The sequence below is a fragment of the Squalius cephalus genome (assembly GCF_949319135.1).
Source record: "Squalius cephalus genome assembly, chromosome: 1".
NCBI lineage: Eukaryota > Metazoa > Chordata > Actinopteri > Cypriniformes > Leuciscidae > Squalius > Squalius cephalus.
The window spans coordinates 24568964-24641052 of NC_137122.1; the positions used below are offsets into that span (position 1 = coordinate 24568964).

Sequence of the window (72089 nt, forward strand, 5' to 3'; positions counted from 1 at the left end):
AGCGCCACACAGTGGTCATCTGAGAAATTACCACATTTCTAGTTTAAAAGTCTTCAGCTGGCATCTCAGAAAAATCTGAAAATTGATTATGGTTTTCACATCTCATCTTAATGAGAAGACACCCATTATTTTGGGACTTTAACTAAATTTAACTAAACTTGCTTATTTAATTTTGCAAGTAGCCTATTGTTGAGCAAACTATCTTGCTTTTAAAAACCACAGAGGTTAGATTGAAACTGCAACATAATTCAATATTTGTACTAGTTTTTCAATTAGTGATCTTAATTTGCATCAACTTCACTAATGTAAGTTAATGTTTGAGAATTAGAAAATATATGACATAATGTGGTGCTAATGGTGTACCATCAAGCCAGAAAAATCTTGGCCTAAAATGAACAAAATGCATCAATTTCCACATGAATAAGCAGCAGCACAACTGTTCACAAAGTTTTCAACACTGATAATAATCAGAAATGTTTCTTGATCATCAAATCATAATAATAGAATATTTCTGAAGGATCATGTGACATTGAGTGAGGCTGAAAATTCAGCTTTGATCACAGGAATAAATTACATTAAAATATATTGCAATAGAAAACCAATATTTGAAATGGCAATATTTCAATATTAATATCTTACTGTATATTTGATCAAATAAATGCCGCATTGAGAGCATGAGACTTATTTCCAAAACATTCAAAATTGTTAAAGTCCCAAACTTTGTATTCACCCCTACAGACAATATAAAATCACCAATATATGTATATATATCATCATATGATGTGTCTATGTATGACCAGACTAATTTAATTAAAGAAAAGACAAGAACATCATCAGCGTAAGGTTTTAAATTAATTTATAAAAAAAAAGCATTGACCCACTGAAGCAGAACAAACATCAATCATATTTTTTTTGCTTTTGTTTGAAACATATATAATCAGTCAGACTCATGGGCCTGACCAGAATCAAATCATTAAGCAGACACAATCGGCCTACACCAATACAGCCTAAAAACAAAAGGGAACAAAACAGAAAGAAAACAGGGGGGAAAAGTAAACAAAAGGAGTCTAATCAAGCAGATCTGGTCTGATTCAAAGCAGTTTCTTGTGTTTTTTTCTTCTTCTGGATTACGTTTAAATCGCCGGATCAGGTAGGTTTGTCTAGTCCGTTACATGCAAGCTGGATGAAAACAGTTCAACTACACATGGAAATGACACGTCCGCTCGAGCATCTGTGCATGTATGAAAATATGTCAGTGTAACAAAGCCGGTTTTGCTCAGATTTAAAAATAAACAAAGGAAAAACATAGGAAGGAAATACTCCATTAATACATTTTTCTCCATCTTAGAAAAGAAACTACGCTTAGTTTCACAGAGCAGAAAAGAGACAGGCGTCCCACGTCCTCTTCTGCTCGTATGCTGCTGCTTATATATATCGTTATTGTTATTATTACTTTTTAAAACGTCTCTATAAATGAAAACACACCCAGATCCTACGCTCCACGTATGAACGACAAAATACTGCATATTATCCACTACGACAATTGCAGGGGATTGTGGGGGATGCTGTCAGGCTAGCTGCCGAAAGTTTAGGAATATGTGATGTGTTTCGGAATATTTTGATCCCTTTGGCTGAAGACAGTCTCCACATACAGCCCTAGTATGCACTATTTAAAAAAAAAAAAAAAAAAAAAAAAAAAAAACCCTTCAACCTATTTGTGGTTCATGGTGTGTAATTCCATTCCAGGACATCCTCTTGGCTTTTCCCCCTCCACAATCGGAATGCCAAACTTTGGAATGTTGGATGGAAGCCCGTGTTCCGCTGTCAGAGATCCAAATTCCACAAGCGGGAGTTCTGGAATTCTCAGTCTACTGTGAACAACACAAGGGTTCCGGAGGTTCTAGAATCTTTCGGGTTCCGGCGGTCCAGAGAGGATCAACATCTGCACATCCGGAGGGCATCGCACGTCGCAAAACATCCGGGAAAGAATGCATTTTTTTTCCTTTTTTTTTTTTTAAAGATGCTTCCAATTTTGGCCGCGAGACGCTAAACATCACCGTGACCCCCAAGAGCAGAATCCAAGCCAATCAAACGCCTCCGATCGGACAACACCTGCAGGGTCTGTGAAAGTCTGTAATAAAATGCCCAGTTACGGACCAGATGGCAGTTGCTCTTGTGTTTCGGGGTGCGAGTTCTTGTTCAGTCAGGCTCGAGTCATAAAACGGAAAACGGGCAGCTGGTTGCTGCGAAAAAAACTAAACATATTACAACAGTAACGGACGCTATTTTACGCGTTTGGTTTTCTTTTTTTGACGTTAGAATTTATTTTTGCTTCACTTGAAAAGGTTAACAGCGGTTGTCCAGCCTGAAAGCCTTCAGTTTTGGCACCATGAGCTGGATGGAAGAGAAACCGTGATGAGAGGAAAAGAAAAAGGAAAAAATGGAAAACAGAAGTAGGGAAAGTGGTGGTGGTGGTTAATGGGTGACTAGTTGTGGTTGCCGTGCTGGTTGGTGGAGTCTGTGTCCGCGGCGGTCCCGTTCGGGTCAGAGGTGATTTTCTGTTCTTCGTCCTCGGTTTTCAATCGTTTGCTCTCCGGCGGCTCGCTCGCTTTTTCACCGTTCTGCCTCTTCGTGGGGAGAGAGGCGGACGCCGAGGCGTGAGCGGCCAACATGTGTAACGGACTCGACACTGAAGACAAACAGAAAGAGACATTTAACATAAGATTGTCTCTCCCCAAGTCTTAAAGTGCAAACAGTAATAAATAAAAATGTGTATGTGTGAAGGTAAACAACAAAAAACAACAAAGAGACAATTTTTGTATTTAAAGTCCCCCTGTGGTGAAAATCAAGCTTTTAATGTTGTTTATGTGTCTATGTGGTGTTTTTAATGCTTTAAGACAAACCATGTGTAAATTCATAAGTCGACACCATTGCTGAGTATTTTCTCCTTAAAACTGCAGTGAACCAAAGACACGGGTTGAAATCGCTGGTGTTTCTGACGTCACAAACTACCTTGTAACCAATCAGATCAACGTGTGATTGTCAACGAGTGGATCTCTGAGCTGCTGTGAGTGAGTGGAGGCGGGGCTCATTTGCATATTCATAGAACCACGTATACTAAATGAGGCAAGGGTGTAGAGTTACAGTCAAGCTATTTTAAGGCATGAAGACAAAAAAACGCTTAAATGTGTCATTTCGGTGATCAAAGAAGAGTTTTAAGTGATCAAATTATTGACTGCAGGGGGACTTTAAATTCCACTGTTCTGTAATAATATCCTTCCTCTGATTACATCATTAATAACGGAATACCTGAGTTAGCCTGGCTCTGTATTGCCGTGGCAATAGGCATTACATGAGTGCCATTTTGGGTGATGGCTTTGATTGGCAGTTGGTGCTGACCCAATGGGGCTTGTTGCACTATGGTAACTGTTTGAAGGGGCGTGGCTCCGGCGCTGCTCTGAATGATCCTATTGGCTGAGCCTATGGAGTCGTGAGTGATGCCAGGAACCGACTCTACCTTGACTAAAGAGAGACAGAACACATGTTTGTTACTAACGTTATCTGAAGAAATTAAAACCAGTTCATGTTCCTTGACCAGAGCTCGTCACCTTTGACCTCCTCGTACTCCCCGTTCTCCAGCGGCTCTGGTTTGATGGCGTTCTGCAGGTTGGCTCCGCTCAGGGCACTGACGGTCATCGCCGGGATCTGGTGGACCACGTGCACCGTCTGCATCAGCGGCTGCGCACACGTGGAGGACGTGACGGGGGTGGCCAGCGCGTACGTCACGGGCTTCATCGACTGAGTCAACGGGCGCTGGACCGCGATCAGGACCGGCTGGGTGGTGATGGGAGACACTGAGAGAGAGAGAGAGAGAGAGAAAACATGCACACGCTCAGTGATCTTATGTCAACAGATATATACTACTGATGCACAGATTCTGACTGGTACCAGTAACAGGTTGTTATGGTTGTTAAGGCTGAATAACAAAACATAAATAAATATTAAAAGACAAAGAGAAGTCCAGATTCTCACAGATACAGATGAAAACTCTGTGATTATTAGTTATTTATATGAAAACAAAGTGTCTATTTATGTTAAGGCTCATAAAACAAACAATTAGTAGTCTACAATTTCACTGTAAACAAACAAGATTGATGCACAAATTCTGACTGATACGGATGAAAACTGCGCATTTATTATTTATTATTATTTACATGAAAACAAAGTGTTTATTATTTATGTTAAGGCTCATAATAAAACAAACAAACAAATAATTAGTAGTCTACAATTTCACTGTAAACTAATACACAATATTGAAGCACAGAGTCTGACTGATACTGGTAAGCAGTGATTATCTAATAACATAATTATAAAATTAAAATAAATCAAAAATAAAAGAGTAGTTGATAATATAATAGCATCTAAATCAGACAAATACAGATAATACTAACAAAAAAATTAAATTAAATTAAGACATAAGCATTGTAATTTTACTATTGTAAACTAAAAAAAATGATATACTTATGAAATTTATACACTTTCTTTTTTTTAACTGCTGTAAACGCTTTGAAGCCAAGCAAAAATTCTAATGTCAACAGTTGAACGATAACCAAGTTCATGAATTTCTGAGCCTAAAAGATCAGCCCAAGTGAATGTTTGTTAATCTATGATGGAGTACCTGAGGTGTTCTGGGTAAAACGGGCCTCCTGAATCACGGCTAGTTTGGGTTGGACGGCAGCAGCAGGAGGGGGCGGAGCCGAGGCGGGCTCGGGCTCCATGGGAACCGGTGAGCCTTCGCGTGATAGGCTGTCGGGAGTCTGGACTCCGCTGGAGTGGGCGGAGAGAACGCCCGCGTGATTGGGCGACGCCGGGGCGCTCCTGTCATCAAACACCAACACATCAGAACACATTTCACATACACTACCACCCTTCAGAAAGATTTTTTTTATTCAAAAGTAACTAATATTCAACCAGGAAATCATCAAATGTCGATGATATCGATGATACATTCGCTGAATGCAAAGTCATTCATAATGTTACAAATGATTTCTATGTCAAATAAATGCTGTTCTTTCAAACTTTTTATTCATCAAAGAATCCTGAAAAAAAGGTTTCTACAAGAATATATTAATCAGCACAACTGGTTTTCAAAACTGATAATAATCAGAAATGTTTCTTGATCATCAAATCATCATGTTAGAATGATTTCTGAAGGCTCATGTGACACTGAAGACTGGAGTAATGATGCTGAAAATACAGCTTTGATCACAGGAATAAAATACAGTTTAACACATAGAGAAGAGCTATTTTAAATTGTAATCATTAGGGGTGGGCGGTATGACCAAAATTCTGTTTCACGGTATGACTAATTTTATTTCACGGTAACGGTATATTTCACGATATAGTTATTTATTTATGTAGTTATTCTCGAAAAATCGTCAAAAAGGGCTTTGTATAATAAATAATCCCAAATACTTTAGAAATGAAAAGTACTTTGTTTGAATTTTCTTTTTCTTTTATTTGGTAAATTATTTCTTTGGTAAACTATTTTTAATAGCTAAATACTCTCATCAACTTTTAGATGAACTGCCCCCAACTGATTGATATTAAATACAACATAGGTGCAATTCAACTTTAAATAAAGTGTTGCTGAATAATTTTTCAATCTCATGTTATTGCTTTACTTCATCAATCAGTTTATAATATCTGAATATTTTATATTGAACTATTCTATTCATAATAAATTAGTCACTTCCTTTTAATTTGGTAGGATATTAGTAGATACTAGTTATGTTTAAATGTTTTCCCCGGTACATTTTTGCCATGTCTGCTTTTAAAGGGCTTGTTTTGTTCTTTTTGTGATATCTGGCAACCCGAGGTTCAGAAGTGTCAAGTTCAACAAGTTCATAAGTGACTGGAGAACAGCAGTATAAAAACCGAACAGCAGCTACTGTTACTAGTGTTGACTAAGTAGTGTGCAAATTATACACACCTTGTAACTGCGTCATTATTTTACATAGCCCGTGAACACCGACACATCGCGCTCCCTCTCGCGCTCCCGTCTTTTGCATCAGTAAAATGCGATCGGTTAATTTGAGTGACAAGTTCTAATCACGCATTGAATCAAAGGAAGATTTTATCAGCTGTTTCAGTGGCCAATTGTTTGGAGTTAGAAATATATAACTCGCGCTGCATATTTAGTAATTTTGCCTCAGATACAGGATGATACATTCGCTTTAACAAGCAGGTTGTTCATCACCACGGCAACCGCTCGGGCGTCATGCTGAATGCGAGTTTCGTGTTTAAAAAGTAACTATACATAAGAGACAGAAAGATGTCATGCAGTTAACTATACATTATTTAATGTTATTTCTATTCGTTACGATATTGATATACGAACTGTTGAATTGTCAAGTAAGCTTCATGGTTTCCCCGTTGCGATCGTGCACTCCTCTGTAGCCTACGGGTCCTGCACTGGTCTAGTTGACTGCTGCGCCTTTTCCCCCGAAATATCACGTTAACAACAACCCTTTAGAAAACGTAATTCGCTTGTGGATCCTCTTGATCTACTTTCTCCATGTTTCTTTGACAAATCGCAGTGTCTCAGTCTCTCGCACGCTGCATGTGAGTTAACCACGCCCACTTATTTACATGTCGCGGTATCACGGAATGAAAAAATCTGTTACGGTTGACATTTTCTACCGCGGTAACGATATATACCGTCATACCGCCCAGCCCTAGTAATAATATTTCACATCATTACTGATTTGACTGTATTTTTGATCAAATAAATGCAGCCTTGCTGATCAGAAGAGACTTCTTTCAGAAACATTTTAAAAAATCTTACCGACCCCAACCTTTTAAACAGTTGTGTCTAATGCAACATTTAAGATAATCATAACTAGTGCTGTGACAAAAGTATAGATTTAGCGACGTTTACAAGCAAAAATACTCGGCATGCAAATTAATCCACTAATATTTTGATACTTGATTTTAATCTCCATTTCCGTTTTTTTTTTCTACTCCTTTTCTCTTTATTTTCTTTTTATTGATTTCTTTTTATTGTATTGTAAAGCACTTTGGTTGTTAAACTTGTGCTCTATAAATAAAACTTAACTTGACTAATAGATAGATAGATAAATAGTTTTATTTAATGCCATGTCAGCATCTAAGGCTATTTTAATGGCAAAAATTCAATTACAAAAATGCAAATACCATATTAATACAATAAAACCAAGCAAACAAACACAACAAATCATATGATATATTATATTATACGACTTGACAAATAGTTAATCTGCTAATATTTTGATACTTTTGATTTGTATCTCCATTTCCTTTTCTTTTTATTGATTTCTTTTTATTGTATTGTAAAGCACTTTGGTTGTGTTCAACTTGTGCTCTATAAATAAAACGACTAATATTTTCGAGTTATGTGAAATGGCATGTGATAAAGGTTAGTGTTGGGACCTGGACGAGAGGGGTCCCAGCGGGGTCCTGAAGCAGGGGACGCCCCGCGGCCTGCGTTTCCTGAAGGCCTGCTCCACCAGCTTGCTCTCGGACGACGGGTCGATCCTCCAGAACGAACCCTTGCCCGGCTCCTCCTGAGAGCGCGGGACTTTGATGAAGTACCGATTCAGGGACAGGTTGTGACGAATCGAGTTCTGAGACAGAGAAATTTATTCATAATGTCAACTGAAATCCTCATCCAGTATGACTGTAAAATGATACAGTCAAACCAAATGTTTATTCAGACTCCTTCAACATTTCTCACATTATCAGTTTATTCGCTATAGTTTAGAAAATGGTAATAAAATATGACAAGAACTCAGAGTTATTAAATCAGTTGATATTTCACTGGTCTCACAAATTAATTATGTTGAACATCTGTCAGCTGTTAAATTTAAGTACACAATTAGATAATACCAATTTAACTCAACCAATTACCAAGCAATGCTTCATTTTGTTCAGACTGTGCTGTAAGAAGGTCGCATTAGCAATTAAAGAAAAAAACACTTCAGCAAAACATGGTCAGGTCAAAGTGTCCCAAATTTTTATACATTTTACTGGTAGTCACTGTATGAGGAATTTTGGGTATAATGTGTCAGTTTACTTTATTTTGCTATCCTCACTTACATAAATGAACTAAGGTGTCCTGCAACCACTAGTTAAAAAAACCTTTTTGGCTTGACTATATATTACACACAAAGAGAGTAACAGAGCATCTACTTAAAAATCCAACAAACTTAAACTCAACAGTCATGGAGCGCCTAAAATGCTTTATGTTTTCTAGATATTGTTGATGATTGACTGTAAGCCTGTGTGAACAGCCTCATCTCTGGTTGATCTGGTGTGTGTGTGTGTGTGTGTGTGTGTGTGTGTGTGTGTGTGTGTGTGTGTGTGTGTGTGTGTGTGTGTGTGTGTGTGTCACTGACCTGCCAGCCCTTGTCTGCCGTCCTGTAGTACGGGTAGTTCTTGGTGATGTGTGTGTAGATGCCGTTTAGTGTTAACTGCTTGTCCTGCGCCATCGTGATCGCCTGCACGATCAACTGAGCGTACGAGTACGGGGGCTTGGAGTCATCCTGAAGAGAGAAAGAGAGATTTCACCTTAACCACGAACTAAAGATCATTTAGAATAGATGGACAATTTTCTCCAGGTATTATATCATCACCCGTCAAAAGTTGGAAGTAATTATGATCTGTTTTTGAAATAAGTCTCTTCTGCTCAGCAAGGCTGCGTTTATTTGATCAACAGTACAGTGAAAACTGTAATATTGTAAAATATTATTACAATTTAAAATGACTGTTTTCTATGTGAATGTGATAAAATGTTATTTATTCCTGTGATGAAAGCTGAATTTTCAGCATCATTACTCCAGTGTCACATGATGATTTGATGCTCAAGAAACATTTGTGATTATTATCAGTGTTGTGCTGCTTCATATTTTGTTAAAAGATGCTTTCTCTTTTTGTGTTCTGTGTGACATTAAAGCACATTGGTCAACTTGTGTTGTTTCAATTGTGCTATATAAATCAAGTGGCTATTGCTATGATACATTTCTTTCAGAAAAATTCACTGAACAGAGTTAAAAAAACAAACAATTTATTTGAAATAGAAATCTTTTGAATTTAATACATCCTTTCTGGATAAAAGCATTAATTGTTATTGTTTTATTTATTTTTTAATCTTCCTTACGCCTCACTAACGTTAACTTTTGAATTGTATAATTTTTTCCACAAAAATATGAAGCAGTACAACTGTTTTCAACATTGATAATGATCAGAAATGTTATCATTATCAGAAATAATGATCAAATAATGATGCTGAAAATTCAGCTTTGATCACAGGAATAAATTACATTTTAACATATAATCACATAGAAAACACTTATTTCAAATAGTAATAATATTTCACAATATTACTGTTAACATCATAATTTACATACAAATAAATGCAGCCTTGGGGAAAAAAAATCATAATTTTTCCAAACTTTCGTCCGGTAGTGACGTTTATCCTGAGATTTGGCACCTTTGGACTGTCTCCTTCTGACGCCTCTTTGTCGTTCTCGGACTGAGAGTTATCATTCATGAGCTGCAGGTCAGGCACGATTCGGCCCAGCCTGTAGCCGGACGATCCCGCACCCCGCGGACTGGACGGGCACGAGTTAGCAGCGCTGAGGGACACACACGACACACAAAATGCATTACCATACTGTACACACACCAAAATCATTTAGTAAAACGGGCCGATGGAAACAGATGGAACGCAGGGAAGGAGGAGGTTTCATTTTCCCTGCAGAACAGGAAACTGCCTCATTTATGTGGGAGCCAAACTCAATTAAATCACTCAAATCAGAAGTGGCTCATAAAGGACACGCAGCTGCAGACACAATTCAAACGCAGTCACTCAAAAACCACCAAACCCGATGAGGCACGAACTCCAACGTTTCAGTTTAAACTCGCCTTGAAGCTTCATAGATCAGAAAAACTTTCATATGATTCTGCTTTATATATTATATCTCATCTTTCAATAAGTGTTTTCATTAACTAAAACTATTAAATTAAATGATATAAAAAAAAAGTTAAATGTTTTCTGAAATGAAATATTTGTAAAAAAAAAATCAGTTTGTTGCTAAGGCAACATTTCTTTTTAGTTTAGTTAAAGTGTAATATGTATAAAATATGTATAATTTTGGTGAAAATCGGACAAATGGTCTAGGAGGAGTTAGAAAAAGTAGGTTTTAAAAGAAAATAAAGATGGGATAACCCAAGGGAATCAAAACACAGCAGCCTGTATTCTCAGGTCATGATTGTGATGACATGTACCAGGTTTGGTCTGAATACGATAAAAGCGTAGTGGAGATACAGCCTTGCGTCTGTTTTCGCAAGTGCTACGTAAAATTAGTTTGCGCGGTATTTGAGATTGGTTTGACAAATCAACTTGAATTCTGATCTGGTTAAATTTTCGTGAAAATTGGAGCAACCATCTAGGACGAGTTCAAAAAAGTATGTTTTTCAAAAAATTCAAAATGGCGGAAACATTTTCATGACGGAAATGACTCAGAATTTAGAATCTAGCCGTTAATGTTCAAAAGTTATTAGCATAAACATGAGTGAAACTTTGGACAGTTGGTGGCGCTAGAGGGGTTGAGTTAGAGACTCCAAATTTGCGAAGGTGACCGTTCAGACTGTCCTCTATCAGTGTGCCAAATTTCATAACTTTCCCGCAAGCGGTTCTATGGGCTGCCATAGACTTCCAGAATGGAAGAAGAATAACAATAAGAACGCCAACGATTTCACGAGGTGCCTACGCACTTTCAGTGCTTGGCCCCTAATAACTCAAAATATTCTCAGGTTCACGTTGACAATAAAATAATACAAATATTGTGTATAATTTTGTTATATTTTTTAGGGATGCACCAATATGAACATTTTGGCTGATACCAATAACCGATAATTCTTTATATTTGAAAGCCGATATATTGGATGACAAATCTAAAAAAAAATTTAATATCATTTTTGAGAGCCGATTACAAAAACAAGTCTCTCCATTAAACTCCACTTCACAAGCACACAGCTATAATATTCTCATAATTTTATGTAGCCTTTATGACAGACTTGCGCCACACATGTTGCACATAACTGTATTTTCCTTTTTTGAAGTGATTCCAATCACATTTCAAGAAATTCAAAACCATCATGGCGAACAGTGCGCATCTGAAGTGTGTCAGCTAAAGGAAATAATACATTATTTATTGTCTTTAATATATCAGACACATGTTCTTATAGGGCCGATAATGATATATCGACCGATGCCGATATGGTGGTCGATATATTGTGCATCCCTAAAATTTTCCATAAATCGCTCAGCCTTAAACCTGATGGTGTGTGCGTGTGTGTACCTGATGGTGTGTGTGTGTGTGTGTGTGTGTTTGGTGTGTGAGTACCTGATGGTGCCAGTGGGCGAGGGCAAGGGGCTCATGAGGTGAGCGATGTTATCGGGAATGTTGATGGTTAAAGGGGAGATCTGTGGCTGAACCGCTTTAACCGGAGACTCCGGTTCCCTCTTCTCACGCTTGACGCTCGCCAGTGCCGTGAACGTGATTTTGATGTTCGTACTGGGGAACCGAAACGTGCACCTGAGAAAGAGAGAGAAAGACAATTATCAACTAAAGAGATGTAATCCTCATGGATCAAACAAGCATCAACATGAACCATCATACCAAGCCAAAACAAAGATTCACGCTTCCAAAAACACATGGGTGGAGCGTTTACAGTGGAAAGCAGGGCGTTTAACATCTGAAGAGGGTCTGAAGTGACAATATTCATTTACGTGAGATTGTTTATAACAATTAACGCATAAAAACAGCTCGCGTTTCATAAATGAGGTCCAGCGAACAAGCTCCTGTAGGAATATTAAAGTTGTTTACATGCAAAACGAGACCACAGAAACAGGCAAATCTCTAGGTGTGTCCATCTCTGCTTGATAAAAGAGCAGTTCACGGTGTTTATGTTTATATGACCTTATGTGCAGTCGGCTTAATAAGTGTAATCGGTGTAAGATTATTAGATGCATGTAAACACCCTCGATGTGTTTCAGACACAGGTTTTCTTATGACCAAGATGACTGTGGTAATAAAGCTCAGGAGTATAAGTGGATCTCCAAGCGATGCTAAAATTAACCGCCCCTTGATGAACTAATATTCAGTCTCAACACTAACAGCCCCAGGAGTAAACAAGTCACCTCATCCATGAAAACATGGCACGGCTCACACAGAAACCAGTTATTTTAGCTTTGCAAATCACAATGCACAATAAAAACACATCATCACAATTCTCCCCAAATGAATGCGATTGAAAAAAACCTAAGTTAATTATACTTTTCACTTATCTGCACCAAAATAGCAATAAACAGCAATATTAAACAGCAATATTTGCAATAATGTGAAAACAAATTTAATTAAAGTACGCTTCCAGTATTTCTCAATTAAGCGATTGTCGCTTCAAGCTGCTCAAAGTTATGACACGAAAAAGACTCACATCATTTTAATATCCTATAAACAACAACCTGTTTCACCCGAGAGGACAGAACGAAAAGAAAAGCACACAAGCGCCCCCTTGGAGGAGTTCGGAAACGATGCGCTACTTCTGATGGACAAGGGCCATTTCTCTCCTTTTCTTTTAGCGTCATGGTCCATATGGTTGGCAATGGGTGACGTGTTTTTGTGCCAAGCCTTGTACTAAACTTTGCGCCAGGCCCCTGAAGCCCTAGCACACACACACACCAAATCACACCCAGCGTCTTCAATTATCCCAGAATACAGCGGAAGACTATCCTGCTTATTCACTAACAAATGAAAGGAGGATTCAATCCTGCTCTCGTTCAGAAACAGAGACGGCATTGGTACATGTCTGGAATAAACGCAGCCCTGAGTTGAGTTACCACCAACATTAGGACGCCGCTTTACGGGAATTCAAAAAAGGTGCTGATCTGAAATAAGTTTCAACGTGAAGATAAATTCTTCAGGCTGCAAAATACTATTTGATGCTTGTGCTGTCTGATACTTTTTTTAAAAAATTTGTCAAACGAATTCATTTTGTTTGTATCTTTAACTAGTGTTTGCACATTATTTTTAGCTATCGTTCCTTAAAACACAGCACCAACAGTCCATTCTGCCATTGACAATCTAATTGGGGGAAAACAGCAACAAAAAAACGAACTAACATTTTACATGTCAAGTTAAACGCGTCCTTCTCTAATTGGGTGGGTTTTTTCTTAGTTTTGCAAACTTTGGCTTTTATTCTTTAGTTAACTACAATATTTTCATTACACTAAATGTTCAAATTAAGGTAATTTCATTTCATTAAATTGGTATTTTTCAGTAGATACAGGTTTTGAAATTGCTGTAACGCTTTACAATAATTTGTTAACATTAATGCATTAGCGACTATGACCTAAAAATGAACAATTTTCTAAATCATTTATTAACCTTGATTAATGTCAGTTACTAAAAATACAATTGGTCATCATTTATTCATGTTAGTTCATTAACCAAACGCTGAGATTAACTAAGATTAATAAATTCTATAGAAGTATTATTCATTGTTAGTGCATGTTAACTAACCAACGTTAACTAATGAAACAGTGTTTGTTACCAAACCTGCAATCTCTGCAGAAGGCGAATCTGTACTTGATTAGACTGAAGGAAATATGTGGCACAAACTACAATAAATAATTTACTTATAAACAAAAAAGCAACATTTTCCACATCCAGCAAGACAAATGATAAGAATAATACCACATGATCTGACAGATAAACTCTGGTCCTTCTGATTTCTTCTACAGTCGAACACATCGGCGCTGTGATTTCTCACGTGTCGGTTTATTCAGATCCGCACCGGTCATGAACGAGCAGCTTGTGACGCTTTATCAACAACATCTGCGGGACATTTCTGCAGTAATGAGTCCATTCCTTCAACTCATGTTGTTGAAAACAGGATTCTTTCTCTTCGAACAATAGTTTGATGTCAGTAATTTACAGAAATTCCTCTCCAGTCTAACCACAACATTCACTGAAACTACAACAAAAAAAAAAAAAAGTAAAAAAATAATGCAGAAATATTCATGATTAAGACATCACAATCATGTTAATAAGCTGCAATGACCAACATCATTTACATAAACACTCAGTATATTGTTAACTGAAACTATTAAAAACATTTGTTTATTGAAATTAAACTTGAATATAGATGAAAAATTTAACGAAAATGTTTCCTTGGCAACTAACTGAAATAAGTGCAAGTTAAAGCACTAAAAATTACTAACTGGAAATAATGAAAACTGAACTAAAAGCTAAAATAAAAATAATTAAACCTAAATGGCAATGTTTAAAAAGAACAAAAACGACTAAAAATGAAAACAAAAATATATATATTACAATAAAAGCGGATTTAAAATATGAATACCTACAACTGTGTATAAATAATACTAATATAACAATGTGAATCATAACATTTACAAACACAAGACTTGGAAAATGAGCATGGAAAATGTTAATGAAAAACTAGAGTACAGCCGTTTTTAACAAGTATGTTTCAGAGAAGAAAATAACCAACCACTCTCATTTATCGACTCTTTCAATAAACCTTCATTAATCTTTGCCAGTTGCTTTTGTCAGATATCTAACAATCGTTTTGTTGATGCAAATTTAATTAAGTATTCAGGATAAAATCTTAACTGTGTTTCTGCTCCAAGCAGCCATTTCAAGCACAATTCAGTCATGGCAACTACGAGGGGCTCTTTAAAACAGGAATGTTGGGATCCCAACCCCTCACATTCCTCCCTGTGGGTGGTGTGTGTGTGTGTGTGTGTGTGTGTGTGTGTTCTGAACAGACTTGTTCCCGCATATCTCCTTGCGTCTCTCCCACGAAACCGAAAAACCCTCAAAGATTCTACAAAAACACACTACCGATCTCACACAGGAAGCATGGTTTGCTAAAATACCCCAAACTTTGGTGTGTTTTTCTTGTTAACATTCAAACAAATGATGACTGAAAAGAAAAAGTGTGATTTAAGCACTCAATCTTAGGCCCTGTTTACACCTGGTATTAAAGGGATAGTTCACCCAAAAACGAAAATTAGCCCATGATTTACTCACCCTGAAGCCATCCTAGGTGTATATGGCTTTCTTCTTTCAGATGAATACAATCAGAGTTGTATTAAAAAAAATGTCCTGGCTCTTCCAAGCTTTATAATGGCAGTGAATGGGTGTATGCCTTTGGAACATTAAAGTGCATCTATTCATGATTAAAGTGCTCCAGACGGCTCTGCGGGGGTTAATGAAGGCCTTCTAAAGTGAAGCGATGCGTTTGTGTATAAAAATCCATATTTAAAACTTTATCGACTAAAGTAACAAGCTTCCAGCAGACGGCCGTACGCATAGATTTACGCCAAACGAGTAACACTTGTACTTGACTGACGCACAATGTAAATGACAGCAATTGATGCTTCTCGCGGTTAAAACAAACAGTTTACACCTGGTGTTTTAATGCGTCTCTTTAGTCCACTTTCAACCACTTCTGTCCTGATTTCTTCGAGGAGAGGGTCTATGTGCGGGTAAATGTATGCATTTTTCAGATCTTTCGATCTAATGGACAAAATAAGCTCACACAATTTACATATGAACACAACCGGAGACGACGGGAAAACATACGGAGAGCAGCAGCTTTAAGACCAGCCGAACGCTGTGAGTGTGTGTTAGAAATCAGGAATGAAGAGAGAACATTGTGATTGGTATGTTTTTCATCTTCAAACCAAATTTGGGTCTCCAGCCGACAGTTTAAATCCCGTCTTGCTAGAGCGTTTCCCATAATGTTTACGCATTAGTTCGGTAGACGGAGAGATGGTCTTTTGTGGGGGTTCTTGCAGGTTTCAGTAAGTCAAATTTAAGACCTTTTTAAGACATTTTAAGACCATAAAGATTGAAATTTAAGACCTACACGACTCATTACCAAAAAAAAATATTCAAATCAAAAAAATTCTGAAAAAAATAATTTTATTTCAATGAATTCAGTCATCAAAACAATTATCACGGTTATCACAGAATCCTGTTCAAAAAGAACTACACAATGAAATCAATTCACCAAGTTTTATGTCAAAAACCAGCAAATAACAAATAAAATTGCTAATAAAATTAGCATCAATATGCACTTTTTGTTTACATAAACATTAAAATAATACCATTAAAAATGATGGCCAGATTTTAAAAGAGTGTCTTGCAACATGTTATATACTAACATGTACAAGTTCAAATGAAGTTGTGACAACAAAGGCTTTATAAAAAGATAAACCTCACATATTTCAGCCTTTAAATCATTTTTTTTTATAAAAAGAATGAGTCAAAAATGATAAATTACAGACATTTACAATGCACTTTAGCTTATCTTTTATTATCAATAGTAAAATTCAGTCCGATTTTCCAGTGGCGTCTGTCGTTGCTATGCAACCATGCACTGCGCTCTCCACAACGACAAAGACGTTTTAGTAGCTAATGGATTTCCACCAAAAAACGCTAGCTCTGCTACAAGTTTTATTTACGGAGAATAGAAAAACACCCGTAGTGTTTTTCATGTGTTTTCATCTTTCATGTTGACTGAGCTTTCAATGTTGTTACAAAAAGGGTGAAGGTGATTGGTTGGTTCTTGTCACATGACCTGCGGTGCGCTTGAGGCATTCTGAAAAGTTGAGATTTTTTCATCTCGCTGCGCCTGGAAAAAATGAGCGTGTCGCTTCAATTATGAGTGCGCTTGCCTTTGGTAAAACAGCAAAAAAGTGTTGGCCCTAACTAATGACACAGAATGTATTTGACTATGGTGGGAGAGTTCGTCCTCCCCAGTCTGCACCGCTCAACATTTAAAGCAGAGGAATCACGCCAAAACTTACACTCTTTACAAACTGGGTTTAGCAACACCAAAACACAGTTGGTGCAACTTGTCTAGTTTTTGTCGAGTATGTATCAAAATAAACCCCCCAGGTTTTTTTTTTTTTTGCAAGTACACTAAGGAACAACAGATACTTGTCATAACAACTATAAATCTATTTTAATTAAATAATTTCATTGGCAGTGTGAAATATTTGGGCATGTTAAGCTTCAAGAGTGTAAGATCCTCACAACAGCTACAGAAGAGAGCAAGAAGTGAGTTAGTGGAGTCTAAAACTAGATCACGTCATCAGCTGGGGTGTATATGCTCAAAGATGGACCAAAGCAAACCCTAATGACTTCCAGACAGAAACAATCCCATTCCCAGTGACTCACTGTCTTACAACACTATAACAGATATTAAAGCTTGACTCACTCCTCCGGTGGTAAAGTCCTGTCTAGAGCCATGACAGTAAACCAAGATGTAGACACAGAGGGAAAGACTGGGACTAAACTATAAAATTAAGCCATGACTAACCTATAAAATAATATATAAAAAAAAAAACGTCATTAGAGATTAGTTTGGCATTTTTCAAATCTTAAAAGGTTAGTTCACCACCCGTAATACATTCGTTCATCTTCAAAACACTTTTTTTTTTTTTTTTTAAATGAAATCTAAGAGATTTCTGTCCCTCCATTGACAGGCTACGCAACTACCACTTTCCAGGTCCAGAAAGCTAGTAAAGACATCATTAAAGTAATCCAATGTGACTCCAGTGGTTTAACCCCAATTTTATTAAGCAATGCGAGTGGTTTGTTTGTACAAAAAAAACTGAATTTACCACTTTATTTACAAAATATAAATTTCCAACGCGCGATGCATGCGTGTTCTGTTGACGCGAGAGCAGATGTTGTTGCGTAAACGTGCATTGGAGACTTATATTTTGTAAATAAAGTGGTAAATTCTGTTTTGTACAAACTAAGCACTCGCATCACTTCATAATATGAGGTCTGAATGACACAAAGGGGTTTTGGCTGACAAAAATGTTTGTGCGCTAGAGAAATCTCTGATGGAGTGTCTGACAGACAAAACTCTTCTCGCTCTAAATCTTCCAGAGCTGCACGATTAATCGATAAAAGATCTCAATCTTATTCCTAAACGACAACGATTCGCCTGTGTCTATTAAAGCAGAACTTGGTAACTTTTTTAACTTAATAAAACTGTCTAGAAATCATTTGGATGGTTAAATAACCTGTTCTGGTGATATTGGTGACTTTCCCCGCTCCCCCAAGCGTTCCCAGGCGGAAAACTAACCTTGCAACTTGGGGACTACCGTCCCGGCAAGATAGAAATTGGAAGTCTCGTGAGAAGCGAGAACAAGAACGAGCGCAAAACACGAATTGCTTTACGGCAATTCGACATAAACACACACGCATGTATGATGTGTTACCAGATTACCCACCTCGGTAGACATAGCTCCACACGATACAGTTGGCTTGCTCCGATCATAAACACACATGAGCAGCGGTAGAGTGGGGGAGGAGGCCGCCGCAAGTGAGTTTTTACGACCGTGTTGTGAAATATACGTCCCCCCACAGCTGTAGGGGGAGCTCGTGGGGAAAACATGCAACAACAAAAGGGAAATCAGCGAAGAAGTGACTAGAGTTCGCTAGAGTTGCCGAGTTCTCCTTTAAACATTTAACGTGCATTTGAAAAAACAACACGAGTCAAACATCTTTCCAAACATGAGAAGCATTTATGAACCTCTTGTCCAACAACAGACAACATTTAATAACATGCATTTACTCCAAGCTCACTTCATAACTGTGAGATGATGGGCCTTCTTACACAGAATAAGGCAGTCGTGTATTTATAAGTCATGTTTAATCAAAGCGTTTCAATCTTCTGTTTATTCAGCTACAGCGATAGGGGTTTCCTGGAATTATGCTCATTATTGTACTTCTGCGGTGAGGCATATTTATCGTGTTTGCGTGAGAGCGCCCTCTGGCATTCAAATGGGGCAGTATTTACTACCGATCAGCCGCACTCCACTGACAAGCTGCGCATAAAATAATCACAGCCTTTGCTAAATCGCGTGTAGTTTTATTGCGATTAATTGTGCAGCCCTAGTTACATTCATATCACAAAAGAACTGGGAAAAAAAATTAAAGGAAATCACCTTTAGAAAGTAACATGGCACTTCAAATAAAGATTATATCGATTACATTGCTATGCCACCAGGAGGCGACAAGATACTGTTAGAAAATGTCTTTGAATCATTCATTCAAAAACGCTGATCCATCCAAGAATAAAACAAGTGAAGTATTCATGAGTGAGTCATTGAATCATTCATTCAAGAGATTCATTCAAAAACGCTGAATCATCCACTCATGAAACAAGTGAAGTATCTATGAGTCATTGAATCATTCAAAACTTTAAAAGACTGCAGAAATTAACATTCGGTCAGAACCTCTAGTAAATTACATGTTATTTTGTCTACCTAGTTGTCAAGTTGAGAATCGTGACCTCTGTTTGAAACAAAAAAATGTTTGATTCTCAATTTATCCAGCACTGTTCAGCTCTAACATCTTCACAGCGTAAACTCCCTCACAGAGGAGTTTCTGTTTCTGAGCAGAAGGTCAGTGGGTTCAGATTCAGTGTTTGGGTTTCTCTGGGTTCAACCGACCCCAGCAAGAGGTGCATTTATTTAGCATAGTCTTTTACGACACATCCCAAACCAATGACCTTCTCCTCACCTGACACCTCACTGCTGCTTCTGCACATAAAAACATCATAATAAATCAGAAACACTCTGGAAAAGACCCCCAGGATCGATGGACATATTAAACAGTGTTTGACCGGGGCATAGAGACAAGAATATGATGCTTTAAAACATTTCACCATGTTTGAATCCATTCCAAACAATAAAGACAAAAAAATAATGCTGAAAGAGCTCATGGTTTCTTGTCTAGGCCAGGTCATGACATGCGTGGAGATGTCAGCATCTCTTTGTGCTGACAGAGAGCCAATAGGAGCGAATCTCCACTAATTAAATGCTCTTTAGCTTCTTGATCAATATTGTGACTCAGAGCGTCTCTACCTCAAACGTGCTGTCCATTACAGTCCATACAAACCATCTGGACGTACTGCACGTCTCCGCGGGTGCGACGCATTGATTTCTTGATAATTAAAGTGTGGACGTGGCTCTGTCTCTAATCTTTAGAGAAGTGGCAGTGTAATTAGCAACAGCATCCAGCACGTATGGCGCGCTAACAGCTTTACAGACACACAAAACTGCTAAAGGACAAACATTTATAAACAACCCGTTTCAGTGCAGTCACCTATAAGTAAGCCATTATAAGTCAGTCCTCACTGCGCTAGCCACGTCTAGGTCATGCATTAACTGACAAAACATGCCTTGAATGCAATGCAAGTCACTTTGGATAAAAGCATCTGGCAAATGCATAAATGCAAGAAGGAAATATGCACATTTTCACTATACAAGGCCCTATGATTTCCGTGAAAAATGCAGATGGAAACACGAAATCCAGTCATAAAATGGTTCACGTCGTGTCTTTTGCGCGCTCAAGTTTGTTATTTTAAATGTAGACGATGTCTATTTGCAACATGTTTTGGAAGCGTTGATCATTGTAGCCACTAGCCAATCACAGACTTGTGTGTTGAACGTGTGAACACAATTGGCCAATCAGAGGTGTTTAAGAATCCGCTCAACAGCACTCGAAATGCTTAGTCGGAAAAGCTGGTGTCGTCACATTTTTAAAATGTTAAAGTATAAAAGTCAGTACCCTTTGACGACACTTTCCCAGGTTTATTTTAAGGAAGCAGCTGGTAAACACGGAGATGTTCCCAGGTTTAAATAAAAGAGGTTGGTAAATTTTGACATTTTGACAAACTTTTGACAATTATATAAAGCAAGTCGATAAGCAGTTAAATGTGTCAGTTTACACACAAAGAAAAGTTTAAACTTTTAAAAAGTAGAAGCATAACATGTTTAAATTAATTAAAATGTTCAATTTAATTTACAGACTGAAAAATGTGCTGTTTTCTAAAAGTTTGGACTTTAATAAAGAGAAAAAAACTGCACTTAACCTTTTCACAGGCATTTTGTTTTCATAGTTATAGACATATTGTGATGTATCGTTATAGGATTGTCTAGCAATATATTGATTATCGCAGAATTGCTGTATCGTGAGGTACCCTGTGATTCCCACCCCTATTGCACAGTAGAATGTACTTCGTTAAATTATAATATATAATATTAATAACACTAATACTGTTTATTTATTATTCCTTAAAAGATGTTTCATTTTTATTTAAACTTAATTTTGTACATAACAGTAAACCTTTGTTTTGCAACACTTTTCTTGCCATTAAAAATAAAAGGAATTGTTCAAATTTAATTTGCTTAGGCTACATTTTAGAATATTAAATGTTTGCATTCATCTGATTACCACATTATTTTGATAATAAATGTATATTAAACCATAAAAATTTTAATAGACACAAAAATTTCATAGGGCAATATTATCGTTAACATTTTATTAATTCATCTGATAAAACGTTATTTTTGATTATTAAAATTTAATTAAACCATTACAATGGAATCCAGAAACATTAAAACAAAAAAAAAACTAAATTTAGGGAGAGAAATAACAGATTTCATACCCTAGCTTTAAAGATAAATATTGGCTATAAAAAGCCTTATTTACATTTTCTGAAGCCGCATCAAGTCTGTCAGCACAAAGACATCAGAGAGTCTCTTTATAACTCAAACAAACATGCATGCCTCCATATTTAGAAAGCGCTAATCAGTCAAACTATATCAGCTCACTAACTTACTGCACTCTTAAAGTGACACCACGTATCAAGATGATCTAGAGTTGATATGCATTTTTAAACCTGTGCAGAATTCAACAGAAAGGTTTGTTGAAATGAGACGAGCTGAAAATGGCAGTGCATAAAATAGCTTTAAAGGCTGGCATTGTAGGGTGCAACAGATTTGTTGTTATATTGAGATATGTGGGTCATGTGTTAAAAAAAGCAAAGGGATAAGTGTGCACTACAGTCGTGCTTGACGCTGTGATTTGATGTCGTTCAAAAAGAGATACCTGAGATCTACAGAGCAAAACGATTCTGAAATACGCTGGCCAGCCGTGGGTGAGACTAAGTACAAATCAGACAATTCATTCAAAACAGATAAAGCACGATGATCACGATCCAAAGGTCGACTTCAGGATAATGTCAACACAACCAGATGTCCAACATCTTCTCAAGACAAACAAATAAGAAAATGCAAACATATGACAGCAAAACCTACCTAACTGACAGACGGGGCTTTTCTGAGATGCCAAAAAAAAAAAAAAAAAAATCCATTTGAGAAAGAGCCTTTGATGCTGTCAGGATCTAAACCCCTAGTTAACATCTAACCCTGTGAGTGTTTACTGTTTAAACTCCATCTCAGACAAAAACAACACTCATTCTTCCATGACACACAACACACATTTATTTATTTTGTGCACATTTCTGACAGGTGATATTAACATGTATATGCATTTGTTTAGAAGTGGTGTTTGAAATTCTAGTGAGCTGCCTACCTAGACAGCATTGCCTATCATGATACCCCAAATTGCTGCTTCACACACCTATGATGCCCCAAATTGCTGCTGAACACGCTTATGATGCCCCAAAATGCTGCTTCACATGCCTATGATGCCCCAAATTGCTGCTGCACACGCTTATGATGCCCCAAATTGCTGCTGAACACACTTATGATGCCCCAAAATGCTGCTTCACACACCTATGATGCCCCAAATTGCTGCTGAACACGCTTATGATGCCCCAAAATGCTGCTTCACATGCCTATGATGCCCCAAATTGCTGCTGCACACGCTTATGATGCCCCAAATTGCTGCTGAACACACTTATGATGCCCCAAAATGCTGCTTCACATGCCTATGATGCCCCAAATTGCTGCTGAACACGCTTATGATGCCCCAAAATGCTGCTTCACATGCCTATGATGCCCCAAATTGCTGCTGCACACGCCTATGATGCCCCAAATTGCTGCTGCACACACTTATAATGCCCCAAAATGCTGCTTCACACACCTATAATGCCCCAAAATGCTGCTGCACACACTTACAATGCCCCAAAATGCTGCTGCACACGCCTATGATGCCCCAAAATGCTGCTTCACACGCCTATGATGCCCCAAAATGCTGCTTCACACGCCTATGATGCCCCAAAATGCTGCTTCACATGCTTATGATGCCCCAAATTGCTGCTGCACACACTTATAATGCCCCAAAATGCTGCTGCACACGCCTATGATGCCCCAAATTTCTGCTGCACACACTTATAATGCCCCAAAATGCTGCTGCACACGCCTATGATGCCCCAAAATGCTGCTTCACACGCCTATGATGCCCCAAAATGCTGCTTCACACACCTATAATGCCCCAAAATGCTGCTTCACACGCCTATGATGCCCCAAAATGCTGCTTCACACACCTATAATGCCCCAAAATGCTGCTTCACATGCTTATGATGCCCCAAAATGCTGCTGCACACGCCTATGATGCCCCAAAATGCTGCTTCACATGTTTATGATGCCCCAAAATGCTGTTGCACACGCCTATGATGCCCCAAAATGCTGCTTCACATGTTTATGATGCCCCAAAATGCTGCTGCACACGCCTATGATGCCCCAAAATGCTGCATGCACACACCCTTGGATGTCCAAAAATGTTGCAAACACCTTTAACACCCCAAAATGCTGCAAGCCTGTATAATACCCTCCCCCAAAAAAATCTATATACACACAATTCACGCAAAAGTGCACGCATGTGATGCTCTTAATCTGTATCAGCATGTGTCCATGACACCCCAAACTTAATGCATGCATTTATGGTGAAGTAAGATGGGGTCTGCCATGCCCTCGTAAAAAAAAAATATATAAGCAGAATTGTTTTGGTGGCCCCAAAAATTCTGCATGATGCTCTAAAAACAATGAATCTGCTTCTCCACACAATGGCCAAAATGCTGCATGGACACATGAAGCGCGTGAACGCTGTCTAGTTAGGCAGCTCACTGGGGAATGAGACACAGCCCAGAGAGCCTCTGAAAGCGAAACGAAAATTTTGTGCGGCATAGGCACACTAGCACGTGCTCCCGGCGTTTCACCATAACAACAACAACAATAACATCGCCGAGGATGATGATGATGGTATGATAAGCACGATGAAGAATGATGAAGGTTATGATAATAACTCACATTCTCGGCAGCTGCAGGGGTGGCGCCCCCCGCCGCAGAAACACCCCGTCCACGAACACCCCGTTTTTCCCCAGACAGCGCAGATAAAACTCTCCTCCGCCCGGGCCCGAGCCAGTGTCCTCGGCCGCCGCGGTGAAGATCTCCAGGTGCCGGCGGGAGATGAAGCTCGAGTGGCCCATGCTCACGTCCACCGAACCCTGCGACGAGTTCCGACCCACCGTCACCGAGCGCTTCTTCATCACATACTCAAACTCACGACCCTCCAAACGAGCCACCGCTGCCATCTTTATCTTTCCGCACACGGAACGGGGCACGATATGAATATGAAGGGAAAATATGAAACGTTAAACGTGCCCGACCGGAGACACCAGCATCAGCAGCGGCGGCGACTCGACCCACCGCCGCGATACACCAGAGAGAAAGGGAAGGGGGGATTAGCCAATCAAAGCGCGCTGGAGGAGGGGGTTCTGTGATTGACGGGTGCGCCGACCAATTAGAGGCGCTCTAAGGAATGCGGTAATTCAATCGCAGCCAATGAGATAAAAAACATGGACGATTTGACGGATTGAAGGTCGGTTGCGCTGCGCCCCAACACGCATGTACGCGGAGAGTTGTAAACACTGGACTGGAGCTTTGTGTAAAGGACGTACGTGAAATGGTTTTATAACAAATAAATAAATAAATATTACAATAAGAAAGTATCGAATACAAATAAAATAGGGATTTATAGAATAAAATCAATATTTTAAATAAAAATAAAAGATTCTTGTAATAGAGTGACTATTTAATTTAATTGATTTTAAATGGTTATTTTTGTTTGTATTTGTCTTACTGTTATGTTCTCTCTCTCTCTCTCTCTCTCTCTCTGTGTGTGTGTGTGTGTGTGTGTGTGCCTATTAATGCTTTGGGAATATTTCACGTACATCAATTCTACTGATAAAAATACCTTTAAAGTAAAATTGTATTTTATACCAGGGTAATGGGCAGATTTTGAACATTTTAAACATGTTTAAAACATTTTAACAATGTTGCCAAAAAAAAATAAAAAAAAAAAATAAAAGAAATTTAGAATCTATAACTGTGGTTGAATATAATGAACTGAGGTTTTTAGCTCATCACCAATTTAACATATTCTAATAGGTCACAATTAATTAATATGTGACATGCGTTTTTTATAATCCGTCACTGATCTTCAATCAAATTTTTTTTTTATAATAATGTATCTTTATAAACTAAAAATAAAGTGTATGAGTGGGGGAAAAAAAAACCAAGTATTTATTTTCCTGTACATTTGAAAACAGAGTAACCCTAGAGCAGAATCCCACTGGAATCCACTCCGTGTTTTACGGCTCTCCACGTCTGCAGTCGCCGATTCCCCCACAATCCTCCGCGCCCGTCAGCGTGTGTGTTTTGAGTATGGAGGTCATGAAAACAAACGCGTTTTTTTGCCTCGTTTTAAGCGCGAAACCCCCCATTTTCCTTAAACTACACGTTGTACGACGTTCTATGCGTTCAGCAGACGTCATTTCCACGACGAAGTGCACGCGCACAGGGAGATGCGCGAGCATACGCGCGGAACATGTGCTCGAGCAGGGTGACGTCATCTCTTCCTGGTGTTTGTAAACAGTGCTCTATGGGTGTGACCCGCCCGGGCGCGTTCACGATCACACCCCGTTACACCCGAGAACGGCTCTGAGAGGAAGCACATGCTGCTTGTGGAACAATAGAGAATCTTGTCCTGCATAATCACTTTCACACGCACCACAACTGATTCACTTGTTTATTTCACAGTAGGAAGTATATAGTAGAACCATGCTTAAGATGGTATTTTTTTTCTTATGATATGATACAATGCTGCCTTTTTTACCCTGTTATTTGAGCACATAACATGATTCTTTACCCAGGGTTTCTGAAGGTTGTATGAAGGTAAATTTAAGACGTTTTAAAGACCTTTTTAAACCAAGTAAAGAAAATATAAGGAATAAACTGAATGGAAAAAAATATTATAAATAAGTAGCTTCTGGTTTCAACACCTCCACTCCCATCCACTAGAATATGCAAATAACTGTTACGTTTCCTTCGGATCACACTGTAAAAAAGTGCTGCTCTTCCTCAGTATTTCCAATGCAAACGCCTAAAGATTCCTAAATCAAGACGCATTTCATTGAGAAACAAAATGACATAAGAGGTCTTGTTTTCTGAAAATAAAATGATCAAATAAAAGAACAGATATCTGCCAATGGGCTTAGTTCAAGCAAAAACTAGTTTTTATGACTCACTGACACATATTTGTTCTTGTTTTAAGCAGAAACCTAAGCCTCAAAACAAGACTTTACATCATTTTGCATCTCAAGCAAATGTATTTTGATTTGAGGATATTCAGATCCACACACACAATCTCCCTCTCTCACACTCTCAATAACGTATTTTGGGAACACTATGAAAATGTAATGTCTATAACTTTAATGATATATATATATATATATATATATATATATATATATGGCAGTTTGCAACAAGTGTAAACAACAAAAACATCTTAGTTATACTAACTGCAAGTGGTAATAAATGCAACTCACATAAAGTGTAAATATAAGTGAAGTGCTTTTTATTTAAAGCATATATTGCCTGAGAAAGTCTGTGCCAAAATGTTGGATAAATGCATTAAGCGCCTATTGATTTGTGTTCAGGACTAGTCAGTTGTGCATCAGCCACTAGAGGGAGACGTTACTCTGTCGTCTTTTGTTTCAGGAGGATGTGGGGATGACAGTCTTCCCAATGAAATGACCCTTCAAAACAAATGTTTATCTGACAGCAGTTCAATCCTCATGAACCTCTTTCAAATGACCAGTGGGGGAAGAAAAGACTGCAGGGAAATGCCACAGACTGACGCCTGATAAAGCCTGATGCTACACTTACATTCATCATTCAGTAGACGCTTTCATCCAACGTGAGGTCAGGTGTCAGGTGATTGTTGTGAGTGGTGTATGTGTCACCTAACACAATACACATCCAAACAATAGGACAGGACACACGGTTTTATTACCCAAACGTGTTGAGAGTCTGGCGATGGAAAGACTTGTGAATTGATCACAAACCGACTGCATAAGAAAATGGAGACAGCAGGTCAAAGTGTGATTTAATTCGCTGTCAATCAAACTTCTATTACCACTGACTAAGCAGTGGATGTAAACACTTATGAGGTGCTTTTGTAATGTATTGAGACACATACAACATACATGACACAACTTCTGTTTTGCTTGTAGATTATTCTGTTATTTATTTGCATATTATGCCTGATAAGCAATAAAGAGGGCCAATCAAATGCAAGTGTTCTGCATTTCATCGATCACAAAATCATTACAGCCACAGAATGAGTGTAGGATAGATTAATGCTTTATTTAGCTTGAACACTACAAGTGACCAACATCACAGTTCAAATCATTTCCACACATCCATCACAACAGCATTATTAACTATGAAAACATTTATTTTATAAATCACAGCAAATGAGTAGCAAAAAGAAAACATTTTAATAATTCATCTTCATGAATGGTTCACTAGAATTAGCAGCGTCCGATATCCAACACTTCCTTTACTATATAGTAAGCGGAAAACGGTACGGCAAGAGTAGTGTGTCTGAGTGCAGTGTTTGAACAACGGTGGGCGAAGTGCTGCAGATGCAACAACTGGGGTAACTTTAACCACTGCAAGGATACTATGACAAAGATATCGTTTTCCTTATTCAAACTGATCCCCCATGAATATATGATTGACCCAAAGAATGAAAGCTGTATCATATACTTGGATATTTATGAGCAATATCACACTCATAGCTATGCAAAATGGCTCTATATCTATATCAGTAATTCAAGCGCTTTTCAAGTACCTTTTCATGAACATGGCTGTTTTCAAGGGTTTTCCAATTTCAAAAAGTCAACTTCAAGCATTTTAAGTAAATTCAAACTCAAATGTAGTACGTACTCAGACACTGCATACTTCACTTTACAGTACCTGTCCACGTCCAGCACAACTGGTCATCTTGTTTTTTCACCTCTACATGGACATAATCCCAGTCACAATACCTGCAAAACACACAAAATGTTATTTAGATGTACCAAAACTCCCTTTAAAGCAAGTCATTTCAGTCGGCGGCCATCTTCAGTCATGCAAGAACAGCTCGTATCTCTTTGAATGGGGAAACATCGAATCCTCCAAAGCTGTTCTCCAAGCTTACGATTAAATTTCATATTTTGAAATCACCAATGAAATCTGACAACTGTCTCTGTTTCTAAACGCTCAAATCATGACAAAAACCTGCATTCACTGAACGAAGTCTGAGCTTCCTGTGTAACTAAAAGGCTTTTACCTCTCAGATGGTGTAAATACATCTGTGACTCAAAAATATAACTGACTCTATGGAGCATTAATAAAATATAGATAGAATAGGATATGCAGAATAAATATGCCTAGTAATAGTACAATAGAAAAATCTCTCTTACCACCGTCGTCTTCGTGTTCAAAATATCGCTAAAGGAAATGATGCGAGGTTCCGCGGATTTCCCCATTGGTCCTCACAGATCCTCTTTCCACCAATGGCAGAACCCTTTAGCCACGCCCCCATCGTTCACTCCACCAATAACAGAGACCGTTCAACACGCCTTCTCTTCAACATTGCTAGCCTCGTTCAAAATCCGTTTTTGTGCACATTATATTGAAATCTGATCGTATTTTGCAAGCGTGAATGTCGAAAAAACATCACATGAAATGCAATTTGATAGACTACATGGAAATTTGTACTTGTGAAAATGCATGCGTCACACTTAAAGGCCTAGTGAAGACAAAAGGGACATACTTGAGCCATTTTACCGTTTCTACAGTTTAAAGTGAGCAGTGTGTCAAAACAACAGAGCGGTTCAAGCGCTCAGTCGTTTACGGTAATGGTCTTTCGGCACTGCATATTCTAATATTTGTATCTAGAGCTAAACACTTCATTTAAGCCGCTTCCGAGAATGCAGCAAATACAGCTATTTTTCTCTGTAATAGAGATGACTGTTAGACAAGTTAATGCGTAGCATACAATTAGCATTATTAATCAGCATAGTAAGAGCATTTCATTAAAAACAAAACAAAAAAAAACGTTAGGAATTGGAAAATTATTTAGGGAAGGGAAGACCAGCTTTGAAATGACTAGTTAACTTTGTTTTGTACTCATGATGAGAGTTCTGATTATTATATTATGTACTTTGTTTGTTTTTAGTAGTTTATTACTTTGAGCAAAATATAAAATGGTTCATTCTTTTCTTAAGAGGTAAACCTGCTCTCCCAGTATGTTTTCTCAGTCCCAAGGCCTTCTTTGTGCCATACACAAAGGTGTCTAAATGTAAAAAAAATAATAAATTTTTTTTTTTTTTTAAATAAATAATAATAGCCTGATGAAACAGCTGGGACCGTTTGCATAAACCTCTAAGACTAGTGAGACATTAAAATAGACACTAGTTAGACATTAAACCTCTAAGTTAGACATACATTTTTTTAAATCAGTTACATAAAAACTGAGATTGGCCTAATTTGATACTGAAAAGTAAGACTGACTGCCCCTGACTAAATGCTAGTGGGTCATACTAAAATGTAAGACACTGTCTTAACATAATGGCTATGTTTATCTCTAGCATTTATGTTATGCTATTCTAACCTTTTTATATTCATATCCAGTTAAGAGTATTATTTACCTTTTTTTTTGGGAAAATATTTGTCAATTTCACTGCTTTGGCTCTCGGGGCCCAAGATTGTCATCTTTGATGACTATTTTGAGTGTGATGAAGATTTTTTCTTTTACAGAGTCCTACAGCTACCCCGAAGGAAATGTATAACTGAAATATAGAGACCGGACCTCTTTAATTTAATACCCCTGCTCTATAGAATCCTTTCATTCCATAAAAGGTTCTTTATGGTTCTTTGTTCTTTAGATTTTTTAAATGTTGAGGGGAGGAGGGTGGCTCAATTTAGCCCCTTTCACACAGCGCGTTGTGGGTGCTCAACGCACCCACAAGTGTTCAAGGTGCTCAAGTGATGTCACGTGTTTTTTAGGCTGATTTTTGTGTCACACACAGCAAACATCTCCTCACTATCCGCTAGCTGCCTGTCCCCTGAACACACACTGTGAAAAAACGCGGTCTCTGTAGACAGCCCAGGCTCCACAAACAGCAACAAAAACAAACTGGGCCAACCCGCACCACTAAACATAACAAACAGAGTTCCAGCCAATAACCGGCAAGAATGATTTGGGGTGGGGGTTGGGGGGTTAGTGCGCGTGCACATGAAGGGGGGTTTGGGGACTGGAGTGGAAGAGAGAGAGAAGCATGCAGAACACAGCACACACACAGGGAAGGGGGGAAGGGGGGAGGGGGCGGGATGAGGAGAAGGGAGGGTCGAGCTAGCCTCCGTTTTGTTTGACAATTCTTCGAACGTCAACAAGAAGTGACGTCACCCAACATTGCTTAGAGCACCTTTAAGTATTGCCTTTAGAATTCGAATATAATTCGAATTTTGCTAATATTGAAGAAAGAAATTCATTTTGACAGCCCTAACGCACGTCATCGCAATGACATCCTGACGCCACGTGTCTTTACGGGATCTTGACGGGATGTGTGTGAACGCACTCACAGATTCCGGAAAATCACTGGCAGTGTGAATAAACCAAAATCAAACCATCCCGGGACACATTATCCGTGTATTTTCCAGAATCTCTGTGTGAAAGGGGCTTTTGAGGCTTGTTGCAACTGACTTTTTTTGTCCAAAAACTCCTCAATTGTGTGGCGTCATTACGATTATTTTACTTCCCCATCCTACCCAATCCCAAATCTTAAATATCAAACATGTTTGATGTTTATGACTTTCGATCGGCTGCCTTTGACAGGATACCCGCAATAGCCAACGAGAGCGAGCAAGCGTCACCAACTGGATGGATCTTCTATGGCATCACTGTGAAAACCCTTTTTTGAAAACCTTTATTTATAAGAGTGTAGTGACTAAAGTCATCATGTGTGTTTTCTGAATTTCTTCTATATGCCACATTACAAGTGGCCACAATAATACAAGTGCTCTGAAGCAAATTTAAGTCAGTGAGCAAGTATGAATAAAATGGTGAAAGATTAAATCAGTAAATTGTCAGTAAAGGGACAGTGAGAAATGAGTGACATGTTCATTCTAGAGATGATCTGATTGCACAAAAACCAGTATACGCCCCTGTGAACGAGATGAGTCATTCATATTTTTGGTACATTTAGCCTAAAGAGAAAGCCTGAAAACATTAAATGTATATAAACCATAAAACTTCCATTAAGATGTCATGAGGTCTTTAGAGAAACAATGTATTGAACAAGTGGTAATTATTGGATTACGCCATTATATTAGTTTGCTCATTAATTATGTGGATAGTTCGAAATACAATCTTTATGTGATGAAATATATGGTTGGCCTCATCCCATTATCACTGCCATTAGCATCTCTTCTTCTTTACGGCTTGTCTTTCTCTCACACACACACAACATTTGCTCTTTGTGCCTCATTGTGGTATTTTCTGTATCTACCAATGTCCACCAGGATGCACAATCGCATGGGTTATTAAAATAAAGAGCGTAGAGATCAATATTCAGCACTCCAGAAAGCCTTGCCGACAATTACATTGGAAAGCCCTTCCAGAAACCATTTAGGAAAACCGTATTTTAACGCTACTGGGAGACTGTGGCAAAACGACAGCATCTCACTTACGCAGAATGGCATTTCAGGAGCTTTTACAAGAAAAAAAAAAAAAAAAAACCTCTGGTGGCAACAGAAGGGGTGTGTAATATGAATCACATCCTGACATATGCATCATTCTTGAAACATTTCTTTCTGAAACGTGAATTATTTTCAGTCAGTAATTGATTTAAAATGCTAGGAATTGAATGAAACGTGATTCAGTAGCAATTTAATGCTTTAAATATATAAACATTAAATTACTGCATGCATGAATAAGTCGTTTGCGGCGCGCCCTCACAAATTCTCGTGATATGCTCTGAACTGACATGCATGATATTTTAGGGAAGTCTATCCATGGAAGAATTGCATGTTTAATGCAATTTAATGTATCATCATTAAACAAAGTTTTTTAGTTTTGCCCTCACTCTCTGATCCCCTGAAGCTCGCGGTGTAATTCACACCCTGACTAAGACACATTAGGGAAAGAATTAAAATAATTCCATGAATGCACAATCATATTGCATTGTGAATCATCTCGAATTGAAGCATTCTGAATTTGTAAAAAATCGTTCTTGAATTGAGTCGAAAACCAATGAATCACAAAGCGAATCGATTCGCTGTCTACCCAAAGATTCACAGCCATACATTTCAGGCATCTTGAATCGGAACTATAGGATTAAACTGCTTGTGAACAGAATTTCACAGTTCATAATTGTTATATTATTTTAGATGATATAATAACAAAGAGTGCTTATTGCATGATTTATATGTGTAAGTGTGTATGTACACCCCCATCTTTAATAAACAATTCCTATAGGTCTAAAGAGGGTAAATTATTGGCAACCTCAATAAATCACGTGTTTGTCGAGTAATAAAGTCAAATACACGTTACCTGTCTTCGGATTGTTCTGCTGACAGCATGTCTTCAGATTCTGCCATTTCCCTGTGAACAAATAGGCATAATAAATCATAAACCCTATATTCCAACACTATAATGAATGCATAATGCAATGAATGCAATATTTCTTTGTCAAGGATAACACAATAAAGTTGCATTAACATTTTTATTACGTGACATTTTCAAGACAAACCATACACAAAAATAAATAAATAACTATATAAATATATATATCTTAAGCCATCCTCTATATATATATATATATATATATATATATATATATATATATATATATCTTAAGCCATCCTATCTAAAAACAATCTCTTCAGACTTATACTAAAACCAACATTATCCGTTAAAACCTTAATGTCCTTAATGTTCACATACTCGTTTCTTCTACAGCCAGTTATTTTACTTTGAAATCTGTGTTCTGTGTTGAAATGTCTGTTTTTGTTTTAATCTGTGTGATCTCGCCCACTGCCAGTTCACCCAAAAGTATTTCGACACTCCGGGATGCCAGTTGGCAGGAAACGCAGCGTATTAAAGCCAGCAAACAAACTGGGTCAGAGATCGCAGATTACACACAACCTAAAAAGCCATGGTATCCATCTAAAAATCTCTATGAACGAGACAAGAGCATCTTAAAATACTGATAAATCAACTCGTTACAGTGTGCAAGTCTCCTCTGCTTTCATTGTTAATTGCGCTTGTTCCTGTTGCGCGTCCTCAAACTGACAACAAGTCGAGTCTTTGGAGGAGGGGGCGGCGGAAACAACGATCTACAATATTTTGAATTTGGACTGCAGTACCTATTTCGACCACTAGCTGTCAATCTTACAGACTGCGCCTTTAAAACTGCAGTGAACCGAAGACAGTCTCAAAAACACGGTTTGAAATCGCTGGTGTTTCTGACGTCACAAACTACCTTGTAACCAATCAGATCAAGGAGTGATCGTCAACAAGTGGATCTCTGAGCTGCTGTGAGTGAGTGGAGGCGGGGCTCATTAGCATATTCATTAAATGAATAAATAAATTGTATTTGTATAAATAGTCAAGTCACCTTCATTTATATAGCGCTTTAAACAATATAGATAGTTTCAAAGCAGCTTTACAGTGATAATAGGAAATTACAGTAACAGACTGTTTTGGCTTTACAGCAGCTCTAGGATAAAGTTATTGTCCAGCTAAAGTTGCGAAGATCATTAGTTATTAACTTAGGGGCCGCTAACACGACGACACAGTTCGAACAGAAAACCCTTAATGCGCTCCGACCGCCCATCCGCACAAAACAGTGACTGGTGGCTCGAGAACGCAAACCCTGAAATAGACTCTAAGGTGCAAGCCTTGAAAAATTTTGGGGAAAAAAAATCTTTGCGCAAACCTCAAAAACGCAAACCCGTAAAAACGCCGACATCATGTCATCAACCATATGATCTGCCAGTGCACTGGTTGATAGTAGGCCTTACACTGCAACCTATACTGTATGAACAGAAGAAGTTGTAATGGAAACGTGGGCACATACCTGTCCAACAGAAGACATGCCAACCTCGCGTCGCTCGTCATACCCATGCTGGAGTAGTTGCTCCCAGAGAGCAAGATGTTAGTGGCCAGCATGTAATCCCCCGCTTGTATGCCACACCTTACTGTCGGCTGCGAGCTCCACCTCCACACAGTGTGGCCATTGGGACAGGTCTGAGAGTCAACAGCAGTAAGTTGGAAAAAAAACATCCTTTGATTCTAGAGTGGTGCAGGTATGACATCACTTTGTAGGCAAAAACGAGTAAACGAGTTGCATTTTATCCCTTCCAGTTCCATCGCCCCGAAGTCAATTGATTATTTTAATGTTTTTTTTTGTTAAATGGCTTAAATAAGGTAAGGTAAGATAAGGTGAACAAGATCAAGACACTTTCAGGTTTTTTTCTACGACATAAAATACATCAGTATTACCCCACTCGTGATTCGTGAAGCTGTTTTTGTGTCTTGAAAAAGGCGGTTGCTAACAACCGGCTAATGGGACAACAGAGGCTGTCGAGGAGATTAAACGTCGTCACGCCGAACAGATAAACTCAGTCCGCTTTTACAGCGTCGTTATGCGTATAATTGTGCTCTTATAAACTATTCTAACTCAAACGATTTGGGAAAATGTTTTTAGTAGGGCTGTCAATCGATTAAAAAATGTAATCTAATTAAATGTTCCAATCAATGATCCAGGCAGCGCGTTCTCGTCTCCCTCCTTCATTTTACAGTCGAATGGTGGCTAGAACGGCTCCGGGTCAAAGGTCAATACTGAATGGATTAATCGGCGTTCTTTTTCAACACGTTATTTTTTTCTCCGATTAATTAACACGTTATTTTGACAGCCCTAGTTTTTCTGATAAAAACTGAAAAAGTTGTCGGAAGCTTAATGATGGTGACGTTGAATTCATGGGACCGTGATGTAGTTCGTTTATAGCCTACTTTTAGCTTTTTACTACTAGCGACTGCATTTAGGCTTCAAAATTCACAAAAGTTGTGTTTATCTGTGATATTTATCTTGATAGACAAAACGTGCAAGTATCATAAACTTTTGTTGCTCACAGACCTTGTTTTTAGCGATAACCCAAAAGCCTATGGGAAAATCCTATTCGGTTTTTCTCGAGGAAACCAGTGTGATGCAAACTACCGATTGGCCTACAAAGTGACATCATACCTGCACCACACGATTAAAGGGTCAGTTCACCCAAAAATGAAGATTCTGTCAGTAATTACTCACCCTCATGTTGTTCCAACCCCGTAAGACTTTCGTTCATCTTCGGGACACACATTTTTCAAAAAGATATGTCTGATGAAATCTGAGAGCTGGCTCACTCCATAGGCTGCTAGGTAATCGATATCTGCCAGCCCAGAAAAGTTAGTAAAGACGTTGTTAAAATAGTCCAAGTGACTCCAGTGGCTCAACCATAAGTTTATCAAGCGATGGGAATACTTTTTTTGCACAAAAAAAACGACTTTATTCCACTATTCATTTACTTCTGTGTGGGCCTCTGAGTGAGTTCATGCAGTGTAACAGGGCAGCGCTTCTGGGTTGTACGTCAGAACGCAGGCTCACTATTGGCCGGCGCTGGTCATGTGTGTGATGCTGGCCAATAGTGAGCCTGCGTTCTGACGTACAACCCAGAACGGGTTTACACTACGTCCACAGCTTAGGAGAATGACATGGAAGAGAAGAGATGGTTGAATAAAGTCATTTTTTTTGCACACAAAAAATATTCTCGTCGCTTGATAAACTTAAGGTTGAGCCACTGGAGTCACTTGGACTATTTTAACAATGTCTTTACTAACTTTTCTGGGCCGGCAGAATGAAATTACTTAGCAGCCTATGAAGGAATGAGACAGCTCTCAGATTTCATCAAAAATATCTTAATTTGTGTTCCGAAGATGAACGAAAGTCTTACGGGGTTGAAACAACATGGGGGAGAGTGATTACTGACAGAATTTTCATATTTGGCTGAACTAACCCTTTAATTTTCTCAAATGCAAGTATAGTGTAATCAATAATAAATGTGTAATATGTAATCATGGAGTAATTCCTTTAACATTCTCAAATGAAAGTATACAGTGATTCACATTTTATATACAAGCTTTTACAACCAAGTAATCAAGTGTTGCAAAACCACGTTCACTGCACATTCACGACTTGGTTACAGTGTTTTACAGTGTTATACAGTTCCTCACCCATTCCATGATGCTCGCTGTACCCCTGAATGTGATGGAGACCTGGAAGGGGGGAAGGCACTGGCACCTCACATGACTGACGTCACACCTGTACGGGCACCTTTTCACAGGCAGCGCGAGGAACGATGCCAGCTGCTTCAGACAGTCCTCATAGGCGATGGATGCCCGTTTCCCTGTGAGGTCGTCCTCGGTGAAGATCTCGGGAGGAGAGGGAAAGATGGGCGGGGGAGAGGATGGAGGCTCTGTGTCACGGACGTCATAAACAATCTCATCCGGTCCGATGTCGTCCAACGCTCCATCGTTCCTGTCAGCACACAAAATATATATTCATCACAGGTTTAGCCAATTCGCGCCTCACACTCATATACAGTCAAACCAAATTCATTCAGACACCTTCAACATTTCTCACATTATCAGTTTATTCGCTATAGTTTAGAAAACGGTAATAAAATATGACAAGAACTCAGAGTTATTAAATCAGTTGATATTTCACTGGTTTTGTCCATCCTTCTGTTAGACTGTCTCACACATGAATTATGTTGAATATCTGTCCGCTGTTAAATTTAAGTACACAATTAGATGACACCAATTTAGCTCAACCAATTACTAAGCAATGCTTCATTGTGTTCAGTCTGTGCTGTAAGAAGGTCGCATTAGCAATTAAAGAAAAAACACTTCAGCAAAACATGGTCAGGTCAAAGTGTCTGAATAATATTTGGTCCCATACATTTTACTGGTAGTCACTGTATGAGGAACTTTTGGGTATAATATGTGACAGTTAACTTTATTTTGCTATCCTCACTTACATAAATTAACTATAGTGTCCTGCAACCACTAGCAAAAAAAAATATCAAAAATGATATCTCGGGTCTGAATAATTTTTGGTTTGACAGTACATGTTGCAAATGAAGATTCAGTTTGGTCACAGATTGAGTGTGTAATGCATTGCAAGGAAAAAAATGTCAGTTAAATATGGGTAGTGACTTTAGACTCGTCCCATTGTGCACAATAACAACACTATAGATTTAAGTAACATTGAGCCAGCAATAGGTTGGTTCGATAAGAGCAATATACAACATACCGTCCACAAAGACGAGGAACAAATTCATCATCTTGGCTGTCATAGCAATCAGATTTCTGTTCTTCTTCTTCTTCTTCTTCATCATCTTCATCTTCTTCCTCATCATCTGTTCCCCAATCATAACTGTAAAATTTGAGATTAGTAAACAAGGAATCAGACGACATTATATACTATATGCAATACTATTAAAAACAACAAATATTACAACTTGCACAGTGTGTTAGTGAGGTCAGTGATCATTTATGATAAAGTCTGCATCATTGTGGACACTCAAATTTTGAAGACTAGATATAAAAAACAATTCTGCATATGTATGCTTCTAGTTCACTGTCATGTTAACTAAGACACCACATTTTTTGGGTGAACTAGGCTACCCCTTTAAATATTCTCTTAGTGTTGCAACGCTTTTCTATAGAGATTGTGTCCATTTTACAGACATTACATTTGTGCAAATGTCTATACAAGTAATACAAAAATGCACTCAAATAGACTTTAACAACAAACTTCTTAGTATTAGCTACTTATGTACTCATACACTTCACAACATGGTTTGCAAACGAATATGGATTCAGATACTGACCATTCTGAGAGTGTCGTTGGACCTTCATAACTGGACTGAGCAGGAGCCTTCGACTTACGCTTACGACGTCTACCAGGAATGGGGGTGCTTTTACCCTCGTATCTATAAAAGAATATGCCATAATCAACTTATGCACACAGAAAATTGCACATCATTGAACTAAACTATTGCAATCTAACGCTAGACACATCTATTCAGTTGCATTCGCATTCGTAAATCCGAGTTAAACTTGTGGTTTTCGTCACGAGGTAAACACTGTGTCTCAATAAAACCATTAAATATCCATTCCAACTAGAAGCCTGACTATTAGCTAGCTAACTTTAGCTGAAGCTCAACGATTAACGTTAACGTTACCTATCCAGGAGAAAACCAGCCAACTCTGAATTCTTTTTAAAGTCTTTCTGGGCTTTAAGCTGTTTCCATCTCTCAAACGCATCCCCGATATTTATCCGCTTTTTATTGTAATTCAGGTCGTAGCGTTTTTTAGACGGATGCCTGGGCTTTTTAGGTCGAGCAGAATCTGCGGTCTCTGAGACAGTTCGTTCGCTGGCTTCCATGATGGCAACTGTGATTTTCCGCTAACTGGCAACCCGGCAGTGGGCGGGGCCACACGGACCACAACAATAACAGACGTTCCGGCACGGGTTGCCAAGTTTTCAAGTAACAATTTGTTCACTTCGACCTGTTATTTATTGGTTTAAAGGTGCTCTAAGCCATGTTGGGTCAAACAAAACGGAGGCTAGCTCGACCCTCCCTCCTCCTCATCCCGTCCCCTCCCCGTTCCTTCCCTGCGTGCGTGCGTTCCTGAATCAGTCACGAACGCCAGACTGGATTTACCCACCTGTCCAGCAAAAACAGAGCCACCTGAATGTCGGACTGGAAGCTCTTGTGCCGGCGGAGTTCTCGCCACCTTTCGAAGGCTTTCCCGATGTAAATTCGGGACTTCCCGCGTTCCTTCTCCCTTTCCCTATTCTTAGCTTTTTGTTCATCGGAACGTAGTCTCTTTGGTCGTGTGTCGGCCATATCAGAATTCAAGGGAATATATTTCTAACGTTAGTCGTTGTCATCTCTCCTCCAGCTAACTTCTGCATGCTTCTCTCTCTCTTCCACTCCAGTCCCCAAACCCCCCTTCATGTGCACGCGCACTAGCCCCCCAACCCCCACCCCAAATCATTCTTGCCGGTTATTGGCTGGAACTCTGTTTGTTATGTTTAGTGGTGCGGGTTGGCCCAGTTTGTTTTTGTTGCCGTTTGTGGAGCCTGGGCTGTCTACAGAGACCGTGTTTTTTCAGTGTGTGTTCAGGGGACAGGCAGCTAGCGGATAGTGAGGAGATGTTTGCTGTGTGTGACAAAAATGTTTCAGCTTAAAAAACGCGTGACATTGCTTGAGCACCTTTAACACAGCAACACACCTACATCACACAATTTTGGCCAAAAACACATTTTGTTACATAAATACAAACTCTAAATTTCACAATGCCAAAAAAAAAAAAAAGCCTTTTCTACATATAGGCTACTAACTCCATCAAACAGACTCAAAATCAAATCATTGTCAAAACACTAGCACAAGTTTTCTTTCCAACATGAACATATGAATCATAGCGCAATGACTGTCAAAATACTAGGCTAATAGTCGATGACATCATGAAAACTACATTACTTGTCGTGTTTCAGTTCCTTCAGACAATATGAAATCCATAGTTTTTTATAATTAAAGGTTGTATCAGCGATTGTGGGTGACGTCACTTCTGTTTGTGTTTGAAGCGAAATCCCAAACAAACCTAGCCTGGGTTTCCCCAAGCTGCCTTGCGCGCAGCACAATTTTATTCACGCTGCTAGGCAGCCTGGACACCATGGACCAGATTTTCCCCTCAAAAAGGGAACCAATCACAGAACGGGGAGGGAGCAGCAAGACAATGATGACGTCTATGCGACACACCAAAGCAGTTTGTTTATATCTATGGATCCAACATGACAGCAGACGCGCAGTTACCTTTCGATGCAGCCTTAGACAGTGTTCTAAGTAGTTTAGAACGCAAGTTTATTTTGTCTTCTTCCTCGTCGAATTTCTGTCGCTCTACATACGTCATCTGGTATAATTGAAACGAATGGCTATGAGCTGCGTGCAGGCGCATTTGATAGACATTCGTAGCGCCCAATAAACGGCTCTGGGCATTCGTAAACCACGCCTCTAATACGAGAAAATTAACATGTGGTTCCAAGACCACGTCTCAATGAGAAAGAGGTCTTTAGCCAGGCTAAAACAAACCCTTCCCACAAAGAAATTCTGAGAAATAATTTGAACATTTTAATCCGAAACAAATCATTTTTTTTATGGATAAGTGGTATGATAGAGGTATTATTTTTGTTTGGGATTTATTTAAAAATGATGGCAGTAAACTGGAATATGAAGAATTTATGACTTTGTATAGTTTTCCTCTGCCTGCTAGAACTTTCAATTCTGTCGTCAAAGCTTTGTCTCCAAGTTATGTTCATTTATTTAAAGTCCGCGTGAACCGGAAGTTGCAAACGACTTATTTCCCAGTGAAACTGAATATTGAACAGAGGGCAGGGTTTTACTTTAGCGCTCCTCCTCTCCATCTCTCGCTCATAGCAGACTAACGGTTTGAGGGGAGTGGTTAAGCGTTTCCCAACCCAAGCCGTCAAACCTACATCATCAGAGAAGGAATGCCATTCCAGACCGGAAGTAACTTTTCAGACTTTGATTAAAGATTACGACGGCAAACAATTTTTTTCTGTGTATTAACTTGCACAGATTAATTTTTCACCTCAAGACTAGTAATATGCGCTAACAAAGTAAATAGGGTCAATTTTGATTTCAGTTGGACTTTAAAGGAACCGTATGTAAGATTGTGGCCAAAACTGGTACTGCAATCACTTTCAAATTACTGTAGAGCGGTGTATCCCCTCCCCCCTGACTCGAGGTTGCCAGCTAGGCTGCAGGATCCAGCAGGAACGTAGGCTGCTACAAGGAGCTTCCAATGGCAAGTGACGAGTCCTACACAGTACGTTTTTTTTCTGTTAATTATGTTTATGCTTCATGAGAGATGTTTTGCGAAGTAATTATGCATCGCAAAAATGTACTAATGGCGATTAGCCAAATATAATCGTAAAGATGTACGCTCGTATGTGACAGTACATTGTTAGAACAGTAGCTGTTAGTCTAACCAAAGATAGATGAATCTTACCCGTCCAGGAGAAAATTAGCAACGTTGGCGTCCGTCTTCAAATTCTTCTCTGTTTTCAGCTGTCTCCATCTTTCAAAGACATCTCCTATACAAATCCTTGTTTTATTTCGGACTTTGTCACGACGTATTTCGGATTCATAACGAGGTCTTTTAGGTTTCGTAACGTTAGACATTTTTTATCTGACACGTTTGTAGCTGCAGCTGTGGTAAGAGCAGCAGAGCTGGCAACCCGGATGCCGAAACACTACTGACTTCGTGATTGGTAGATAGGTGGAGGGTGGGGCATCAGGCCAAAACACAAGATGACAACATCAACATCAGTTGAGGGCTGCAACTTCACTTTTAAATGACAATATCCTGGCCGGACTACTGTTGTCAGTGATATAAGTATTTGAAATGAACATGATTTCTTAATGTCTAGTGACATATCAGGGCCATTTTATGATTAATTGAAATACATTTCTTACATATGGTTCCTTTAATGTAGGCTAATATGTATTCCTTTATTTTATGGTATATTCTTTAATTTTAGAGATGCACATATCTTTTCAAAATGTATATTTTTGCTCTTAATTTCATGTTATCCTCTCCATAATAAACTAAATCTAACCAAACATTCTTGCTTTCTCCAAAAAAACAAAAACAATTATTGCTTTAAAAGCTGTAATTCTCAGCATTCTAAATAAGCATAAGTCATCTTTGTTAAGTAGCTTAGGTCCTAAACCCAAAACTATATTTTGAATCTTTATTATATTTGGTTTCTTAAAAAATTCTTCCCTGAATTACTTGTTCATTTTTTTAAATTATTATTTTAAGTATAAAATATATGTGTGTAATGAGCTATAAGTTCACTGTAACTTATCCAACATCCTAAAGATAAAATTATTATAATTAGAAGATATTTCTGGTGTTATATAATATCGCATAGCCTATTAATTTTCCAAGCAAAATGTATATTGATCAGAATTATTGCGCTCCTATTTGGCGCGCATGCGCGCAGCAGCGCTCGTTCAATGTGAAGTTTAGCAGCAAAATGGAAATATTTGCACAACTTTCTAAGATTTACAGATGGAGAATATTCCTGTGAAATGTAAGTTTTGCAAACACCATGTCTCAAACGCATAAAACAGCACAGAATATACGCTGTTTGATGGTGGATCGATTTGATCTACGATCGACCTCTAGGGCTGCTTCAGAAACGCGTGCACACGCAGTTATCTAGACTAGATAAACCTAGATCAAATTAGTGGGATTGCGTGAACTTGAATTACCTTACATGAAACCGCTTTAGCCCCAATTTATTTGTTAGGTTTATTCAAGTCGGGTTTTGGAGTTTAATCCCCGCTTTTCTTGGCATATTTTATGGAACAACCAGAGAATGTCTAATAGGAAGAACAACCCTCAAGTTAGCTCGCCCCTCCCTCCCGTTTCGTGCATCATGAAAGAAAAAAAACGATCAAGCACGCGCATTTCTTAAAGCGACAGACACACGATATTCAGATCGACGTTCTACTGATGGCTCATTCTGCTGGGTAAGTCATTGTTTTGTAACATAATTTTTATAACCAAGTAAATACAATAGCCGTTACTTGCACATTCAATATTGTGTATTCTAAAATAGGCTAATGCAGAGAATGTTTATTTATTTATTTATTTTTTAACTTTGTATGCATGAACATTATGTTATCAACTACATAGCTCGCTTCCAGCTTTGCTCCCAGCTAACAGAATAGTCATTTGAAATATAAATGGTTACTAGCAAGGTGTCATAACGTTGCCTATTATCATTTATTTACCTAGTACAGTTCTGTACGACGGAGAGGGAGAGGGAGAGGGAGAGGGAGAGGGAGAGGGAGGGCTGCTTCCCAAGAGCTACAGCCTACCACAGCTGATGTTGATATTTTCAACACACAGTTCACATCCAAACAAGTCAGCACTAGCAGCTACTCACCTGTCCAGAAGAAACAGTGCAACCTCGGCGTCCGATTTAAAAATTTCCAGTTCTTTGAGTTCTCTCCACCTTTCAAAAGCCTTCCCGATGACTATTCGTGTCTTGGAATAAACACGATGGTATTCCCTCGACCTAATCCTACACCTCCTCTTGGGGACTGACTCAGCCATGTTCAATTTCTCTTGTTCTCTTGCTTCTTCTTCAGCTCATACTTAGTTCGCGTGCAGCCGTCACCGTGCACGAGCGCAAAACCACACAACACCCACCCCTGTCGGCGATTGGTTGGAACACTTTATTTTGGTTTTGAGTGGTTGGTGAAACCACTTGTTTTTGTGCGCAATCTCAGAGCTTAGGCTGCCTACAGAGACGCGTTTTTTTTGACGGCATGCTTATGGTATCGTTAGGAAAGATGAATGTGATCATTTATGTTTGGGCCTGAAATCGCTGATACAACCTCCTTTTAGTGTAGGCTTTGATCAACAACAAATCCAACATATGGCCTTTGGTTACTACAAAGCTTTTTTTTTTTTTTTTTTTTTTTCTCCACAGAATAAAAAAAAAAAAAGGATAGAAAGTAATTGTAACTTTTTAATCTCACAATTCTGACTTTTTTTCTTGCAATTGCAAGTTTACATCTCACAATTCTGACTTTTTGTTTCTCAGAATTGCGGCATAGGCTACACTAGGAATTGAGAAAAAAGGGGCAGAATTGTGAGATAAAAAGTCACAATTACCTTTTTATTTTATTTTCCATTGTGGAAATAAGCTTGAATAGTTTCCACACGTGTAAGGGGGGGGAAACATAAAGATGCACAGTCCGGCACACATTCCTCCTCTCCTCTACCTCTTCTTCTCCCATGTCCTGATCCAACTGCTCTCCTCCAACTATTCCTCTCCCTCGCCTCCTCGGAGTTGAACAAAAACAATTCAAGTCCTATTTTACATGTCCATGTAATGGAAAGAACTTCAACACCTGACTGTCTCAGACTGAGATTGGATCCAGGTATTTCCTCAATATTTTAGTGATCTGTTACCCAAAAAATGCTTATCAGTTGTTTCAATATATATATATATATATATATATATATATATATATATATATATATATATATATATATATATATATATATTGCAGAAGTTAAGAATAAATTTAAGTTTTGGAACATAGGTCTTCATTTCTGTCATACTGTGTTTTAGCATTTTTAAATTAGACCAGAAAGATCCATGATTAGTATTGGGTAAGCTAAAAAATAAAATGTAAACATATTAGAAACGTAAATTGACTGTATATTGAGTTAAAACTACATGAATTGTGTTAATGGCACGGTCACAACAGTTTGTGCTAATTGTGTTTAGAGTTTTGAAAATGTGATACAGATTGGACAATTGAAAACAATCGTAGCTACTAAAAGTAAATGAATAATCTATTGAAATCATCAAATGACTACTTGTACAATAAATAATATATAGCCCATTTGCTTACCTGTCTATTAAAAAACATGCGAGAGCGGAGTCTTTGTCAATTCTAAGTTTGTCTCGAAGTTCTCTCCATCTGCAAAACGCCACGCCGATATTTATCCTGGTTTTATTTCTCCTTTTATCCCAAAGCCTGCTTGCCTCTGTTGGTCTACGTTTACGTTTTTTGGGAATTTCTGTAATCGCCAATGCATAATTGTGATCCATCATGATGACTGAACAACACAACAGCGGCGTGTGCTAGATGCTGTATCATAGATGTATATAAAAACATAGATTCCTCATTGGCGACTTACGTTTATCAGCCCATTGAAACGTTCGCTAATGAGGCATCTATGTGTATATACTGTGGTTTCTACAAGCGGAAACCGAGGATAGCGCGGATTTTACGTCACTGATAGGCGACAATGACAAGGGACGACCATTATTAGGCTAACTTTTAAAATAATGCATAGAATATATCCAGTAAAACATGTGCTGGAACGTTTTAAATTAGATATTGATTACTCCTGCAATTTTTGTAAAGGTGAAAAGTAAACAATTTTTCATTTATTTTACCATTGCATACAAGAATATTTTGGATTGATGTGGGGCATTTAATTAAGAAAAAAATTGAACATTGATTTACAGCTGAGTGGATTTGACATAATGATGCACTTCAATAATGGGGTTGAGGTATATTTCATACAATTGTTAATATTAAAGTTTCATATTCATAAGATGAAATGGTCTGACTCCAAACCTAACTTTCCTTGCTTTAAAAATGATTTTAAGCTTTATTGTTCTGTTTTGTGTAATTGCACAAGTAAAAAGGCAATTAGAGCTTATAGCATTGTATGATGTTGTATAAAGTAGCACCCCTTTTCTGTTGTTTGTAATACTTTTTTTCTTGTCCTCTGGCACTGTTCTTATTTTATTTTACTTTATTTATTTTGTATTTGTGATTATGTCTCATTGTATTGTTCTGGTTCATGGCATTAATAAAAATAAAAAAAGACCATTATTTAAAAAACTTTTTTTTCTGTGTTTTTGAAAGAGCTTAAAGGTGCTCTGTCTAAGCGATGTCGGGAGACGTAACTTATTGTTGACGTTCGAATTGTTGTCAAACAAAAAGGGGGCTAGCTAGACCCTCCCTTAGGGTGACCACCCGTCCCGCTTTGCGTTGTACTGCACAGCATTTTCACCCCTTGTCCCGCACGTCGCATATTGAAAATATGTCCCGCATTTTCATCGGTCTATTGGTTTTTAATTATTATACTAAGAAAATGTGCATGCGTTCTTTTGCCTTTTTAAGAAAGCATTTTATTTATTCTTTTTTGCAATGTAGTTTTTCACCTGTAGGCTATTTAACAGTGCTTCATCAGAAGTACAAACACAACAGCCTTTTTTAAATCCTATCCAGTGGTTGAAAAGAAAGGAGTAAACACGGTCACTAGTTGGTTGTGACAGCTGTCAATCAAAATGTGGACCGGTGATTCGTTCCATGTGTTTCCTGTCAGAAAACAAATGGATAATTCGGTCAATTAAAATGAACTTAATTGTTAAATAACTAAATAATTAATAATGAATTAAATTAAACTATTTAATTTAACAGAATTTATCAACTTGTTGCCTGCTGTGGTTGTTTTAATTCACATCCTTTCTAAAAATATGAAAGTTTTTGGTTTAATATATTCTTAATATATAAGACTGTCAATGATCTAATTTCATGTTGTTTTATATTTTATTTGTTCATTGTTTATTTTGTTGGATTTTAATTGGACTTGGTCTGAACTGTTTCAAAAATAGTTATCTGCATGATGCCTGCTGCCTTTGGGCTCAGTGATGTTGAATTTAAATGACATGTCAAATAAAGACATGTTATGCTACATTGTGATGGTGCTTTCTGGAAGGGAATAAAGAACAAATTTGTTTTATCAGCTAAAAGGCAGAATTCAATTTTTTTAAATTAAGTTAGACATTATATAAAAAATTTACGAGCAAAAAAGTACATCATTAAAGATAATCAGTCTGAAGGGTGCAGAAACACAGGGGTGGTTTATGTTTTAGTGTTGGTAAAATGTCCCACACAAACTTATAATCGTCCCACATTTGGTTTGTTTAATGGTGGTCACCCTACCCTCCCTCGTCCTCATCCCCATCCCGTTTCCTCCCCTCCCTTCCGGTGTGCCGGAGAATTCCATATGGAGAATCCACTTCCCCTGTTTCCCAGCGCTGTTGCTCAGCGCGCTTGCGCAACATCAAGACGAAAATCATGACCTCATAATTCCGCGCAAGCTTCGTTCAGCGTGTTTTTACTTACTCTCCATCGCAGTTATGTACATTTTACGTTGTTTGTTAGATAATTTGCAATTACATACAAGTTTTAAAGTACAGAATGTATTGTTTTCACGTGTTTTATTGCTCAGCCAGAAAGTAAAATGGATTTACCCACCTGTCCAGCAAAAACAGAGCCACCTGAATGTCGGACTGCAAGCCCTTGTGCCGGCGGAGTTCTCGCCACCTTTCAAAGGCTTTCCCGATGTAGATTCGGTACTTCGCGCGTTCCTTATCCTTGTCCCTCTTCTTTGCAATTTGTTCATCGGAACGTCGTCTCTTTGGTCGTGTGTCGGCCATAATTCAAACTTCCCTCTTCATGCTTCTCTCTCCTCCACACACCCCTTCATGTGTACGCGCACTAACCCCACCCTTAAATACTTCTTGCCAGTTATTGGCTGGAACTCTGTTTGTTATGTTTAGTGGTGCGGGTGAGCCCAGTTTGTTTTTGTTGCCGTTTGTGGAGCCTGGGCTGTCTACACACAGAGACCGCGTTTTTTCACAGTGTGTTCAGGGGACAGGCAGCGGATAGTGAGGAGACAACGTAACTAAACCTTTTAGCTCTTTAACTCTACTTTTCTCACTTCTGAAGACAATAAACATATTGTTAATACAAGGAAAGAAAAAAATGTCCAGGGTGCTCTGGGAGTTCAATAAAAAAGTGTTTGAAGGTGCTCTTTGGGGTCGGGAATTCAATTAAATGTAGGAAAAAGAAGACCCAAGGCACTCTTCTCCAGAATTATTTAAAAAGCCTTTATTTAACTGGCTATATCATAATAGAAAATTTAAAAGACACGATTAAGCCAGTTAAATAAAGGCTTTTTAAATAATTCTGAAGAAGAGTGCCTTGGATCTTCTTTTTCCTATATTTAATTGTTAATACATTTTGTATACAAAGTTGTATGTCATGTAATCTCTATGTTTTTCAATAAAAAATGATGTAAAAAAAATAATGTCATTATTTAAAATGGGAATTTCTCTGGATTTACAAACTTTCGGGGTTATACAAGTACAACTGAAATATATCACTGTGCAAGTGGTTTTTGGATATTTTATTACATATTATTGTGCCTCTCAAAAATGCATTCATCAAAATGTTTAAAATATTAAATGCAGAGCAACTTTAATGGAAAACAATATAATAACTACAAAACAAGATTCATTACTTCTCTTTTCTTTTGCAAGATATGCTTTTCTTGCAGCCATATCATTTTTAATGTGCTCCCTGAGTTCTCAGTCCCACTTTATATTATTAAGTGTCTTTAACTACTGACATGTAAATGAATCATGTGATACAATGCACTTATTGTGTACATACAGTACATGTTTTACATTTTCTTTTCAGGAATCTATTCTTGTGTAAAAATAATTTTATATGTATAAAAATAAATGTGTTAACTGCCAAGTCATGCGTTTCATCTTTCATAAACATTCCAAATTTTACATTTTCATTTGTTAATGGTAAATCTGCAAATCCTCCCAGAAGGCACAGGCAAATTTACAATCATAAAACAGATGAACACAAAATTATGGATACACTCCAGTAAGAATTTTAAAGTGCACTTCCTTTGCTTTTGGTGCAACTTAAAATCTTGTTCTTAAAATCCTAACTTCAGCACTGGAAAAATATCAAAAGACTGAATTTTTATTTGAAGAAAAAGGGGTAAAACTTTATTTGAAGGTGTCATTGTTACAGTGTAATTATATATTTAAGTACAGAGTAATAATAATTAACTACATGTACTTACTATAGGGTTAGGGTAGGATTAGGATTTGAGGAGAGTTAATTGCATGTAATATGCATAATTTACTGTTATTACTACGGTAAGTACATAATGTAACAAGGACTCTAAAATAATGTGTTACCGAAAAAGGATATAATTCCTTAAAGGCTTTCCGAACTGTACTGTAGTGAATTTAAGTTAGTGAGAGAAACTCCATTCACCAAAAGCTTAGGAAGACAGGGGGGTTACATTACTTTGAGATAAATTGAAAGACATCTTATTTATAGATTGTGTGATTGTTTTTATAAGGTTATCGTACTGTTTTTGTCGAATAAACACAATTTTGATCAGAAAGTCTCAAAAGACATAATAACTATGCCTACTCTTTTATTAGTACTATGAAATCAGACATACTTATTTTGTCACATAATGTGTTTCACCTACTATTTTGGATGCAGCAATATAATTTTTAAACACATTAAAGAAGTTTATGATAAAATAGTATTTTTCTAGTTTTACATTGACTGCACCACCTGACATGGAAACTACAGTACACATACTTGAAATGAGCAGTTTTTACCAGCATTTGAGAGAGATCAACAAACCTTTCACTCTTCCACAGTGATCAGTCAGGCTCCTCAGGATGATACATTATCATGTTTACTGTTATTACCTTTTCACTTCATAATAAAAGGGCCATGTTTGTTTGCAGTTGTGCCACCCTGACATTTGAGAATATGAAAATTCCCAGGCAAAAGTTTTTCTTTTCTCTTTACAGCTTTAAAACTATATTGATATTTATACAGCTTGTTTATATGAAAGGTTGTAAACATAAATTATGACAGTATTTTATTTTGAAATTCGTATTATTAAGACACCACTTTAAATGGTTTTTGTGCGGACGGCTGCACCACTTGACATTTTGGGGGTTTAAGATACGAAAACATAAAATGATAGTTATTATTTGAATATACTGAAAATGAATTCAAACTAAATAGGTTTTATAGAATGAAGTGATACAAGTCATGAATTTTAAAAAGGAAATAATGCACTTGGACACAAAAATACTAAAGTAAAAATACTACTGTTCCCACATAGCAACATTGTGACGTCCCAGATCCGGCCCACATCTGGCACATGCGGAGTGATGATCTGGCCCACATCTGGCACATGCGGAGTGATGATCTGGCCCACATCTGGCACATGCGGAGTGATGATCTGGCCCACATGCAGCGTGGAATGATGGCACTTAGGCGGGTCTCTCCTGTTTGCCAGATCTGGGACACAAGCAGGCCATAGCAATGCCACATGTCAGCCAAGAGCAAAGACATAAACCAGAACTGGATCTTATCTGAGCCACAAAGTCTGTGTATATTAAATATGGAGTCATTTCAGCCTTAATAAGCCTGTTAACAAGCAGAATCACTGAAGGAAAGAAGAGAACAGAAAAAGAGACGAGCAGAAACACAAGAACTACAACTGACTTCAGCCACAGCCTCAGATGAAATCAACTGTAGAGAAAAGAAGACATTAAATCTGTGAAGATCTCAGCAGAGGAGGATTAAACAACTCCACAAACAGCATTACCAGCTTCACTTATTACTAACCAGACTGACTTTATTTCTGTCAGACGTCTACAAAAGTTTTATTGAGAATTAACAGAGGTTTAACTCTAATGTGTTTCATTTGAAGTCACCATAACAGTGATTAGTGTTTCCATTAGTTGGCCTCTTAACTCGTATTATATATGTTGATGTTTTTTGGCTGTTGTGACAGTGTGTTTGTTAAACACATTTGCAGCAGCAAAGAAAGCTAAAGTGAAATGAGATCAGGTGATGATGGTTACTTTTTGATGGTTTTATAATCATCATGAAATAACCTGATTCACTGATGTCTGTTTATAGTTATATTGTTCCATTAATACATTCACATCACACACCCTGTGTTACTGCGGCATGAGATCCAGCAATATTATAACAATCAGTTAAAAGATTTTAACAAACATGAGCTCAAAATGTCAATCTACGATGACACACACAGACGTCTGGGACGTCACAATGTTGCTATGTGGGTTATTGTGTCACAAAATATAGTTTTAAGAGTTTTCAGGCGAGAATGTAGTTGTTTAAAGCTCAAATCTGTGGTTTATGTATAAAGATAGTGCCTTTTTGAAAATTTGATCTGACGTTTTCGGAGTTGTGAGATCCAGGCGATCAGCGGGCGCTCATTAACCCCGCCAAGAACAAACTTTCCTCGGCTACTCCTTCTGACGTTTGCCGTTGGTTTTGATTTATCTATAATGGTTAAGCATGAGATATAATTTGTTTTGTGTATATCTAACGGGCGATCTTCGGTCTCATGAATATATATTTTTTTCACAGGTATATTGTTTTGGCTGAGGGCAAAGTTACGTTTCAGAACTTTATTTATTATTTATAGATGCTGTTGCACTAGACCTTTGACTTTATATTTTTGACTGAATTATTTGCTTGTCTAAATTTCCTATTGTATAAGCTTCTTATACTTTATACATGTACTTTTAAAATGGCAATTATTGTTCATTAAAACTGACATGGAATGAAAAGGGTTGTGTTTTATGTCGTATTTCATTTTATTATAGATACAAATAAATACACCAAAGATAATCAGAGTACATGCACATATTACCTGAACCACATATTAATATGTTTCATATTTTTAAAATGAAAACGAAAAGAGGCAGGGTTGTGTATTATATTTCGTTTTGTTGTTAATGTAAAGTGGGGATAGTAGTAGCTAAGGTGAGGTGAATGGCATTATCAAGTTGAGAAACAGGGTGAGTCTCTCTAAACTTTCCGAGAGCCGACTCTGCTCTGATTGGTCAGACGGTCCAGTCTGTTGTGATTGGTCTACTCTGCTCTGATTGGTCAGATGGCCCAGTCTGTTGTGATTGGTCTACTCTGCTCTGATTGGTCTACTCTGCTCTGATTGGTCAGATGGCCCAGCCTGCCGTGATTGGTCTACTCTGCTCTGATTAGTCAGATGGCCCAGTCTGTTGTGATTGGTCTACTCTGCTCTGATTGGTCAGACGGTCCAGTCTGTTGTGATTGTTCTACTCTGCTCTGATTGGTCAGATGGTCCAGTCTGTTGTGATTGGTCGACCACTTGCAGTGTGTGTCAGAAACCTATTACTATATCTGAATTTCAGCTCTAGATCTACCTCAACAAATGATACACAGTGATACGAACGATGGCATCAGTTTTTTCATATCAATTCCAGCATGAGTCCTCATTCTTTTGAAGTGCATGAAAAGTGTATTCACAGCTCAGAAAAGTTTCCTCGACATGTTGATAACACGAACCAAACTCTTCCAGTTTCAGGCAGCTAAAACTACAGTGTTTGAGGGTCAAAGTAGACATTGTTTACGGCAGCCAATGAAGACCATAGCCAGGCATTATGCAAATTTGTTACATTGTAACATAGATATGTAACAGGAAGTGAGACTGGAATTGCTGACGACTCGTTTCAACAGTTCAGAATAAATTCTTTCTTTCAGGAGACAATCATTTATTTGTCGTGCACTTTGATCTTTAAAACTTTGCAGACTTTCTGCAACCAACGTAAGTCAGTTGGTCTCAACTGGTTTTGCTTCAGGTATCCAGAATTTACTTTGAACATCAAGTGTTTATCGTACCAAAGTAAACAAAAATGTCTTCAGAACTGAACACTGAAAAGTAATATTGGTATCACCATGAGAAATGTGTAATATTGGCCATATGATCTCAACATGGTGGACACCATAAGAGGAAGCACTTTATGTAAAATAACAAAAGCTTATCCTGAGTCATGCATACAGGGTGGATCTCTCACATTCAGTGCTGACGTTTGTGCTGGCATTTCCAGTTCATCTGGTTTCCAGAAAGCAATCTGACCTAAACACAAAATCATAAAAGGCAACGCCCCTGGCTGTCATTGTCCAAACAAAAACTTAATTTTATAAATTAATCTTATACGAAACATTCAAAGTAACCACAGCATGATTTCAGTACAGGTGTTCACATTCAGCATCACCATTGTCTGATCTTATTGGTTATAATGAAAAGATTAATAATAGTTGATTTGTTAGCCTGTAAACGGAAGCAAAATCTTTGGAAAAGTCAAGACATGGATAGTAAATCAATAATTAGCTTTCAGTACAGTAATCAGTGTCTATGGGCTCAGCACTTCACCTGAGGTTTTCCAACGTTTTCCATAAAGTGCATGACAGGATCTCCCCAAAAGAGTCAAGAACTATGTATGTGATACTCAGCAATAAGTCTTTCATAATCAGGAAAAATTTAATGGCTAAAAATGAACAAGGATTCAAGATCGAATTGAAGAATCTTCCTCACTTTTTTGGTCAAGTCTCTGCCATTAAAATTCATTGTCAGGATATCACTCCACTTTTCTCATTCTGGAAGCATCTTGAGATGGAGAAAACTGTTAAAGTTTTAAATTCCCAAGCTTTTAACTCCCAAGACAAGTGGTCACAATGATGGTTCAACAGTTGACTCCGGCAGTGACACATCATCCTTTCTGTTGGTCGTTTCACGGAGTGTCTTCGACTTCCAAGAGTTCATATTTTCAAATTCTCCAGTCCATATTCGTCCTCTTATCCATGTTCACTTGGGCAGGATTTCATGGTACGGTACTGTGAGGTTCCCCATGTACCAAAAGATCCAAAATACCAGACTAAGGAAGATGATGATCGGTCCAGAAAGGACAAAAAAGTCCCAATAACTGAGAGGTGCAAAAATGCCAATGAGCAAGAGAGCCAGTCCGACTACGTCGAACAGAATGGCCAAGAAGAAAAAGAGAATGCAGCGTCCCACTCTTTCCTTGCAGTCCATCTTGGAGAAGCTCAGGTAAGGAGAGCCAGCAGACGTACAGCAGGCTGATAATCCTGAAGAATGAATGAATGAATGACAGGAACCCTTTCTTTGTAAAGCTTTTATGAAGCAGCTCACCCACATTCTTACGTAGTCCATTCCTTTGACGCCATGCTTTGCAACAACCCAAACAAGACCAACCGCCTGTCAAATGCTTACAGACGAGGTCAAGACTATTTTTATGCATATTATCCAGCAGACTGTTTTCCTCACAATGAAAGTGGAACAACTGTGAAGTGAACTGATTCAGATCCTTCTAAAAGCCTTAGTCAAAGAACCACTGCGGATGCGGCATTAAGAGTTGTTTTCTGAGTTATGTAATACTCAAACAACTTCTATCAGTCACAGATTAGTCACATTGCACATTTCAATGGCACACGATTTTAGGTATCGTTCAATTCTGTTGAACACAAAAGATGATATTTTGAAGAATGTCGGTAACCAGACAGTTGATGGACCCCATTGACTTCTATAGTAGGAAAAAAAATAATACTATGGAAGTCAATGGGGTCCATCAACTGTTTGGTTACCAACATATCTTCTTTTGTGTTCAACAGAAGAAAGGAATACATACAGGTTTGAAACAACTTCAGGGTGAGTAAACGATGACAGAATTTTCATTTTGAAGTGAACTAATCCTTCAATACTCAAGATTATGGGTTCAATAACCCTGAGATTGTGCCGAGTGATTCTTGACTGACAAAAAAAACACCAACAAGCGAAAAAACAAATACAGTCATTAAGGGTGAAATGTGGTTTAATTTGATAGCATGGACGGTTTATACAAACTTGAGCTAAAGACAAATTTAACTCTACATGCATTTCATATTACATTGGTAGAGTGAAAGCAGGATTTGTCAAGATTACATGTTTTATATTTACATACACTACATCATGCAATTCTTCATGTACACACACCCATGCCTCACTCACTACTACAAATATAATCTATATTAAAATATAGTTATGTTTCACATCTTGAAATTTCATGATCTGGCAATATATAATTCTTCATATACTGTAGTTTTATGCCACAATATTTAGCAATAAAATAAAATGCCCATTTGACCTATCCACTAAAGCAATTTCAGGCTGAAGCAGCATTTGCTGTCGGACTGGTTTGGTCGCTGATGACGGCACCGACTGTTGATTGGCTAACAAGTGAACTGACTTGACTCTGTGGAGGAGTTTGCATGAACGCCCAGCTGCCGCTTTGAAAGGGAAATGGATTCCTACAATGCATGAGCCGATGCATGAATTCACAAATGAGGATGTGCAAAAACAAGGGCTGAACCTGAGTATCACTTCAAAACAACACAGAATATCAACTGAAACACGACACAAGTGGACACAACATCACACAATAAAATAGCGATAGACTGATATATTGAACCGCATTGGTCACTTTGAAATGATCAACATTTGTTGGTGTTACCTCCACTTTTTGGAGGTAATTTGCCAACAGCTTTGCCAAAGTGTATAAAAGTGTGTAAATAATGTGCAAAGTAAGAGTTCACTTCATTTGACCAGTTTGGTAACTAAATTCCATTACATAAGCCACAGATATCAGTAAAGGTTATCAGTAAACAACATAAACACAAACAGACAGTTGTGTTTAGTATATTAAAGCTGTAATTCTACACTTCAGACCCTGTTTGAAACGTGTGCAGTATCTAAGCGTACTGCTGATGGCAAATAGTTGAAGACTATTGAAGACTTCTCTGCTAATTCAGTCATTGTTTCAGGACCTGGAAAATAAGAACAGTTTCCTTAAACTTCCGTGTGAAAAGATATCAGGCCTCATTCACGAGTAGAACAATTTCCCATGTAAATCATGCGTAAAACTATGCATGCTTACATAAATTCATGAACTAATTAGTGAGTTTGCTTCAATGATTGTGTCTTGATAATGGTCTAAATATATAATCAAAATACTAACAATAAACAATAATTGGTAACACTTTACAATAAGGTTCATTAGTTAACATAGTAAATGTGTTAACTAACATGAACTAACAATGAGCAATACATTTGTTACAGTATTTATTAATCTTTGCTAATGTTAATAAAGTACAGCTGTTCATTGCATGTTAGTTCACAGTGCATTAACTAATGTTAACAAATACAACATTTGATTTTATGAATGTATTAGTAAACTTTGAAGTTAATATTAACTAAGATTGATAAATGCTGTAGAAGTATTGTTCATTGTAAGATCATGTTAACTAATGAACCGTATTGTAAAGTGTTTCCCAATAATTGAATAAAGAAGCATGCAAGTGTGTACCTACTAAGTAACATATACAACATTATGATCCTATGTAAATAACTTGTAGGTTTAGTTTAGCAGATTATCTTGGTAAACAACACACCAACTAAAATAATACACGGATGTATATTTATGAAAATGTCATGGGCACAGCATGAAACTTTGTAGAGTTCGTGTCACATGGGAGTTTGTTTGGTTGAATTGAACTTCATTGAAGTGCCTTTATTATGCAGGAAATTCAGGGTTCATACTCGCCTCTTTTCACAGCAGATCATCGAAACTCTGTGGCTCTGTCTGATCATCTGGCTTCTCCTCCTGAGGTTTCCCGTCTGATTCTGAATCCTCATACCCTTCATTCTGGTAACAGGTGAACTGATCTTCTTTTGGCTTTTTCTCCTCATTGCATTCGCTCACATCTGATTCAGAACCCTCGACTGGGATTGCTTTGCCCGACTCCTCGTCTTCGTACCCTTGATTCTGGTAGTACATGAACTGATCATCACCTGGCTTTTCTTTGGATAGTTCATCACATTTGATCATATCAAGATCCTTGTGTCCTGGGAAATATGTGGATTTGCCCCACGTCACGTTTCGAATGGTGGATGATTTGCTTCCTGTTTTCTCACCTGTGCAAAACAAAGACAGATGGCTAGCTTCAATATAAAGATAAATACACACACACACACAAATACATGAGGATATACAGACTGGAGTTGCACACACTCTTAAAAATAAAGGTTCCAAATGAGGGATTTCACAGTGATGTCATAGAAGAACCTTTCAGTCAACAGTTCTTAAAAGAACCTTTTTTTTTTCTTAGTGTGAAGAACATTTTAATATTCTAAAGAATCTTTTTCCACTATAAAGAACCTTTTGTGGAAAGATTCCATGAATGTGTTAAAGGTTCTTCATGGAACCTTCGATGCCAATAAATAACCTTTATTTTTATGAATGTATAATTTCATTTTTAATTTAGTATTTAAGCTTAAATTGAATTTTTGAAAAAATAATGATACTAAAAATAAAAAAAAGCTCTAAAGAATAAGGATGCATGCACTTTAAGGTATTTTCTTCCATCGTTCTTTATACGGAGATGGTGACAGAAAAAAAAAAAAAAGATGAGACAGGAGGAAAGAAATAACTAAATTTCAAGTAGCTTGAATTAATTGTATTCCCACAACTAACAACATCTTAAGAATCATATTATGCAGCATTTAAATAGCCTAAATTTGTCTTCCCATCATCATGTCCTCTAGGCTCCAAAACTTTAGTTTTAACAGAAGCCTTTTTTTATGAAGATAGAACTTTTTTAGTAACACTTTACAATAAGGTTCATTAGTTAATGTATTAACTAACATGAACTAACAATGAGCAATACATTTGTTACAGTATGCCTATTTATGAATCTTTGTTAATGTTAATCCAGCTTCTCATTGTTTGTTCATGTTAGTTCACAGTGCATTAACTAATGTTAACAAATACAACCTTTGATTTTAATAATGTATAAGCAAATGTTGAAATTAATATGAATTCAGATGACTAAATGCTGTAGGCTACTAATGTTAACTAATGAACCTTATTGTAAAGTGTTACCGCCATGGTTCTTTGGAGATTACAAAAGTTCTCAATGATTCACGTAAATGTTGTTTTGGTTTGTGAGTTTGTGAGCTTCTCACCGCAGTTGTGTGGTTTGGAGAGTCTCTCTGTAAGTTTCCTCGCGAGCTCTTTGACGCTGCGCGCGGCGCTCGATCTGCGCTCCACACTTTCATCCTCCACCCTGATGTTCCCCACGTACCACATGAGCCACCAGGCCAGGCTGGCGAACAGCAGCAGCGCGCCGGAGTAAATGAGGAAATCCCCGTAAAACACGCCGTTCTGCCGCACGTCCCCGAACACGCCGACGAACAGCAGGATCACACCGATGATGTCGAAGACGATCGCCATGACGAATACCGGCAAACAGGTGCCGATGCACCGCAGCTCCTTCATCTTCAGGAGCAGGAGGATGATGATGCTGTCGCTCCTGTCGGTATCGCGGAAGATCTGCCGAGTTCAGGTGAGACTCACCTGGCGCACGAGGGGAACGCCCTTGTAACGTCACTATGGCGGCAAGACATTGCAGTCAAATGGCCATCCTACATCGCATGTTTAATTCAGCGATATTACTACTATTTATGCAGTAAAAAGAGTAGGCTACACCTCCATTTTGACCTCTTTATTGACTATTTAGAGTCAATGATAGCCTATTGCTAAGCAAAACTGAATAATTAAAAAAACTAATACCTCAGTATGTTGGATTCAGTGTCAGATTGTACATCCTAAAAATTTGCCTGTCAAATGTGCCCTCAAGTAATTCAAATGAGAGACCGGTTTTTTTTTTTTATTTATTTTTTTACCAAACCCACACACATCCTTCTGGTCCAGTCATGTTTTAGTTTCTAATCTCAGACACTTTCTGATTGGATGGTATGATGAGAAAAGAAAAGGTTTTAAGCCAGCTTGACTTCCTAAGACTTTAATAAGATGTTGTTAAAGGAGTAGTTCACTTTCAAATGAAAATTAGCCCATGATTTACTCACCCTCAAGCCATCTTATAGGTGTATATGACTTTCTTCTTTCAGATGAATACAATTGGAGTTATACAAATAAATGTCCAAGTTTTATAATGGCAGTGGATGGCAACCAACAGATTGAAGCTCAAAAACATGCGTCCATCCATCATAAACGAACTCCAAATGGCTCCAGGGGATTAATAAAGGCCTTCTGAAGCAAAACGATGAGTTTGTGTAAAAAAAAAAATTGATATTTAAAACTTTATAAAGTAAAATAACTTCTGGCCAAACAAACATATTGAACTCATTTTTAAGGCAGTTTAATGCAATTTAAGTTGAAATTACTTAAATATCCGAGTTGATTACTTAACAATGTAAGGCAGCAAGTTTTTTTTACAATAAAAACTTAAACTAAAATTACAATATTAATAATTACTATAATAGTATAAAAATGCTTTACAAATTTATAGATTTTAAAAAGACAACAAATACATCTCACACATTAAATACGAATCTGTGTAATAATCAAACAGAATTTTAATAAACATTCACTGCAGTTTGTCTTACCTTAGTGTACATTTGCGTATAAAGTTACAATGCAGCTGAGATGTTTTGCCCATTTAGTCATCCAAAACAATTTTTTAATACATTTGTTCAAATTCCTAAACTTTGAGCAATGTTGACAGTGATTCCTGCTTAAAGGGATACTTCAGGATTTAGCATTAAGCTTTGTATTAGTAGAAAACCTGTAGTATTTTCGAATTACCATGCTTTCCACCCTCATATCCCCCTGAGACGAGATATTTATGTTTTTTTGTCTGGAAAAAATCCTCCGATGACGCCGATCCGAATCCTCCGATTTTTTGGCCAGAGGCTAAAGACTACAGCCAGTAGTAGGGGCTGGGCCATATGAGGGTGGGATCTCACTCACAGAATGTACACATAGTATCAGCCGTCTTTTTTTGGAAGCTAAGCTAGCAGGCTCTTGTTCTGTGGAGAAAGCTGTGTAGTAGAGATCGTCCAAAATGTCCGGGATTCGGCTTTTGCTTTCTGCAGTCGCCATTCATTGTTTACATGCACACCTTTTGTTTCAGTCTAACTGAATTCATTCCGACTGGTTAATCTGAATGTAATGTTTACATGAACGCTAAACAAGTGATCGGTTGATGTGCGTTTTACCATTGCTAAGAAAATTCCCACTCCTCCGTGAGAGATACGAGACCGGTGCGTCTCAGTAATCACGTCACCGGCCTTGCGCCGTTCTCCCACGGACCTCAGTCTCGTCCTGCTCGCCACAGTAAACATAATGAATGGCGACTGTAGAACGCAAAAGCCGAATCCTGGACATTTTTGGGCGATCTCGAAATCCCAGGCAGACTCATCACGGAGACTCACTAGTGGCCTAGCCTTGCTGTTTTAAACTGCGCTCTCTTACCGGTAGGCATGGCTTGGGAGTGGCCTCCTAGGGCAGCGAAGCAAGTGCATTCTGGGAGTTGTTGTCTTTCATCCACATAAGTCAAAAATACATTTTCTGGCTATTCTCAGTCTAGAAAGCTCCAAATTAAAAAATAATTTCACATTTCTTCTACATAAATGACCCATTTTAAATACACATTCATCTTTCCAGAGGTGAAGTATCCCTTTAAGCAAACACCACTAATCATTGAACTGTATTGTATATAACGGGTTTGTGTGGTCAGTTTTGGGATTATAAGGACCCAAAGTGTTCATCACATCAGACAGACAACATAAACACCCTACGAACAGCTGAATAATCCAAAAGTCCTTATTAAAGCAAGTTAGCACCCATCTTAGTAATGCTTCAACACAGATATTTTCAAGGCATGCAAGTTCACAGCTCATGTGGAATTAAAATATAAGAAATATAAAATTGTTTGCCAACATATGTTTCAATAGTCTCGCGTATAGCCAGACCTTCAGATTGACTCCTTAGCAGCTTTCACTGGCCAAGGAGAGCCAAGAGGCAGTCTAACTGACACACAAAGCAACCAATCACAGCTCGTTTAGTTCAGCGTCATGTTTAGGGGTGTGAAAATATAAAAGTCAATGTCCCCACAATAACAGACTGGTGTGCAATTCATTCAAGAACATTGTGCAATTTTACTGCAATAATGGTGCTGTGAAATTAATTTACATAGTGTTTAGTTGATCCTGATAAGCGCTCATTTTCACAGTTGTAAACACAATGGCTTTCTTTTTCCATGAGGGGGTTTGGCTTCACGACTGCTTTATTTCCAGGTGGTTAAAGAACGAGAAATCCTGTAGAATTCAACCAATCAGACCTCGAAACTCCTGAAGTGTTTCCCATTTTATGTGCCATAAATGCATCAGATGTTCAGCCAACTGTCCGTGGTTGAGACGTCTGAGGCTGAGACTAATGGTTCAATAACACCAGGACACTCTGAAAAAAATATCATTGAACAAACCAGGCCCAAAACCACATTGACTTAGCTAATGCACATGTACACAAAGTTTCAGGCGTGGAGGAATAAAAGGTCTTATTCACCACAGATCAGGTGTTTATTAATGCCATCTTAGGCAGAGGAATGTAATGTTTTGCAATGTATCCTCCGTGGATTCCTCGTTTCCTCCTTCGCTTTCTCCGCGAGATGTCGAGCGGCCACCGGCGGATACGTGCAGGATGATCGTTCTGAGCGACTCGTACGATTTGTAGAAGGGGCAGTCCACGTCCAAGGTGTGAGAGTTTGTGAATGGGTCTACAACAGAGACGCCGATGTCTAGAAGAGCTTGACGGTCGTATGCTAGAAGCGTACAGCAGGTTAAAGACACAGCAGAAAACCAGAGAAGAAAACACGAGAGTAACAGACGGCAAGCCAAACACACAGGCGCCATCTTGGTTTCAAAAAATCTGACACTTGTCACCAAAGACAAATTTGTAGAAAGGCTGAATGCAAATGGAAACGGGACAGGCTACTTGTCTCATTCCAAATGTTCAAAGACACTCTAACATCATACCACAATTCTGCTAAGTCTGCTAAAGCTGCTTATTTTTCTAACTTAATTGAATCCAATTACTCTAACCCAAAGGTTCTGTTTTCAGTCTGTTGTAAACACACCATCTGTTAACACATTGTCTGTTGCCTCAGATGCTCTATGTGAAGACTTCCAAAGATTTTTTATTAACAAAATCACTAACTTACATTTATCTGACGCTTTTTATCCAAAGCGACTTACAATTGCTATATATGTCAGAGGTCGCACGCCTCTGGAGCAACTAGGGGTTAAGTGTCTTGCTCAGGGACACATTGGTGTCTCACAGTGGATTCGAACCCGGGTCTCTCACACCAAAGGCATGTGTCTTATCCATTGCGCCACACCACCCCCTTAACTTAAGACTTAGTGTCTGCCCTAATTTAACTATCCCCCCAATCTTGACACCTGCTTCTGGTTTTTGGGAGGTTTTTAATCATATCAACCTCCAGACACTGAAAGACGTGACTGTCAAGCTCAAACCTTCATTTTGTCCTAATGATATCATTCACCTGAGATTTTTTAAATGAATCATTGATTCGGTTGGGCCAGGTAGGGTATCTCTTATCAACAAGTGTCTCAATACGGGCTCTGTTCCTGCCAATCTTAAAGTGGCTACGGTCACTCCTCTACTCAAGAAGCCTTCACTAGATCCTTCTGTTTTAAAAAAATGTTCAGGCCTATCTCTGTCATACCTTTCATTTCTAAGCTATTGGAGAAAATTGTGCTGATCAACTCCAACACTTTGCGTCAAATAATTGTATCTATGAGGTTTTTCAATCTGAGGACTGTTCACAGCACCGAGTCCGCCCTCCTGAGAGTGTTAAATTATATTTATCTCTCCACTGATTCCGGAGATACTGTGGTTCTTGTTCTCTTAGATCTGTCGGCAGCTTTTTATACCATTGACCACCCTACTCTTCTATCTAGACCTGAGTCTTGGGTGGGTCTAAAAAGCTTTTGTCCTGACATGGTTTCAGTCATACCTGTCTGACAGAAAGTTTAGAGTAAAGATGGGTACTTTCTCCAGCTCTACGGCACCACTGACGTGGTCTTCCACGGGGCTTTATTTTGGCTCCTTCTCTGTTTTATCTCTACATGCGACCTTTGGGCGCTATTCTAAGGAAACATGGTGTATCATTTCTTTTTAACACGGATAAACACCCAAATTTATATTCCAATCAAGAGAAACAAACCTGCAGCGATGAATTCTCTTCTGCGATGCTTAGAGGAGGTTAAAGCATGGCTAGCCAAAAAATTCTTCCTTCTAAATGAAGACAAGACTGAGGTCATTGTTTTCAGCCAATTTAAAATTCTCAGTTGTATTTTATTTATTTATTCATTTGGATCCCCATTAGCTTCCACAATGTGGTTGCTAGTCTTCCTGGGGCCCATAAAAGTGCTGAAACGTGTGTACAGTTAAAATACACAAATATAACATACATAAATATAACATACATATAACATAACCACATGTATACATTTATCCACATATACACATTCACGCACATACAGCATTTGAAAATGTCAGTACCTATAACAGTCACAAATTAACTGGTGTAATACTATTAATTGTCATCTGTTTTAGAGTCTTCTTAAAATTACATATGTTGGATATATGCCTTGTTCTCAAGTCCAATTTATTCCAAGCAGATGACGATCTAACTAAAACTGTTCTTGTCATACAATTGGACCTTGCAGATGGAACCATAACATGTCCGTGACAATACCCACTAAAAACCAATTTATCTACAAAAGATTTTGGATTGTTTTTAAATAGAGCATTGTGCATATAACAGAGAAGACTTATATTAAGTTTGTCCTCCAACTTTAGCCAGCCCAAACAGGTATGCATTTTATCCACACTGGAGCGAAAAGAGCAACCAAGGACTACTCTTGCGGCTCTGTTCTGAACGATTTGTAATTTTTTCAGATGTCCCTGTGCAGCACTGGACCAAATTACTGGGCAGTACCCCAGATGTGACAGAACTAAAGACTGGACAACTGTTTTCATAACTAAGGGTGGACAATATACTGAACATCTCCGGGACAAAGCAATGCCTTTGGCCATTTTAGACACAATGTGGTCAATCTGATCTGCCCAAGAGAGCTGACTATCCAGCTTCACACCCAAGAGTTTAGTCTGACTCACCTGCTCTACCACAGATGTATCAATAATTAGATTTAAGTTGCAAGGCTTGCCAATCATACGTTTAGTACCAAAGACTATACATTTAGTTTTAGATATATTGAGAGCTAATTTATTAAGTTTCACCCAATTTGTAATGGCATCAAGTTCATTCTGCAAGGTGCAACTTATGTCAGTTATTGTAGGTGATGCATAAAACATTGTAGCATCATCTGCATAAAGTACAACATCTGCTCTTGAAACAGCATGTGACAGGTCATTAACAAACACAGAAAACAACAATGGACCCAAACAGCTGCCCTGAGGAATACCACATGACAACTGTTTACAATCAGAAAAGCTCCCATTAAAAAATACCCGCTGACTTCTACCAGAGAGATAACTGCATATCAAGGACACAGACTGATGTGAAAACCCATAGCACTTAAGCTTAGACAGTAAAATGTCATGATCAATAACATCAAAAGCTGCTGTGAAATCCAGCAGCACAGCACCCACAAGCTTTTTGTCATCCATAAAAGTTAGCCACTGGTCTACCATTTGTACCAATGCAGTGTTAGTGGAGTGTCCTGGCTTATAAGCATGCTGTGAATTGGAGAGCAAATTATTTGATACAAAGTACTGCATCATTTGATTAAAAAGTAACTTTTCAAATATTTTGCTCAATATAGGGAGAATGTTAATTGGTCTACAATTTGATTCGGTGAGACCTAATCTATCATCTTTCACTAAAGGTATAATTTTAGACTGCTTCCAAATTTCCGGAAACACCCCACTTAGCACAGATCTATTAAAAATGTGACTGATAGGCTTGCACAAGATATTAGCAACAGTTTTAAAAATTTTGCCATCCAAGTGATCTATACCTGCAGTTTTTTCCTCTGGGAGAGAGAGCAACATCTTTTCAACAATTTCCTCTTTAACTGTACCAAATGTCAATGAACAAGATTTATTCCTCATAATGTTCTTCACATTACTACAAGGTGAATCCTTAGGGTATGATAACATACTAGATCTTAAATTTGCAGTGTATAAGTCCAGAGTTAGAGAGTCTATCGGCTTTTAAATCCCCAGGGGTGCGGAACTTAGGTGTTCTTGCTGACCAGACTTCTACATAAGTGTTGCAGATATGACCACATCTCTCCGATTCTCAAATCCTTACACTGGCTGCCAGTTCGACAGAGAATAGATTTTAAAATTCTACTCTTTGTTTTTAAATCTCTACATAACTTAGCTCCAGCCTATCTCTCTGAACTTGTTCATCCCTACACTCCTTCCAGCGGCCTAAGACCCTACGACCAGGCTCTGCTGGTAGTCCCTCGCGTTAGACTCAAGCGTAGAGGGGAGCGTGCATTTGCGGTGGCAGGGCCACGACTCTGGGACGCCCAGCCTCTAGAGATTAGAACGGCCCCTACCCTGTCTGTCTTCAAGTCTCTGTTAAAAACCTACCTGTTTTCTTTAGTATATTGATCTCTATTCTTAGGTTGGTATTACTATTTTATATTTGACTCTGATACTGTTTTGCCACTCCTGTTTTTCTATATTTGACTCTGATACTGTTTTCCGATTTTAAGGTTTTATTTGCTTTTATTTGTGTTTTATGTGTTGTTATGCATGTATTATTTTCTTATTATTTATCTGGTTGTTCTGTAAAGCACTTTGGTCAGCATAGTGGCTGTTGTAAATGTGCTATATAAATAAACTTCAGTATCTTTGCCAAGGAAGTGTCTCTCTTTACAGCCACAAAGCGATTTTTACATTAAGACAAGATACTACGTGAATAGATAAAAATTAAATAGATGTCACCACACTCTCTCCAATTGATTAATCACTGTACATCAAGACAATGTTTCACATTACACGTTTTCTGAAATTGTATGTTTAAAAATGCAAATGTTTAATTATATATGCACTCATTTGCATACATTTGCAGAACAGAAGAACAGTTTTTCTGTAAAGCTGCTTTGAAACAATATGTATTGTGAAAAGTGCTATAAACTTTTCAATTGAACATATATAGAATAGAATATTTTAGAAATTATAAAAAAAATACATTTTACAGAGGAGAGTTTGAATAAATCTTTAACATAGATCTGAAAATACTGTTTTTCATCTGACATTTTATTTTATTTCAATTAACGAAATTTATATATATATATATATATATATATATATATATATATATATATATATATAGCGAAAAAAAGAAGAAAGAAGAAATGTAATGGAAGCAGAATCAAACAGTGCCTTAAAAAAAAAAACAATGGTCTTGCCCAGGGGTGTCCAATCCCACTCCTGGAGGGCCACTGTCCTTAAGAGTTCAGCTTCAACCCCAATTTAACACACCTGAACTAGTTAATTAAGGTTGTCAGAATTACTTGGCTGTGTTCAAAATCACCCCCTATACCCTTAGATAGGGCATTATTTGAGGGGCTAGCCATTTGTAGTGGTGTCTGATACCATAGTGGACACTATTGAGCGCACTCATTCAATCCCACAATGTACCGCAATAACGAGTGTACGACCAATGTACACTCAACGGCTAGAGAATACCTATAATGCACTGTGAGAGTCGCGCATCAAATTAATACCCACGTCTGACCAGAAGATGGCGCGTGCAGCTGAATCATCCATTTTCCAGATCGCTGGTCCAATGTGGCTATAGCGTAATATCATACAGGTATAACTTCCTGTTTAATTGATTATTAAATTGTTAAATTAGAGTTTATACATAGATTACATGACAAACTGAAATCTTTTCATTACTACTGGAGCTGCCAGTTTGCTAAGTTTCAAATGATTATTAAACAGTACAAACTATGCAAAAGCAGCAGCCCTTGCAGCACTCAGTGTCCGAATTCACTCACTCGTTTCCATTCATTCCCTCAAGTGAACGATATTAGCAGAGTAATGTAGGGAATAGTGAATGAGGGTATAGGGGGCGATTTCGAACACAGCCTAGAAACTTCCAGGCTGGTGTGTTTAGGCAAACTGGAGCTAAACTCTCCAGGACAGTGGCCCTCCAGGACAGGGTTTGGACACATTAGGTTCTTCTCATAGGTTTATCTGAGGCTTGTATAAACTGCTGAGACGATTCGCTGCACTCTGATGCCTCATTTCCTGTGTGATGGGCATCAAAACCAAACCCACCACCAGCACCATCAGACCAATAGACAGAAGGGCGGGGCCTAAAATATTGGTGGCCATGATGGAAACCCCAGTGAAGTAAAGTCCACTCAGCACCATCCCGGAGAGGAGCACGCTGCCCCCGGAGGTCATGAGGAGGATGGCCTGCCAGTAGTACTCGCAGTTGCCTGGAGGGGGCAGAGGGGTCCAGCGGATCTCTTTGCCGGTCAGGCTGAGGACCGTGGTCTCGGAGCGAGGCGTCAGCTGCTCGCGGGAACATGAGCGGGAACAGTCCCTGAGGGGCAGGTGCTCCGGAACAGACGACATGTCTTCAGATGTCCCACAGCCGCCCGTGGACTCGGACGAGTCTGGGGAAATAATTCAACCAATGAATTTGAGCATAAAAAAAATAAAATAATGCATTATTATTAATATCGCAGTGCCTTCATAATTTGAAAATGTGCATGCGCGCATTTGCAAATCTTGCCGCTATGATGTTACGCTTCTATGCGGTCAATGGTTTTTAGTGCATTGTTAAGCAGTTGCTAAAGTATTCTGTCATTGCTTTACAGTTGCTAGGATGTTTCTATGGTGATCTTTGTCGTTGCTAGGTGGTTTCTTTCTCTTTGGAGTAAAAGGAGACCTTTACTTCACGTCTCCGTGATCTTTTAGTCTAAAGATATGCTCAGGTTTCTCCTACAGTGAACTTTTTTTCACCTGTTTTCTGGTCCAGCAGGTGAAAATCGTGCATCTGATCAGTTAGTAAATTATCAGCACAAACGCTCATCAACAACACACATGATTGGAGGAATCATTCATATCTGTAGCACCAATCTTTAGTTTAACACTTAGTGTGGACAGTAAAATAGCGATGCTTTCATTGGCAAGCATTACTAATAAAGTCCAAAAAGAAGACTATGAACAATGTCATAAGCTACATGACAGTAAACAGACACCACACATTATATGCACTGTTGCTGTTGTTGTTGGTGGTGATCTCAGTATTACTGTAGTGAAATAACTGTTTTATATGGCGTACAGGACCACACCCTGATGAGCTACTGTACATAAACATAAACAGCCCGTAATAACAGAATATTATGCTATAGTATAAGTGAAGAGTGTTTAATAAGACGACTGTTAAATGCATCACTTCTGTCCAATACAAAGATTTGCAAATAAACTGAAGTTATAAATATCAGTTCTGATCATTAATATACTCATAATCTTTCATTGTGAATAAATATGGTCAAAAAGAGACATAATTATAGGTCTTACCTGACAGAGCAATCTTTGTACTCGTGAGTATCCTCTTATCTTGAGTCTGATATCTGTCTGATCTGTCAGATGAGCATCATTCCTGTCAACTCCTCTGCTGTGAGATGATCCAAGACCTCAGAGGCATGTGTGAGTGTGTGTGTGTGTCTCTGTGTGTGCGCGCTAAAGTGCTTTGTATGGACACTAAGTGGAATTTTCACCCCAACCCCCCCACCTCTCCTCTGATTTCCACACTCTCTCATCCTCTCTTTACCAGCACAGTCCTGATAGTTTTTTCATGGATGGATGGATAGTTCAATTGGCAGGATCCCAAAATTAGATGGAAGGCAAGGAGAGAGGGCTTTAATGGTGGGAAGCAGGTATAGCGATTGAGCTGTAATCTCATTGGTTAACAGCTGATAAGAGGAGTGTATAAAGATGAGACCTGGTCAGAGACAGATTCAGATGTCCTGCATCTCGGCTTTGTTGCATTGTCCAATAATGTCTTATTTTGACTTCTGGAACTCTGCGTATTGAGCTTCATTTGCAAGAAAGAGATGACTTTTCTCCAACAATGGAAGGACGGATAGAATGAAAGAATGCATGAATGAATGAATGAACGAACATAGTCAAGTCAAGTCACCTTTATTTTTATAGCGCTTTATTCAATACATATTGTTTCAACGCTGCATGCTTTACAGTGATAACAGGAAAATTATGCATTTCAGTTTCAGTCAGTTCAGTGTTTATTCAGTTCCATTGTAAAGATGATCATTTATTGAATTAGTTAATTTGGTGTCTATATTGTTGAATATTAAGCGTCCCCAACTACGCAAGCCAGAGATGAAAGTGGCAAGGAACCCAAACTCCATCAGGTGACAGATTGGAGGGAAAAAACCTTGGGAGAAACCAGGCTCAGTCAGGGCCAACGAACAAACACAGTGTAATTGTGATTCAGGCAGCATTACAGGTCAGATTGGATCGGAACATTCAAAATATTTAATCTAGTTCCATCTGGTTGAAGATCAGTTTCATCACACCGGTACGGAGCCGAAGCTGGGCATAGGGCCTGTGCAGAGGACCTGTCTGGTTCTTGTGGTCTCTGCTGAGGATCTGTGCTGATGGCTGTCATGTCAATAAGACCTTCATAGGGGATTGTCTAGTAGACAGGATCTCTGCTGACATTCAGGGCCGTGCTTTGGTCGTGTCTAGGTGCAGGTCCACCATCTGATCTGGATATGGACCGGATCTGGCTGACTACAGTAACCCCAGGATAAGGATGAGACAGACAGACTAATACTAGCAAAGATGCCATTCTTCTCACGATGCAACCAGTACATCAGGTGTTATAAGAAGTGTTCACGGTTCTGGATTACCTAATTTATGCAGCCCAACAATCATTTAACTGATTTGTGTTATATGTATGTCAGGTTAAGTCTAGATTCCTTTCTGTATGCAATAACACTTTCCTTCCATGAAATGCGAAACACCTCTAGTTTTGTTTTCTTCTAGCTGCGCTCCATTTTCCGGGCTTCTTTCTTGAGTGTGTTCGTTGTACCACGGCGTCAAACTGTTTTCCTTAATCTTCTTTAAGCCCAAAGGAGCAACCATTCAGTGCTGGAAAAGAGAGAGTCAATTGTTTCTGTTGCAACATCGAGTTCTTCTAAGCTATCTGGGATGCTGAGGAGATGAAACTGATCAGGAAGATTATTCATAAAGCAATCTTTAGTGGTAGAAGTCACAGTTATACTATACTGGTAACAGTGAGTCGGTTTTGCAGCCTTGGCTAAATGAAGTATACATGAGACTAGAAAATGCTCTGAGATGTCATTGCTCTGATGCAGAATTTAAATACAATATTAGATAGATAGTTGGATAGATAGATAGATAGATAGATAGATAGATAGATAGATAGATAGATAGATAGATAGATAGTTGGATAGATAGATAGATAGATAGATAGATAGATAGATAGATAGATAGATAGATAGTTGGGTAGATAGATAGATAGATAGATAGATAGATAGATAGATAGATAGATAGATAGATAGATAGATACTACATGTCTCCTAAACCAGGTGTTCTCCCACAATGCATTAGTGCGCACAATTTGTCAGTAATGATGCTGTGGTTTTCCCAGCTGGCACAGAACCACAGATTCTGGTCCATGAGGACTTGATGGTATCATGATCTCATCTTCTATCTGTCAGGAATCCATTAATCACTGTGTAATTAAGTTTGAAACATGATGGTCAGATATTCCCAATAGAGCCTTTCCGTCGTATTCTGAATCTGATGTTCAGAGGAAGAGGAAATTATGCGTTCCGTAAGCTGTGTTCAGATACAAGAAATGAATCACACACTAAAACCTGAGAAGACAGGCTGGTAAGAGTATACTGAGCTTTAAAATTAACGTGGAGCAGCTCACATTTTCATATTAAGATCTTTGACTTTTGATTGCACATTTCAGACTTAATTGGTATCTTGGTGAATCTGAGCACAGTCTGAGACATTGTTGAGGTCTCTTCTAAAACTCTTGCATCTGAGAAGCAGAAGATGTCAGTAAAAGTCTCTATTTGCCCTCCATTTTATCTCATTGCTGCAAGAGAACATGTGACATGTGAACTAAATAGTCAAATGCAACATTATTTAATAAAACTGGATGTAACTCACAGACAGGAGGACAGCATTCATTATCAGTTCACTCTCAATGCCTAGTGCATTCTGGGATAGAGGTGTCTAAAGGAAAGCAGAGAGAAAAGTGTTGATTTCAAACATTTGTGACTCTGTGTGGGTTGCAGCGGTGTAACTCCAACAAACCTATTTATCTAAGCTGACAAGAAGTATTCAATTAAATATTTGAGTAAAAAAAGAATTGGTTAAATGACTTTAGTGATGACTCAAAGCGGTTCACCGAAGCGTTCATTCAAATGAATCAGACTTACCAGATCTCAACACTAGAGGGCAGTAGAGCTTTATTATTGACCATCTGAATCCAAACAGCATGGTGTTTCAGAGAAAGCCACAGTCTAACTAAAATCTATACTGCCCGTGTTCTTTCCATAGACTGTGGTTCTTTCTGAAAGACAATATTCAGAACACACTTGCTTACACGAGGACATGGGCAGACTCACACACACATACACACGCACTTCCAAGCTTGTGAGCTGTTTATCGACAGCCTTAGAAATATCAACCGAACTCATGTAGAGCAGAACCACAGCAATAAAGCGACGCAAACCAGAACTTTAATGTTCCATCTCACCCAGAAACACATCCGTCTGGTCAAAACACTGGTGAATATATACTTAAAATGTACTTACAATATATTATATAAATGAATATCAACCTAGATTAATAATAAATGCTGTAAAATTATTATTCATTCTTAGTTTGTGATTTACATTAAGCATTTGGCAGACACTTTATCCAAAAATGACATATGCATTCAAGGAATATGTTACCAGTTAATAATAGGCCTATCAAACCAGATCATAAAGAGTAGCAAGAAATCCGCTGCATTTCCCAAAACACATCCACCAGTTGAAGCTGGATTTTACAGCAGGGAATCCATCAGGTGAACGATGAAATAATGATGTGGTGTGAAAAAAAATATTTGTTCCCCCTTTTTTACACCAAATCATTAATTCATCGTTATAATATAATACGTTTTCTAATATAACGGCAGAGAGGAGGTGTCTGAATGTGAAGCTGTGTTTTTACAGCTGAAGTCGGCTTTAGATTGTAGTTAGTCTTGCAGCAGTGCAGTTCTGTGATGATAAAGGCATTATGAAACCCCGAGAGCTTATGAAACCTCCAGCACTGCACTGGCGGTTCATTCAGGACCGAATTTTACCGTCATTCTTTATGGGCCAGCTCGTTTTTATGAGCCCTGTAAAATAAGCTGCGGT

General features: G+C 38.2%; 3 protein-coding genes across 3 annotated transcripts; all 3 read right to left on the reverse strand.

Annotated features, from left to right (window-relative positions):
* Nucleotides 1-1176: 1176 nt before the first annotated feature.
* On the reverse strand, nt 1177-24644 carry foxk2b (forkhead box K2b). Its single transcript, XM_079869227.1, has 9 exons — nt 24215-24644; nt 11448-11639; nt 9530-9674; nt 8436-8582; nt 7471-7664; nt 4679-4878; nt 3609-3854; nt 3310-3522; nt 1177-2689 (listed from the first exon to the last, which is right to left on the reverse strand). Exons 1-9 carry the CDS (start codon nt 24496-24498, stop codon nt 2487-2489), a joined length of 1824 nt encoding a protein of 607 aa, XP_079725353.1. The 5' UTR covers nt 24499-24644; the 3' UTR covers nt 1177-2486.
* A 2928-nt stretch (nt 24645-27572) lies between these two features.
* Nucleotides 27573-38953, reverse strand: LOC307157413 (uncharacterized protein). The gene is made up of 7 exons (XM_079869344.1): nt 38585-38953; nt 38231-38332; nt 37651-37773; nt 36570-36873; nt 34378-34547; nt 32850-32900; nt 27573-28299 (listed from the first exon to the last, which is right to left on the reverse strand). Exons 1-7 carry the CDS (start codon nt 38785-38787, stop codon nt 28215-28217), a joined length of 1038 nt encoding a protein of 345 aa, XP_079725470.1. The 5' UTR covers nt 38788-38953; the 3' UTR covers nt 27573-28214.
* Nucleotides 38954-55253: 16300 nt separating this feature from the next.
* On the reverse strand, nt 55254-58279 carry tmem238l (transmembrane protein 238 like). Its single transcript, XM_079869365.1, has 3 exons — nt 57759-58279; nt 56338-56708; nt 55254-55561 (listed from the first exon to the last, which is right to left on the reverse strand). Exons 1-2 carry the CDS (start codon nt 58069-58071, stop codon nt 56344-56346), a joined length of 678 nt encoding a protein of 225 aa, XP_079725491.1. The 5' UTR covers nt 58072-58279; the 3' UTR covers nt 55254-55561; nt 56338-56343.
* Between the last annotated feature and the right edge of the window lie 13810 nt (nt 58280-72089).

Excerpts from the sequence above, each read along its gene's own strand:
- foxk2b (XM_079869227.1), bottom strand. The coding sequence starts at position 24,498 with ATGGCAGCGGTGGCTCGTTTGGAGGGTCGTGAGTTTGAGTATGTGATG. Across the intron at positions 9,675-11,447 it reads TCGCCCACTGGCACCATCAG|CGCTGCTAACTCGTGCCCGT; the intron begins GTACTCACACAC and ends TGTGTCCCTCAG. Across the intron at positions 3,523-3,608 it reads GGAGTACGAGGAGGTCAAAG|TCAAGGTAGAGTCGGTTCCT; the intron begins GTGACGAGCTCT and ends GTCTCTCTTTAG.
- LOC307157413 (XM_079869344.1), bottom strand. The coding sequence starts at position 38,787 with ATGGAAGCCAGCGAACGAACTGTCTCAGAGACCGCAGATTCTGCTCGA. Across the intron at positions 38,333-38,584 it reads GCTGGTTTTCTCCTGGATAG|ATACGAGGGTAAAAGCACCC; the intron begins GTAACGTTAACG and ends ATTCTTTTATAG. Across the intron at positions 32,901-34,377 it reads GCATGTCTTCTGTTGGACAG|GGAAATGGCAGAATCTGAAG; the intron begins GTATGTGCCCAC and ends ATTTGTTCACAG.
- tmem238l (XM_079869365.1), bottom strand. The coding sequence starts at position 58,071 with ATGAAGGAGCTGCGGTGCATCGGCACCTGTTTGCCGGTATTCGTCATG. Across the intron at positions 56,709-57,758 it reads CTCCAAACCACACAACTGCG|GTGAGAAAACAGGAAGCAAA; the intron begins GTGAGAAGCTCA and ends TGTTTTGCACAG.